Genomic DNA, 68,073 nt, shown 5'->3' with positions numbered 1-68,073 from the left:
CCTCCCTGTCCCCGTGCTCGGATGGCCTCTGGAGGCAGAGGGCAGGGCCTGGGAGCCAGGCTGCTACTCAATTTAGTCCCAGCATTGGGCAGGGAACAAGACAGGCACAAGTATGAGGCCCTGTCAGGAAGGGCCTGCTGGCATGAACAGGTGCCAGTGCCCTGGCCCAGCTATGGATGTGTGCTCTGAGAAACACCTCTGGGGTGACATGTGGGTCTCTGGCTTGTGTATTTGGGGCCTGTGTGTATCTCCCAGGTTACTTCTCTGGGGTGTGTTGTTTCTATGTATTTTTGCTTGGGCTTCAGGGTAGCTAGGTTGTGTTTGTGTGTGTGTGTTGTAGGTTTCTGTACGTGTCCTATGTGTTGGATGTATACGTGTACAGGTATATAGTGAGTATGATTTGCAGCCATAAATTCAAGTGTGCAAGAAATGTTACAACTGCTTTCTTTAAATGACACTGAATCGAATCTATTCCTTCATTCCTCTCGTGGGCAGATTTGAGCTCTGTCCCTCTGGGGCTCCCTGTCCTCCCTCAAGAGGATTTTCCAGGAACAAGACATTGGAGTCCCTCTGGTGTGTGGTCCAATATGGAGCTGAGAGGCACTGTCCTAACCTTCATGATCTCTTGACCTGCTATCCTTGGCCCACAGGCAGGGATAGGAATCTTCAGTCTGGGAGCTCAGTGTCCTGGGGCCTGCCTGGCTGAACCCACCATGTGCCACCCCTGAGCTCCTCCTGGGTGCTAAGAGGGTGCCGAGCACAGGCGCCTCTTCAGAAGACATTTATAGACACCTGGCCCTGTTCTAGTCCAGGGGCATCATCTCTCTTCTGTGACTTTGTCACCTCTTACCTCTAAGACTATTGGGGGTCTCTGCCTGTGTTTGGGGGCTCTGGATATTTGTTCCTCTCTGCCTTCAATGCTGGGGTATTTTGGGGACTCCAGATTTGGGGACTAAACCCTGCACCCTCAGCCCTGTCTGGGCTGGGACAGTAGAAGCTCAGCTAGGAGTGGTGTGGGTGACCTGTCAGCACAAGGTGGGGTGTGGGAGCTGCCAGGAGTAGAAGTGGGGGTTGGGGGGAGGGGAAAGCATTTGGAAGAAACCAGTGTAAGGAGTATTGCTGATAATTTATTGCAACAGATGTGGTCCATGGACCTGAAGTGCCCTCCACCAAGGCTATCCCCCTGCCCAGCTCCTGCTGGCCCCTGCCCTCAGGCACTATTACATCTGCGAACATTTAGACTTTAGAAGCTCAGAAGAGTTCTTCCAGGGAACCACTAGGATCACAAAGTCACAGCGCAACTTCTGTGGAGAGAACGTGGGGGAGAAGAAGGGGTGAGCCCAGCCCTAGCCCACTCACTCCCAATAGCCAGCCGTCTGCCTGCCAGTGCCACTGTCTGGAGAGAGGGACAGTTACTGACTCAAAGAACATTGAGACAGATAGCTGGGCCTAGATCCTAGATCACTGCCACCAACTCCCCAGGGAAGGCCAGCCTCATTCCTGCACCCCACCCTGGTCTGGAGGCTGTCATCCAGAAGGCCAGACAGGTTCTACCAGACCAATTCAGGCTGAACAGAGGCTCTGTAGAGGGCTGAGGCCAGGAATGCACAGTTGTTACCTCCTGCTGTGCATCTACAGCCAGGGGACAGGTGGCAATGCGGTCTTCAGTCACTGTGTTCTTCCTGCAGGATGTGCTCCCCATCAGCACAGTCAGGAAGTACTGGATGCCAGCCACCAGCTGGGGACAGAGGGTGGAAGCAGATCAGGTGTGCCCACAGACAACCCACCATCCTGCTCTCACCTCCCGACCTCCACATTGTCCTATGCCTGTGGGGCCCAGGCAGCACTCTGGCCTGGGCTTCAGACCTGGGTTGAGGATCCCCAGCAGAGACTCACACCGTGCTGGAAGCTGTGACCCACCTGCACACAGCTTCCTGAAGCCTGGACAAACATGCCACTGGAGCTGCCCACTGTCCCCAACTGCCCCCCTTCCTCAATCCACCCCATCAGGGCAGGGACTAGGGGAGGCAACTGAGGTAGGCTGTGCAACACAGGAGTGGGTTAGGTGGCACCGGTGGCTCAGTGGGTAGGGCACTGGCTCCATATATACCAAAGGTGGTGGGTTCGAACCCAGTCCCAGCCAAACTGCAACAAAAAATAGCCTGGCATTGTGGCAGGTACCTGTAGTCCCAGCTACTCTGGAGGCTGAGGCAAGAGAATCGCCTAAGCCCAGGAGTTTGAGGTTGCTGTGAGCTGTGACACCACAGCACTCTACTGTGGGTGATAAAGTGAGACTCTGTCTCTCGAAAAAAAACAGGAGTGGGTCTTGTGTTCCCTTAAAATGTAGATATTTTATCCATTATAGATTATTGGCATTAATTTTTTTAAGTTTTTTGTCTTTGTTTTTTGAGACAGGGTTTGACTGTTGCTTGGGCTGGAGTGCAATCTCAAAACTCCCAGGCTCAAAGTGACCCTCCTGACTCTGAGCTGTCCCAGTAGCTGGGATTACAAGCACACACCAACACACCCTTGCCTAATTCTATTTTGGGTACAGATGGGGCCTCAATATGTTGTCCAGGCTGGTCTCAAACTCCTGGGTCCTCTCTCTTGGGCTTCCTAAAGTACTGGGATTACAGTACCCACTGCATCCGGTTGATAATTTCGAGGTTTTAACTATTGTAGGAAAATGTTATCTTGACTGCTCTTGTGGCGCCCCCTTCACCTGGAGCCCGGGAGCGCCTCTGGACTCCCTGGCCCGCCCTGGTCCACCCTGGCCAGTCCCCCTGCACCACTCACCTGCCTCTGCGCCTTGATGATATCCGTGTCGCGGAAGTAGTAGGCACTGTTGCTGCCCCTGTTGTAGGTGGCCACGGCCATCTGCGTTACCTTCTGCACCTGTGGGTCGCTGGGCGACATGTCCACGCGTTCTCCGACCTGGCGGTCCCCCTGAACCATGAAGTTGCAGGGCAACTCCAGGAGGCAGAGCGTGACCAGGGACAGGCACAGCACCAGTAAGAGCCTTGGACGCGCCATTGCCAACAATGCCAAGCCCTGGGCCTGCGCAGCTTTTACAGGCTCCCTGCAGCTCCGCCCCACCATGGTGCGCCCCCAGGCCAGAGCTGGGGCGGGGCCAGTGAGTGCTTCCCCAGCCCCGCCGCCCATGCCCTGGTTCCTCCTAACCACCTACCTCCTGCCAGGCCACCCCACGCAAAGCTGAAGGGGAAGCACACAGGCTCCAGGACCCCTGTGCCACGAAGCTTCCCTGCCCTCCAGGGCACGCCCAGGCCGGGTGTTGCTGCCCTGCCAGGTTTATCTGCCCTCTACCTAAGAGAAAGCCAATGTCCAGAGACAGCAGGGTTCACAGCAGAGTTTATTCCATATAAGCCCTAAGTGGGAGATGAGAGAATTCTCTCAAATCCACTTTCCCGAGAATTAGGGGGACAGGATTTTGAAAGGCACTTCGGTAGGCAGAGGATTAGGCAACCAGGGTCTGTTAATGGGCTGGCTTCAGAGGGAATTAGCAGTCCTGTGGTATGGATGGCTGTTGGGTGCCTCAGCCCATTCCTGAAATCCAGTTCCTTGAGTTGGGGGCCCAAGATCAGTTAGAGTCACTTCCTTGATCTGAGTAGGTTACTGGAATGCAGACCTGGAAGGTATCTCAAGAATGACCCCTAGGTTCTGAACAGAGATGACATTCAGAAAAAAAGTTAAAATCTTTATGGCTACCACCTGTGTCCTCTAGAATAGCAATTATAGAGAAGCAAACAAGGAGACAGTGACTATTATCAAACAAGGGGACAGTGGCTATTATTATTTTATCTAAGCCTCCTCCACAGTTTGATTATTATAATTTTACCTAAACCTGTTCCTTCCCAGAGCTTTAGTGGCCCTTACTCTAGTTCATATCTGGCACTCCTTTATCAATTTGTAAGAGTGGTTTCACAGGGCATTAGAAGTCAGCACCAGTCCCCAGCAATAAGTGCCACTACCGGGACAGTTCACAGGAGTGCTGACTAGTTTGACCAACAGCACCTGTTTTCAAGCTCTTACCATGGCCACCATTTCCTAGCTGTGTTACCTTGGAGAAGTTGCTTGACCGCTCACTGCCTCAGTTTCTTCTATAAAAAGGGAGGTGTGAGGATTCAGTGAACTGACACAGGTGCTTAGAAGAAGCCCAGTGTTGTATAGACAACGGGTAAGTAGGAGACATTACTGCACTGAGCCAGCACAGTTCAACCCTTACAACCAGCATGAAGTGGCAATTATTAATATTTCCACTTCACAGAGGAGGAAATGACACAAAAGGAAGAGTAGATTTGCCCAGGGACACTGGCTGGTAAATAGTGAATGGTGACACTGGCTTTTGAGCCCTGATAGTCCAAGTCAAGTCTGTGCTCTTAAACCAGACTGAACACAAGGGTAACTGGTTGAAAGGAGGAGGTGTCACACCAGGCCTGCCATTTTACTAACTGGGTGACTTTGAACAAGCCCCTGGACTTTCCAGACTGTCCAGAGTCTTATCTGAAAAAAAAGATGAAAATTCTTATCTCTTAGTAAGGTTATTCTGACATTGGCAGCTCAAGACTGGGTTACCTGTAAGATACAGTGGGTATGTGCTGAAGGCACCAGCAAAATAGTGGTCTCATGACTTCTTAAAAATAATCCAAAAAAATGTATATAAAACCAGTGCATCTGCAGTCAAGTTGTATCATTTATGTATTTAATTAAGGCTAATTCAAGAATGCATGCTCCCTCAAAAATAAAAATATATAAAACGACAAAAAAAAAAAAACAGTGCATGGTGACCCATGATTACATTAACGTACATAGCTACGATTTAATTAAAAAAATAAGCCATTGTTAATATATAAACAACATCATTGAAGTAGTCAACATAGAAAAAGTTTGGATTTTGTTGTACTTCTTTATCATATATCAGAGTTCAGCATAGTTTATACTTTATTTTTTTCTTTCTAGAGACAGAGTCTCACTTTGTCGCCCTCGGTAGAGTGCCGTAGCGTCACAGCTCACAGCAAAACCTCCAACTCCTGGGCTTAAGCGATTCTCTTGCCTTAGTCTCTCGAGTAGCTGAGACTACAGGCACCCACCACAATGCCTGGCCATTTTTTGTTGTTGTAGTTTGGCCGGGGCTGGGTTTGAACCCACCACCCTCAGTATATGGGGCCGGCACCCTACTCACTGAGCCACAGGCACCACCCCATAGTTTATACTTTTAACTACGTGTTGCTGGGGGACAGGCACTTATTGTCTATGAGACACTAAAACTTTGTCAGTGCTTAACAGCAGTTCTCAACCTGTGGGTCGTGACCCTTTTGGACTGTATTAAAGGGTTGCGGCATTATGAAGGTTGAGAACCACTGGCTTAGAGCTTCCAAGGGTCTTAATTAAAAGGGGGTTGGAAGAGGTACTAGTTTTCAGTACCTGAAAAACAGTTGGTGCTTAATAAGTGGTAGCAATGATTGTGATGAATACTATAAGTAGGCATCAAGCGTATCATTAATACTACTCCAATTCTGGGCCTCTCAGAACCCAGGACCATGAAAGGAAGTGATTTCTTGCATAGCAACCCAGATCAGAGCGTGGTCACTGCCCAGTCCAACTGTCAACCTGCTACCCCATGCCCCTCAGCCCAGCTGTGAGAAACAAACCCTGCCAAGGAAGGAATGGTCACATACTTTATTGGCTCAGGTGTCTGCCTTAAAGGGACAGACTCCAGTCAATGGAAAAGGCCCAGCAGGGGTCCTGAGCTGAGGGAGCCTGGGAGGGTTAGAGTAAGAGGCCCAGGACCCAGCGATGAGGTGAGAGAAGCAACCCCAAGGAGCTCCCCAAGGTCTGCTCTCCTGTCACTTAGAGCTCAGCCATGGCCATATGTATCTTCAACAGCTCCCTAGCTCCTTAGGAAACTAGCCCAACCCCCATCTCCAACTCACCAAGACCCAATGGTGCCCAGTTCACTGGCATTCACCCTACCTGTCATTGTTTTGTGCTTAGGCCAAAGAGTCTTTTGCACCATAACCTAAGAATTTCCAAGGACCTTTCACCCACTGACTAACTCCCACAAGCACCGTGGAGTACTAAGCATTATCTTCATTTTGCAGATGTTAACCAGAAAGGTCAGAACACTTGTCTAAAGTCACACAGCTAGAAGTGTAGGAGAGAAAAGAGGGAAGAGAGATTAACAATTACTAGGCTCTATACCAGTCTTTGTGCCAGGGATTCAACATAAGTTCTCTGACTCCCTTAACAGCCCTATAAAAGCAGTGATTACTCCTTTCTGCAAAGAGGAAATGGAAGTCAAATGAGAAGTGTCAATGATAGAGTTGGCAGCATCATCTGCATGCCAGCAACAGAGATACAAGGGCTGCTGTGTGGGTAGGGCAAAGGCGGGAGGGAGGTGGTCCTTGGGAGTGGGATGTCCTGGGACGATTTTCCCAGAGTCTGGACTAGACTCTGTCCTGCCTGGACCACTCTTGCTTCCAGAAGGAGGACTGGGCCAGCCTGAATTTGAGATTAGCCAGAGTTCTGTGGCCCAGACATCCCAACCCAGGTTGCCCACAACACCCCTCTCTTGCCCCTGACCTGATGGGTCTTCACAACCAGGCGGGGCCCATGATATCTCTGAAATCAGGTCCCTCAGGGCCTTTTTGCTTCCCCCAGAACCTTATTCTTTGAACCTTCAGCTGGGAAAGCAGATATTCCCTCCTCTGGGGCTCTGCTCCCCTTTCCCTGTCACACCACATCCTAGGAAGGAGCCCTTTATGGCAAGGTCTGTGATCCAACAGTGACTAAAGGAGCTCTCTTAAGTGCCAGAGGCTTTGTGTGGATTAGCTGGTTGAAACTTCACAACCTGCACTGGATGACAGAGGAACTGACTGCAGCTCAAGGAAGTGAAGCAACTTGCTCTAGATCACACAGGGAACAAAGGCCCAGAACCAAGCCTAGCTAGCTCCTCAAGGCTGCCATCAGTCAAGGCTGTGAGTGACAGTGGACAGCCTTGGTCGCTGAAGGGAAGAGGGCAACCCAGAAAGGGAATTACTGTCATGAGCACCTCCTGGGAGCCTTCCACACCATCTGGGCTGCCACTGGGCTTCGTAGGGAAGGTGTCTTGAGCTTGTGTTGGTCCAGGCCACCTCCCCCTACTTTCTTTCCAGGGGCAGCAAGAGCCCTTCAATACCCCCAGAGGGCATGGTTGGCTCTGAGCACCACAACTAGACTGGCTGAGGGGGCCCAGCTCTGGCTAGGTGTGGCAGGTGGTGGGGCTTGGGGACACTAGGTCAATATTTGCTGACTTCCAGGCCTACCCATGCCTCAGGCTAGTGGGTGGCCAGGTACATCCTGTGGGCACTGTGAGCTGACACTTAGATAACCTGATTCCTACTCTTCACCACCCAGCTCTGCTTTCTGCTCCACCATTTGGTCCTTTTGTCCTTCCAGCTGAGTCAGGGATGGATCTTGTAAGTCCACACTTCACAAGGTACATTCTAGATGTCCTTTGTCACCTAGTGCCCCAGGACTGATCCAGGAACTCTTTGGGGTGTCATATGGAGCCCAGATTAGTTCCTGAACTGCCCCAACCTGTCACAAGCACTGCCTGAACCCAAGAACAAGTAACGAAGCAGTTTCCAGCCCCTCCAGAAACAACGCCTGTGGGTAAGCCAGGGAAAGGCAAATTATGAGGAAACAAAGACAGCATGACTTCCAGAGTTCCACCAGGATCCCAGAGCCAGGGGAGGGAAAATCAGACAACCAGTGTAGGAGCCCCGCACTGGGCTTCCTGGAAGAGGAGGGAGTCTCCATTACCTCACACAGCATTAGCAACAGTGCAGCAGCATCACAGCTGAGGTGTGGGGAGGAAAACATCAGAAATACAATGTAGTCTGCAACTCCAGGGAGAGCCCTAGTTACCACCTCAGTTTGGACTTCAGACTAGTACCCTCCCAAAAGTGGCCTGTAGCACAAGCTGGACCCTGTTGTGGCCACCTGGTGTCCCTTCCAGGGTGGGCCACTCACATTTTTCGGTCTCAGCCTTGCACTGAAGCCTCATCCCCATTAATATTTAGGTTCTGAATTGACACACAGTTGTTCCAATCCCCATGAAGCCGCCCTTACAAATTGGTAAAGGGATGCAAAGAACGAACAAGAATAAGAGCCCCCAAAATTCCGTGAAGGAACAGGCCTGTCTAAAATAATGATAATAATCAAACTCTGTGAAGGAGCAGGCTTAGCTAAAAAGATAATAATCAGCCACCGTCCCCTCGTTTGCTCAATAATAGTCACGTCCCCTAGTTGCCTGCTCTAAGGGGCACAGGTGGTAGCCATAAAGATTGTTAACTTTTCTCCATAAATAACATCACCTGTTCAGAACCCAGGGGTAGTTCTTGAGATATTTTCCAAGTACTGCATTCCAGTGGATTGACTAACCCACCCAGACCAAAGAACTGACTCTAACTGGTCTCAGACCCCTACTCAAGGAAGTGGATTCCAGTGGAGGGGCTGAACCACCCAGACAGCTACCCATACCACAGGACTGCTGATTCCCCCCGAAACCAGCCTATTAACAGACCCTAGTTGCCTAAGCCTCTGCCCACCAAAATGTCTTTCAAAACCCTGTCCCCCTACTTCTCAGGAAGGTGGATTTGAGGGAAATCTCCCACTTAGGGCTTTATATGGAATAAACTCTTTCTCTGCTGTGAACCCTGCTGTCTCTGGACAAGGGCTTTCTCTTGGGCAGAGGGCAGATGAACCACGCTGGGCAGGTACACCCAGGTCTTTGGTTTTCTGTTAATCCTTCTGAGATGCACCTAATATACAGAAAAGGGAGCAGAACATTCTTGTTCAATTTCTCAAATAATTACAGGGTATGTATTACCAACTCACAGTTCAAAAAAATGGAAACTGCCACTTCTGCCCCAACCCCTTCCACACTTCATACCCTCCTCCCTCTCCTAAAGATAATCATTGTTGACTTTTTAACTCTTTACTATTAACTTTTGCAATAACTATTAACAGATGCAATAAGCATCTCCTACCTTTTCTTTCTAGTTCTATCATCTATGTAGGGAATCCCTAAGCAAGAATTTGCATTTTCACTACATAAATGGAATCACACTACTTGATTTTGCTTCATCTGCTCGGTATTGAGATTGTTGTTGTACGTAACTACCATTTGTTCATTTCCACTGCCATGCCATGTCTCAGGCATGAATGTGTAATTATTTGCCTACTCTAGCACTGATAGCTCTTACAGCTGTGACCAAACAGCTGTGAACATTCACGCAGGTCCTGGTGCAGGTGTTCAGCTTTGTCAAGACAGTCCTGAGAGTGGAACTGCTGGGTCACAGGGTGTGTCAGGTTTACTAACCAACACCCAACTGTTTTCCCAGAGCATTCATCCCAGTGTCCTCTCCCACCAGCTGGATATCAGTTCCTGTTGCTGTTTTCTCTCCAACACTTGCTATTGTCTGACTTTAAAATTTTTACTGATCAGATGGGTGTTAATGGCCTTTGCATTTCTGATTACTAACAAATTGGAACACTTTTCCATATGCTTATTTACTATTACAATATCTTCCTTTGTGTCTGCCTTTCAAATCTTTTACTCATTTTTCTATTGTCTGCGTTTTGGGGGTTTTTTTGTTGTTGTTTGTAATTGAGATTTTACTGTTTTAAGCATCAATACAGATATTTCAAATTGTACTCATTTCTTAACATACATTACCCAAAATCTAAAAAGCCATTCACTGTAATTCTTTCTTAAAGTTATTCCATGACTTCCCAACTTAAAATCTGGAGGCAAATTTTCCCTCAAAAAGACAGTAAGTACCAATATCTTCAAATGTTGATAAGCTGTTACATAAATCCTAGCAATTCACAATTTATTACCATATGTACTACATACTCAAATTTTCAATATTTCACAGCATATTAACAAACTTATTAGAAAAACAGGACTACTATAACCAAAGATGTTAACAGAGTATGGGCAATTCTAATAGGAAGAGTTTTCTTGAGGAAACAATTCTACTGAAACACAACATGGGAATAGAAGTATTATAATTTAAGATGTTTGCAAAGTTAAATGTAGGACTGAGACTCTATATTGCCATTTAGTATGCTTCACATTACAAGATATAAAAACTAATCCCAAACACCAGGCGGGTGACTCACACCTGTAATCCTAGCACTATGGGAGGCCAAGGGAGGTGGATTGTTTGAGCTGAAGAGTTCAAGACCAGCCTGAGCAAGAGCGAGACCCTGTCTCTAAAACTAGCCAGGTGTTGTAGTGAGCGCCTGTAGTCCCAGCTACTCAGGAAGCCGAGGCAAGAGGATCGATTGAGCCCAAGAGTTTGAGGTTGCTCTGAGCTATGACACCATGGCACTCTACCAAGGGCAACAAAGTGAGACTGTCTCAAAAAAAAAAAAAAAAAAAAAAAAACAGAAAACTAATCCCCCATCTATGGAATGTTAAGCTGATACCCAAAACGGTCAAAGCCTCCCGTATTCAATATTCCACACTATTTTCTGGTTGTACCAAAAACTCAACAACCAGCAAATGATTTCACCTTTAAAAAAAAACAGCATTGGGCGATGCATGTGGCTCGAAGGAGTAGGGTGCGGGCCCCATATACCAGAGGTGGCAGGTTCAAACCCAGCCCCAGCCAAAAACTGCAAAAAGAAAAAAAAAACCATTTACACAAAAAATGGGATGAGGTAGGAGTCTCTCCTTAAAAACACTTCTAGAGCTACTAAAAAACTTGCTTTTACAAAATAGTTGATAAAAATATTCCCCTGGATTGTACAAGAAGGGAGACAGGGACCACTGATAGACATGGTGTGCGATATTCAGCAGACTTGGCTTCTTTCCCTCCTACTTCATCAGGGGCTGGTCTCTCTTCAGTTTTAGTTTCTCCATTTTCTGCAGGTGAATCTTTAAGTTTCTTGGTTAGTCACTTTATCCTGCTTTCTCTTTGCTCCCCTTTCCCCTTCTGGTGGCACTTTTTTGTTTGAGGACTTATCCTTTGCTGCTGCCTTTTTTGGCTTCGTTTCCACTTTTGCAAGAGCAGATTTAGCTGACAACTGCTGCCTATCTCCTCTTGGGCTCTTCCTTCCCTGCACCTTTGGCAGAGCTGGCCATGGGTGCCTGCTTGCTGGAGCCTAACTGAAGCTGGGCTGCCTGGCCTCCGCCATGCCTCTCACCACTAAGCTGCTACACCTGTGGCTGAGGAGGTGGGAGAAATCGGATGGAACCAGATTGGAAGCTCGCCTCCTGTCCATCTGCCTTCTTCTTGACTGCAGTTCTGTATGTGTTTTGGATATATATAGTCCTTTGTTATCTCGTAAATTTCCTTTCTCACTCTGAATTTTCTAAGTTATTTTTATTTAAAGACAGGACTTCACAATTGCTCTGGCTAGAGTGCAGTGGCATCATCATAGCTCACTGCAACTTCAAACTCCTAGACTTAAGTAATCCTCCTGCCTTAGTCCTCTGAGTAGCTGGGACTACAGGTGTGCACAACCATTGTCTGGCTAATCTGCAGACAGGGTCTTACTATGTTGCTCAGACTGGAAAGTTTCTAATACTAAAGAAGTTGAGCCGGGAGTGGGGGGGATGGGGGCACCTGTGGCTCAAGGAGTAAGGCACCGGCCCCATATACTGGAGGTGGTGGGGTTCAAACCAGGCCCGGGCCAAAAACCACAAAAAAAAAAAAAAAAAAAAGCTGAGCTGGGTGCAGTGGCTCACACCTGTAATCCCAGCACTTGGGAGACTGATGCAGGTAGACTGCCTGAGCTCACAGGTTCGAGACCAGCCTGAACCAGAGCCAGAGCCAGAACCAGACCCCATCTCTAAAAAATAGCCGGGTTGTAGCAGGCACCTGTAGTCCCAACTACTTGGGAGGCTGAGGCAACAGGATCACTTGAACCCAAGAGTTTGAGGTTGCTGTGAGCTAAGATACCACCACATTCTATCAAAGGTGATCAAGTGAGACTGTCTCAAAAAAAATAATGAAGTTGAATTCTTTTCCCCTAACTCGCAATCATGAAAACCTATTATCCCAATTTTTGTACTTGTATTTTAATGTCTCTCTCACCTCATCAAACAGTAAACTTTATGAAGAAAATAGTTTTGTTTATACTGTAAAGCACTAACTCTTCAACGATGCTCTGATGGAGAAATGCCAAGGAAGGAGGAATGGTATATACCTAAGTGTTCCAAATGGTCTCTACAATAACCTCATTTTCCAAGCAGAGAAACTGAGGCTCAAACAGGATGGACGACATGACCAAGGAAAACAGCTCTCAGGTACATGAGTTTCCAAGCTACAGTTTAAACCAGTCTGGTTACTTCCCAGAAGCATGTCTGTAGGCAAATTACTTAAGTCTCCCTGAGTGCAAAGTTTCCCCAAAGAGAAAATGATTACCATGGAAGAAAAAAATGTTTGCAAAGATCTCAGTTTCAAGCCTGATTCATACCACCAGTCCAAGAGAGAACAGGACCAAAATGAGTAGAATAAAGGGTTAACTCCCTCATACCCTCCCAGCTGTGATGCCCATGCTCTGTCCCTACACTCAGAAGGAAGGGTAGACAGCAAGCACCCTGTCCACCCCTCCCGGAGGCTAAGGGAGCACATGATGTGACAGTTGGCAGACGAACTCTTATCCACATCCAGTCCACCCTCTTACTGGTACCTCTGACTCCCACTGACTTTTCCACCAGGTGCTACCTAGCCCAGCTGTTGACTCGACTGACTTCTGGAACACCACAATCCATCTGGCTCCCAGAGAGAGGTCAACCCACGCTCTCTCCCATATTACTCAGGGATTGAGACACTCCAAGGAACCTGCCTGAGGCCCACATGGCTAGGGTGGCTGCCCTCTAGGAGTGGGAAGGGAAACTGCCAGTTTCGGTCTGCACTGATAAGGGGTGAGGAAAACCTGGTCAGTCCCTGGGGAAGAGGTAACTCCCGGCACACTGGCTTTTCAATGCACAAAGCCCAGTTATGAAGGCCACTGACTTTATTGATCTAAAAACTTTATAAGGACAGTGACTGTTCTGCCCAAAATGGAGCCAAATGGCATCAGACAGACAGAAGATTAAAGGTGGGGGTGAGGGAAGGGGCCAGGAATCCACTCAGGAAAGCTGGTAACTGCTAACATGGAACCGGCAGGGGAAGGAAAAGGGAGATGCATGCAAGTGCAAAAGAATTCCAAAAAAGTTGAAATGGTGAAGGGAGAAAACTCCCAGAAGACCCTGGAGTACATCGGAGGTGACTACAATAGCAATCTTTTCCTTTGTAGAGGACAAGGAAGGAGTCCCCACTCAGCTGCAAATTCTGGAGACTAAATGCTGGGGTTGGGGATTGAGGGATCCCTAGAGAGCATCACAAGAAGGCGTCACACCACTCTCGGAGGCATCCAAAGCAATCTCGGGACTGCTTAGCATTGGCGCCACATGTGTCCTTCAGCCATTCCCGGAAGAGGTCTTCATCTTTCTTTAGCACCAGGAACTGGCCAAGGACCACATATGCCTGTGAAACAAAGTAAAGGGCATACCAAGTACTCAGTGGGGGCTAAAAGTAAGAAAGCCACTTTGTGGCATTCAAAGCACCTAAGTCTTAGAGACAGGGCAGGTTTTGCCCCCAGACCTCTTGCCTACTACATGGCCAGCCTTTAGCAGTCTCTTGAAATAATACACCACTGTCCACTCCCCAACAGATACACTCACTTTTCCTCACTCCCAACCTACCAGGAAATTTTTCTTTCTTTCAACAAAACCAAGCTGCATTGACTTCTCTGCCAGGAAATACTACTTCTACTCCCAGCCCTCTACGGTTCATGGGACCACCACACACCTTGTCAAAGCCCCTTTCCTCCAGCTTCTTGCCCAGGACTTCACCAATCCCAGCTAAGCTCCCCACTGGCTTTTCCCCCATGGGCTCTGCCACGAAGTCCCGGTGCTTTTGGGAGGTTGTCATCTTGATCAGGTTTAATCTGGGAACGCCAAGAAAAGGCAGGTTAAGGCTTAAGATCAAGAACTCACAAGTGCCCCCTAGCAAACTCATATTAAAAAAGTAACTAGGCCAGCTTTATAAAGGCTTACTCCGTTCCTCTCACTTCAGAGGAGAAAACTGAGGTCCAGAGAGAAACTTTTCTTACTGTTCAGAAAAAAAAATAAAATAAAAAATACATATCTTCTCCTTCCTATTGCCCTCGAAAACATACTGTCCTGCTCTAACAGGTGGCGCACGCCAGGCAGTGGAAAGGTTTCAGCTCTGAAGCTGTCACTCTGTGACCTTGGCTGAGCAAAGAAAGCAACAATCCTCCTCGCAACAGCCACCTGGTATGAAAAGCAAAGAAAAGTCTCTGTCCTGTCCCACTTGCCCTCCACAAGCCATTCACAGAGCGAGGGGGCAGTCCCAGAGCGTCGCACAGAGAACCCCGCAGGCTGGCGGGGCTGGCGCCGCGCTCGGTCCCGCTGGCCCCGCCCCCTCCGCACCGCCCCCGCTCCCACGCGCTGCGCCCCGCCTTCTCCGCGCAGCGCGGCCGGGCCCTCTCCCAGCCTCTTGTGGCACGCCACAGCGCTTGCGACTCCTCTTCTCCCCTCCTTCCCGCGCCTCCCCTGGCCTCCAGTCAGGGCCCTGCTCCACGGCTCGCGCTCACCAGCACCTCCGGTTCCCGTAACGGTTCCTCGCGCCACCCGGCCGCTCCCGTCGATACTTCAAACTAGAACTTTCTCCGACTTCCGCTTCCGGGTCGTCTCAATAGCCGCCTTAAGAAAACACCCAGTTGGGCGCCTCTAGCCACTAGAGGGCCATAGAGTTCATGCGCCCCGGACGTCACCGCTGTCTATAGCGGGAAGCTCAGCTGCTTTCCACCGTCTCGCTACTCCAGCAGTTCTTCCGGTTGGAAGAGAGAGGCCTTCAGGGAGAATACTACTTTAATCGGCTGCCCGGAACACAAGGACTTAGGTTTGACCAACCTGGCGGTGGGAAGAGTTAGAAAGACGGACAAGGGAGGGCAAGGGTGACGGGGAGGCTTCCGAGAGAGCGCCGGAAGTTCAGTTTTCAGAGTGGGGTCTGACCCGGATTCGCGTCGCTCTCCTTGCTGTCGGGTTGGCGGGACCTCTGAACACTGGAGTCCTGAGTTCAAACTGACGCTACCGTCGCTGCGGCTGGCAAGTTCTTTTTCTGTGCTTTTATTGGCTCATCCTTGAAGTTAGTCGTTTTCAGCCTGAAAAACGGGGTGGCTCGTGCATCGCCCCGGGGAACCGAGGGCCAGAGAGTAAGTGTGGATCTTTTTCTGAAGGTCTTTCCTCCGGCTTGTGGGGAGGAGGTCAGGGAACAACAATTAGAGATGACACGTCGGAGTTTTCTTTGGAAAAGAAAGCTCTCATATTTTAAGTATCAGGGTCAGAAATCTGGCAAATGCCGCAGACGAAACCAGCTCACCTGGCCTGGACCATCGTAGTAGTCACCTGATTAGTTTGTGGTTGTAGTGTATTTCTAGATTTAGCATCTGTGTTGTGCGGCTGTGCTAGACTTTGAGTGTACGTGCATGTTGAGGAAAATACAGTTTAACTCCTGGAGAGGTTGCCAGAATGACTTCTTGGGAACATGTGTGTAGTTTTGTGATCACGCCAGGTAATAGGATTTATTTTAATATGACGTTCACTGTACTATTTGCGCTATCTTGGGTTTTTTAATTGCTGAGTTAGCTATTTTTTTGTGGCTTACAGAAGTTGAACGGTTAGCCATAACCAAGGTAGGATTTGAATCCAGAAAATTAGACTTCACAGCCCATATTCTTAACCAGGACACTGTGTCCCTTCTCAGTAAAAGCCCCCTCCTCATCTTCAAAACAGTCCTGGGTTCTGAGCTTGCCATCCAAGGATTTCAGGAGGAGGAGAAGTAAAGTCTTCCTAATGGTCAAACAGGAGTTTGAATTTCTAACAGTCCTTTCTGTGTGTGTCCCTAACCACTCTGGGACAGAACCAAACATGTCTCAGGCCACCAAGAGGAAGCACGTGGTGAAGGAGTTGCTGGGGGAACACATGGTGCCCTCTGACCACCAGCAGATCGTGAGGGTGAGTGGCATTGGGGAGGAGCTGCTCTGCCCTCCATCCTTCCATTCCTTAGGGTCCCTGGGGTGGGGGTAAGATGCAGTGCATCTCAGAAGGTATTTGGTCTGACTAATGAGACTAATCCTTGGTCTCTCCTGAACCAGGTACTCAGGACCCCAGGGAACAATCTACATGAGGTGGAAACAGCCCAGGGGCAGCGCTTCCTAGTGAGCATGCCTTCCAAGTACCGCAAGAACATCTGGATTAAGAGAGGTGAGAGAAACAGCCCTGTAGGTGATAGAACCATTTCCTGTGGCCTCAGCTTTCCCCATCACAAGCAGAACTGACATTGCCTATTTTTTAACCTATAGGAGACTTTCTCATTGTTGACCCTATTGAAGAGGGAGAAAAGGTGAAGGCTGAGATCTCCTTTGTGCTCTGCAAAGACCATGTGCGCTCTCTGCAAAAGGAGGGGCTCTGGTAAGGTGGTCTCTTTATCATTGGCTCTCTGGTTTCTGAGGGGGTTGAATTTCTAGGTGGGGCTTTGGGGAAGAGAAGAGAATAGCATTCTAGGTATGAACAACCGGAAATAGCGCCTTTTGCTGAGAGATTCTGTCCTCCCTGACCCTGGCTTTTTTCTTGGCACAGGCCTGAGGCCTTCTCTGAAGTGGCTAAGAAACACAACAACAGGAACAGGTGAGAAATAAGCCTTACATTAGGGAAGGTAAAAAATTGGAGTTCCAAGAGTTAAGAGTTAGAGGTTGCTGTGAGCCATGTGATGTCATGGCACTCTACCCGAGGGCGGGACAGTGAGACTCTGTCTCTACAAAAAAAATAAATAAATAAATAATAAGATAAAATAAATAAAATAATTGGGGTTCACACCTTCATACCCTGAGGGAAAGATAGAGTCTTCTTTTCTTCCTACCTAGGTTTATCCGAATGTGTATTAATGGTATAATTAGGGGATTATGTGAATATCATTTAAAGGTTAGATGCTCTGGGTTAAAATCCTAGTTTTGCTACTTTAAGCTGAGTGACTTTAAGCAAGTTATTTGATCTAAGAGTCTGTTTGCTCATCTATAAAATGAGAGATTCATGAGGATTAAAGCTAAAGCTTGTACGATTATTTAGTATGGTACCTGGTATGTCATGTGGGTCCACTATGTGTTAGTTGGGGGTGATAGAATCATTATTATACCTATGTAAAACCAATGGCTATAGCAAACTTTTGGGGTGGAGACAGTCTTTACCCTATTTTTCTTTGGCCAGGTATTTCCCGCTGTTTGCTCTGACTCTGTCCCTCATGTTAGTCTTTAAGGATGTATTGCATTTTGGCAGGCCTACAGGACCCTGACTGCTGGTCAAATGGTCCTCTTTTTTTTGGAACTGTTTTAATTACAGATCTGATTTTCCTAGAAGGTATCTTTCTCCCCATGCAGACAGACTCAGCCAGAACTCCCAGCTGAGCCACAGTCAACAGAAGAGTCCAGCTCCGAAGATGATTCGGATCTCTTTGTTAACACCAACCGCAGACAGTATCATGAGAGTGAAGAGGAGAGTGAAGAGGAGGAGGCAACCTGAGACATCTGACCCATTCTGCACTTGCTCAGGGACTACTCCCTGACTTTTCTAGGCTTGGACATTCCCAAGGTGCTCTGCAGACCTTTGCCCCTGGATGGGGACAAGGCAGGGCCCCTCTCTGAACTGACCTTTTGACGGGAAAATTAAACCCCTGGTGGGTGGTGACTTGTACTGGTGTCTGAGTGACTCTCTTGGGGGAGGGAGACTTATGGTGAAGTATAAAACTCCATAGTAGAGGTTTTACAGGCCAGTGGGCTGAATGAGAAGGAAGCGAAGAATGACTGGAATCTTTGCTGGGTGCTGTGTTTTTTCTATCTATCTCTATTAAAATCTATATATTTATTTCTCTCTCTCTCCCCGGCCCTGTTACTTTGTCTTCATGCTATATGTTAAGCCATCAGGAGTATCCTGCTTCAATTCCTGTTTACAGTTAATACCGATGCAAGTGTTCAGGATTACAGCCTTAGGACCTGATTCCTACCTGCCTTTGGGAAACACTGGTGTTAAATCCTGTAGTGCCTCGTGAGCTTTTTCCCTTACCATTCTAATCATCTGAATTTACAGGAGTGCTCATCTCCTTGTGCCATATACATCCCCTGGTTGCACCTCATCTCTCTTCCACTCTTAACTATCTGTCACCACCAGAATGAGGGTAAGCAGACCTTTCTGTATCCTTAACCCTGTTTTGAATGGTTCTTCCATTTCCTGATTTCATTTGAAACTTGGTTATTCCCGGGTGGCGCCTGTGGCTCAGTGAGTAGGGCCTCGGCCCCATATGCCGAGGGTGGCGGGTTCAAACCCAGCCCCGGCCAAACTGCAACAAAAAAATAGCCGGGCGTTGTGGCGGGCGCCTGTAGTCCCAGCTACTCAGGAGGCTGAGGCAAGAGAATCGCATAAGCCCAAGAGCTAGAGGTTGCTGTGAGCCGTGTGACGCCACGGCGCTCTACCAAGGGCAGTACAGTGAGACTCTGTCTCTACAAAAAAAAAGAAACTTGGTTATTCCCTGAGGATATCACTTATCTTAGAACCTTTAATACGGAGGCTGCTCTTTCATCCTTACCCTTTGTGGCTACTCAAACCATCCCTTCCAACCAGCTCTCTTACAGACATGTCTCATCCCACATCTTCACCTCTGGCTATGCACTCTTCCTTTTAATTTCTGGGGTTGAACTTTGTGTCACTGCTCATTCGTACAAGAGTTTACCCCCTGGCTCAGAATCTTCCACCCCTGCTGCGTCATTTTCTGTTATCTCATAATGATGTTGTTCAGCACTATGGCTCCTTGGCTCCTTAGTATCCCCCAAACTTCTGGCCTTGTCTTCTATTCCACACTGCTACCTCCATCCCTTCACTCTCTGGAACCCTTACCAATAGAACTTTCTGAACCTAAGTAGATGTACACCACCTCCTGGCTTTCTTGCTTACTGAACTACGCCTTCTCCAAAAATTTGTTTATCCTCATTCTCATCATTAATCTCTTGTCTTCACATCCCTCCATGTATAGCACTGACCCATAGTCTGTACCTTCTATTCCCCTGTCTCAATTTTATTCATCTAGTAAAAACTAACCCTCAGTGAACTCAATCATTCACCTCTGTGCCCAAACCCAAGGAGAGATAGTAATGAACCTTAATGAACAGTTGTACCTTAAGTTCGTAATCACAAACCTCAAGTGGATACTCAGCACTGCTTAGTAGATCTACGCTGGGATATCTGTTTCGAAACTTCTGTCTTGTGTACCAATTTCCTCCTTCCTGCAGCAGTTACTGGAGTGCCATGATGTCACAAGACTCACAGCAACCTCTAGCTCTTGGGCTTACGTGATTCTCTTGCCTCAGCCTCCCCAGCAGCTGGGACTGCAAGTATCCGCCACAACACCCGGCTATTTTTTGGTTGCAGTTTGGCCAGGGCTGGGTTTGAACCTGTCACCCTTGGTATATGGGGCCGGCGCCCTACTCATTGAGCCACAGGCGCCACTGACAACGGGTACTTCTTTAAGAAATAGCCATTGGAAGGAACACCTTCCTTCCCATTCCCAGCTCTGCAAATGTGCTTGTGAATCTTCCCATCTTTTTACTTCCCATTCTAAGCCAGTGAGACTTAAATCTTTACTCTTGTGCTTTGGAGCCTCTCTCTCCTCTTGCTTCCTTAAGGACTTTTGTGGTTTTGGGGGGGGAGGGGGATTCTTGTCATTCTCTACTACTGCATGGGATGTATTAGCATCAAACATGCTATGAAATCCGATTTTTGTTCTGAGCCCACATCCTCTCCAGCTACCACTTTATTTGCTCCTCATTTCACTTTCTCTTCTGTTTGCCTAGTGTGGCCTTAAATATTTACGTAAGTGTGTGTATACATTTGTATGAAATGTATATATACGGTATATACAAAAAAAAAAACCAGATGAGTTAAAGATATATGTGTGTATATCTTTAACTCAGTTGAAGTTTGTTTTTTATGGGAGAGAGTGAGCTAACTTTTCTAAAGATAATGCCACTTGTCCCTATCCCATTTTTTGAACAGTTGGTTCTCATTAGAAATACATTTTTAAAAATAAATTCCAGGCCAGGCATGTTGGCTCACACCTGTAATCCTACCTCTCAGGAGGCTGAGGCAGGTGGATTGCCTGAGCTCACAGGCTTGAGACCAGCTTGAGCCAGAGCAAAACCTCGTCTCTAAAAAATAGCTGGGGGTCACAGTGGGTGCCTGTAGTCCCAGCTACTCAGAAGGCTGAGGCAAGAGAATCACTTCAGCCCAAGAGTTTGAGGTTGCTGTGAGCTATGATGCAAGGGCAACAAAATGAGACTCTGTCTCAAAAATAAATAAATTCCCTAGGTACATATGGACCTCTTTGGCGAAATTTTATCCTTTTGACGTATGTTCCTACACCGAGTTTTAAAGTGTGATTGGTAATGTGATAGTTCCCCTACCTTGCCATTCCTTGGCCATTTCATATTTTCAGGTATTCTCTTATGTAAGAATTTTTTTTTTTTTTTATGCTGAGATAGGGTCTCACTCTGTTGCCCAGGCTGAAGTGTAATGGCTCAGTCACAGCCCACTGCAACCTGGAAGTCTGGTGCTTAAGGGATCCTCCCACTTCAGCCTCCCTAATCGCTAGGACTACACGTCTAGCTAATTTTGTTTTCATAGAGACAGGGTCTTGCTGTCTTGCCAAGGGTGATCTCAAACTTCTGCCCTTGAGTAATCCTCTTTCCTTCACCTCCCAAAGTGTCAATTTTTATTTAAAAATTCTCTTGGGGTTTTCTTTTTTTTTTTTTGTAGAGACAGAGTCTCACTTTATGGCCTTCGGTAGAGTGCTGTGGCCTCACAGCTCACAGCAACCTCCAACTCCTGGGCTTAAGTGATTCTCTTGCCTCAGCCTCCCAAGTAGCTGGGACTACAGGCACCCGCCACAACACCCGGCTATTTTTTTTGGTTGCAGTTTGGCCGGGGCCGGGTTTGAACCCGTCACCCTTGGTATATGGGGCCGGCGCCTTACCGACTGAGCCACAGGCGCCGCCCATCTCTTGGGGTTTTCATTGGCATGATTTTTTGAAAAAAGTTTTATTTGAGGAGAAGTGGTATCTTAATGGTATTAAATCTTACTATTCAGAAATAAGGTATTTTTTTGTTGTTGAGGTGGTGGTGTCATGTGGGCCTTTTAGGTTTCTAACTTGATTTAGTCTCAATTCATAGGAATTTTATAAAATTCCTAGTTACTCATGAATAGAATCTTGTGAAATTATGTTTCAACTGTCACTGGCATCCATCTTTGTATTGCTCACACCTTGTTGATCTAATTGGACATTCATCAGTTCTCAGAGTTATTTAGTTGGTTCTCTTAACTCTCTAGGTGGTCAAATCATACCCTATTAGTGGCAATTTTATTTTCTCCTTTATACTCATTTCTTTTTCTCATGAATCAGAAGGCCAGGATGTCTACTCTGTTGTTGAATGGAACCTTTGATTTTTCTCTGTGGGAATGGTTCCCCTGTTTCATCATGAAACAGGGTTCTTGATTTTAACTTTTCCTAGACTGAAGTTGTTTTCTTCTATTCCTAGCTTACTGAGGGTTTTTTCCTTTATTCAGCAGTGATGAATTTTTTTTTTTTGCAGTGATGAATTTTGACATCTATTGAGATAGTCAAAAAGTTTTCTTTTATTGTATTGAATTACATACAATGTTTCCTAATGCCAAATCAGTCTTGCATTCTGATGTAAACCTTGCTTAGTTTTATGGTATATTATTTATTTATGTAAAATTTTTATATCTATCTCTGGGCCAATTTCCCTTTTGTTTTAAATGATCTCCCTTTTCAGCATTATGCTGGCCTTGTAGGATGGGTTTGGAGACATCCTTTATTTATTTATTTATTTAAGATAATCTCACTTGTCACCCTCGGTAGAGTGCTTTGGTGTCATAGCTCACAGCAACCTCCTCTTGGGCTCAAGTGATTCTCTTGCCTCAGCCTCCCAAGTAACTAGGACTACAGGCGCCCTCCACAACAGGAGACAGGGTCTTGCTCTTGCTATTTTTAGAGACAGAGGTCCTGCTTCTACTCAGGCTGGTCTCGAACCTACAAGCTCAGGCAGTGCACCTGCCTCAGCCTCCCAAGTTCTGGGATTACAGGCGTGAACTGCCTCACCTGGCCGAGACATCCTTTTCTTCAGGCTTGAATAGTATATAGGAGAGGAATTTGTTTAAAAAGCACCTGTGCTTGGTCTTTTTTGGTTGCCTTTTAGTTTCTTCTATAGCATTCCGAAGTTTCTATCTTTGAGTCAATTTGGGTAATTTATATCATTCTAGAATTATGTTTTGTGTGTATTTAAACTTTTGAGAGAAAATGTCATTATAATATTTGTATGTGGGGGGACTTTTACAGGTGACAAAATTGAACTCAAACAGGGTTCATTGGCCTGATGTTTGAGAATGGTGCACTTTAGAAGGAGCTGAGTTAAAGTCAGCGTGATTCCTCAGAGCCCTCATTTGTCTCTCAGGTGTCTCTGCTCCTGGTTGATCAACCTTTTCCTTCCTATGGTGTTTTCTGTAGGAAGCTGCGGTTTAGGGCAGTGCCTGTGACTCAAAGGAGTAGGGCGCCAGCCTCATATGCTGGAGGTGGCGGGTTCAAACCCAGCCCAGCCAAAAACTGCAAAAAAAAAAAAGGAAGCTGCAGTTTATACACGGTCCTTACAGACAAAGAGTCCTTTCTTGAGAGTTCCTGTGTTTCGGGGAAACCCAATTGGTCTTACTCAGAGCAGTCACTGTGATCAGGGCTAGAGATGGAGGATAGAAGCATGGTGAGACACACCCGATTCATATGTGTGTGTTTCCCAGAGAATGGAGATTCTGTCAAACAGAAAAAACGGGCAAGGGGTAAGGGCAGATAAAGCCAACAAACATACAAAAGTCAGACAAATAAATGCATTAACTCACCTAGAAAAAGTGCTAACATACCTCATTGCTGAAAATCATATGGACACCAGATGGCCAGGGGTGTACTTTGAAGGTGACCTTAGTGATATTCAGCAATGAAGTATGTAGCCCTTTTTCTAGGATGAGTTCACAAATTAATTGTCAGGCCTTGTACGACGACAGCTCTGATGGCCATTCCAGAAAAAGAGTTCTACAATTGCTTTGAAGGGTGGACTAGGCACTGGCATCAGTCATAGCTTCTCAGGGGGAGTACCTTGAAAGTGACAGTAGTAATATTCAGCAATGAGGTATGTAGCACTTCTGGGGTGAGTTCATGAATTTGCTAGACTGCATATATTCTGTATTCTGTGTGTTTTCTGTTTTGTTTGGCTAGCTTTGCAAGATGTCCGTCATCATTGTTGGCCGTTTTCTTCTGTTTCTTTGGGTACATGTTTCTAGTTTCTCTAACTATATGGTTCGTTTCATTTTGTTTTCTAATATATTTAGAACTATACATTTTTTCTCTAAGTAGTCCTTTGTTCCCCACTTATCATGCATCTGTATGTTTTTGTGGCATTGTATCTATAAGTTTGATCTTACATTTTTCTCCAGCTCTCTCAGGGATTCTGTGATCTAATAATATTTTTTTTTGTAGAGACAGAGTTTCACTTTATTGCCCTCGGTAGAGTGCCGTGGCGTCACACAGCTCACAGCAACCTCCAACTCCTGGGCTTAGGCGATTCTCCTGCCTCAGCCTCCCGAGTAGCTGGGACTACAGGCGCCCGCCACAGCGCCCAGCTATTTTTTTTGTTGCAGTTTGGCCGGGGCTGGGTTTGAACCCGCCACCCTCGGTATATGGGGCCGGCGCCCTACTCACTGAGCCACAGGTGCCGCCCGATCTAATAATATTTTTAATCTTCTAAAACCTTTTAATCTCTACTTTTCCATCTTTTATTGGCCATTTAGCTTCTGTGGGTTGTAGCTAAGAATTCTGATGGAGGTAGAGTCCTTGTATTCTGCTTACTTTTTCCCTTTTTCATTCTCTGAAGCTGGATTCTGCCTCTGTTTTCCCCGCTTAGTAGTGGGATCCACCCATGTTTGAATAAATCTCCCAGAATGAGACCTTTTCCCCTAATACCATAGCCAGTCTATGTGATGGGTTGCCTAGTGGTGCTGGCCCCCCCTTGCAGATTTTGCCCTTCAGACACTACACCTCTGTCACTTTAGGACCAGCCTTTGCAGCCAGGTCAATTCTGGTAGGGCTTCCTCACACAGCCCAGCAGACCTGCCTCCCTTGTCCCCTAGACACCCATGTGTATGTACCAAGGAGCACAAATGGCAATGTTAGCTAACCGTGTGTCTTTTCTACTTTACTAATCTGTAAATATGGTGAAATATCTTGACATTTTCTTATGTTAAAACATCCTTGCATTCCTGGAATAAAAACTATCTATTTTTTATTATATTGCTGGAGTTGATTTCCTGATTATTTTGGAGAGTTTCGATATCTAGATTATGAGTGAGATGGTTTAAGTTTTTTCTATCAAGGTTATACCAACCTCATAAAATGAGCTAGAGAGCACTCTCACTTTATTTTCATTAAAAGAGTTTCTATAAGATTGGAATTTTGCATTTCTAAAATTTTTGGTAAAATGTTCTATAAAATCGGATTTTTTTTTTTTTTTTTTTTTTGCAGGGGGTAGGTAGGTTTTGAACTTGATTTTTAGTGGTAACAGATAACTCAGATTCTCTATTCTTGACTTAATTATGTTTTCAAGGAAAAACTATTTTCTCATCTTAACTGTCATTTCAAATGTACTGGCAAATTATTTGTACAATTGCCTTATGTTTGTAATATTGACTGTACCTAAAGTTCTGTCTCCTTTTTTTTTTTTTTTTTTTTTTAATTTGGCCGGGGCTGGGTTTGAACCCGCCACCTCCGGCATATGGGACCGGCGCCCTACCCGCTGAGCCACAGGCACCGCCCCTCTGTCTCCTTTTTTTATATCTAATATTGCTTATTTGTGCTTTCTTTTGTGTAGCCTGTCAGTTTTGGCAGAAGTTAACTATTAGTCTCTTCAAAGCACCAGCTTTCTGTTGTCATTCCTCTTCATTGGTAGCTTTTTCTATTGATTAATTTCTGCCTTTTAACATATTTCCCACTTCCTCATACTCCTTTGGGTTTATTCTGTGCTGCTTTTTCTAATCATTTGGTTGGATAATTAGCTCATTCATTTTTAGCTTTACCTCCTTTCTCACCCCAAACAAGGGAATTTTGAAACTTCCAAACTTGCTTTGAAGGGTGGACTAGGCACTAGGCACTGGTCTTTGAGGAACAAAGACCCCCATCTCAAAGAAAAGGCTAAAGAATTGTGAAGTGTTTGTATACCTTTCAACTGGGTCAACAATTCATGTGATTTTGCCACAATCTGTTTCTGTATACACATACAGTTTTTACATTTGTTACATCTCTTTAGCACCCCACCCCACCCCACCCCCACCAAGCTTTATGAGACAGCCTTATTCTGTCACCTGGAATGTAGTGGCATGACCATAATTCAGTGTAACCTCATGTAACCTCAAACTCCTGCTGGGCTTTAGTGATTTTCCAGCCTCAGCTTCTGAGTAATTCGGACTGCAGGGTAAGTCATCTACCACCGTACCTGGCTAACTTTTTGTTTTTTTTTTTTTTTTTTTTTTTTTTCATTTTTTGTGGAACTGAAAACTTCTAGCCTCAAAATATTCTGCCACCTCAGCTTCCCAAGGTGCTGGGATTATAGGTGTGACTCACACATTGGCTATCCATTTGCAATCTCTGAGGCAGTCCTACCTTATAAAGCTAAAATACTAAAATTTCTATCGATGCTCTTACATTGTTGTGTAACCAATCTCCAGAACTTTGATGCCCCTTAACAGCTTCTCATCTGCCACTCCCCCAACCCTGGCACCCACTGTTCTACTTTCTGAGTTATCTTAGATAAGTGGCATTGTACAGTATTTTTTTGTGACTGATTACACTTAGCATAATGTCCCCAAGGTTCATCTGTGTTCTAGCATGTTTCAGTAATTCCTTTCTTTTTAAGGTAGAGTAATTCATCATACATATCTATCACGTTTTTTTTGTGTGTGTGTGATTTTTGGCCGGGGCTGGGTTTGAACCTGCCACCTCCGGCATATGGGACCGGCGCCCTACTCCTTGAGCCACAGGCGCCACCAGTCGATCACATTTTGTTTATCCATTTGTCCAAAGATAGACTCCAGCTTCCTCTTTAGTTATTGTGATAATGTTGCTGTAAACATGGGTGTACAAATGTCTTTGAGACCCTGTTTTTTGTTTTGTTTTGTGAGACAAGAATTTCACTATGTTGCCCTTGGTAGAGTGGCGTGGTGTCACAACTCATAGCAACCTCAAACTCTTGGGCTTAAGTGATTCTCTTGCCTCTTGATTCTCTCTACGACTGGCGCCAGCCACAATGCCCAGCTATTTTTTGGTTCTAGTTGTCGTTTTTTAGCGGGCCCGGGCCCAGTTTGAATCTGCCAGCCCCGGTGTATGTGGCCTGCGCCCTCGCCACTAAGCTACAAGCCAAGAGACCCTGATTTTCATTCTTTTGGTTATGGACCCAGAAGTGGAATTGCTGGATCAAACTGTAATTCTGGTTTTGATTTTTTTTTTTTTAATCTGGCCAGGTGCGGTGGCTCAGGCCTATAACCTAGCACTCTGAGAGACCAAGATAGGGGGATTGCCTGAGCTCAGGAGTTTGAGACTAGCCTGAGCAAGAGCGAGTCCCCATCTCTTCTAAAAATAGAAGAAAAATAGCCAGGCATTGCGGTGGGCATCTGTAGTTCCAGCTACCGAGGAGGCTGAGATGAGAGGATCGATTGAGCCCAAGAGTTTGAGGTTGCTGTGAGCTATAAAGCCCTGGCACTCTAACTTGGGCAACAGAGTGAGAGACTCTGTTTTCATGTGTCGTCCTTGCACAGGGGCCACGTTAATCTTCTGTGTATTGTTCTAATTTTAGTATATGTGCTGCCAAAATTACCACCCCCATACTGTTTTCCATGGTAGCTGCACCATTTTACATTCCCACCAGCAGTGCACGTGAGTTCCAGTTTCTCCACATCATCAACACTTGGTGTTTTCTGATTTTGTTTTTTGTTTTATTTTGGGTTTGTTTTTGTTGTTTTTAAACTTTTATTTTTATTTTTTTAATTTATTTTTAATTAAGTCTTTTGTACATAGATCATAAATACATTTATGCCCATTTCAGTGTGTTGATTATTTGTACAGATTGCAGTGCTTAAATCATACTAATCAGCATAGCTTTCATCTCATTTACCCATTTATAGCATTAGGACATTTGTGTTCTACACATGATAGAACCAACTTGTACTTGCAATGTGCTCCATAGTTGTGGTCCCCCTACTATCCCCTACTATCCCTCCCACCCTTTTGTTTTATTTTGATAGTAGCTATCCTGATGGATGTTAAGTATCTCTCATTTTCATTATAGATAAGTTTTGAGTATTTTATAATTTTCAGTATGATTTCTTTTTGGCCCATATATTATTTTTTTGTTTGTTTTTTGTGGTTTTTGGCCAGGGCTAGGTTTGAACCCGCCAACTCCGGCATATGGGACCGGCGCCTACTCCTTGAGCCACAGGCGCCGCCCTGGCCCATATATTATTATATTTAAATACTCTAGTCCAGTGCATTGGCACCCATCTGTAGTCCCAGCTACTCAGGAGGCTGAAGTGAAGATCACCTGAGCCCAGGGGTTTGGAAGACAGCCTAGGTAACATAATGAGACTGTATCTCTAAAAATATTTAGTTAGCTGGGGGGGGTTGTTTTTCTTTTTTGAGACAACCCCGGGTAGAGGGCCATGGCATCATAGCTCACAGCAACCTCAAACTCCTGGGTTTCACAAATCCTCTTGCCTCAGCCTCCCGAGTACCAGGCTCCACTATAATGCCTGGCTAGTTTTTCTGTTTTTAGTAGAGATCTCATTTCACTCTTGCTCAGGCTGGTCTCGAACTCCTGAGCTCAGGTGATCTCCTATCCTTGGCCTCCCAGAGTGCTAGGATTACAGGCGTGATCCACCAAGCCCACCCTAGTTGGTTATTTCTAATAATGCAAGCAGCTTCACACCCACAGCCACAGAATAAAAGCTAGCACTTTAATAACTATCTTTTTTTTTTTTTGTACAGAGTCTTACTTTATTGCCCTCAGTAGAGTGCCGTGGCATCACACAGCTCACAGCACCCTCCAACTCCTGGGCTTAGGCAATTCTCTTGCCTCACCTCCCGCTACAGGCGCCCACCACAATGCCCAAATATTTTTTTTGGGGGGGGGGGTTGTTGTTTTTTTTTTTGTAGAGACAGAGTCTCACTTTATGGCCCACGGTAGAGTGCCGTGGCCTCACACAACTCACAGCAACCTCCAACTCCTGGGCTTAAGGCGATTCTCTTGCCTCAGCCTCCCAAGTAGCTGGAACTACAGGCACCCGCCACAACGCCCGGCTATTTTTTGGTTGTAGTTTGGCCGGGGCCGGGTTTGAACCTGCCACCCTCGGTATATGGGGCTGGCTCCTTACCGACTGAGCCACAGGCGCCGCCCTGCCCAAATATTTTTTTTTTTGCAATTTGGCGGGAGTCAAATTTGAACCCGCCACCCTCACCCGCCCACACCCTACCCACTGAACCACAGGCACCGCCCAAGATAACTATCTTCTTGAATTCTACGTGCCCTCACTTTCTTTTTCTTTTTTCCTACCCTAAGCTGAAGTTACTTTCTTTTTGTATGGTTTTCTTGGATCTGTATGTGTCTTTGAAAAGCTTTTTTTTAAAGTTGTATTTTATTAAAAGAATAATATGCTATATGTTACATTTGGGACTGACTTATTTACTGTAACATTGTTAATGATTCTCCATATTGTTGCATGTTACTGGGGCTCATTTGTTTTGACTGAATGATACTGCCTTGTGTGATAGTGCCTATATTGCAATTTATCCATCCATTCTCTTGATGGCCTTCTAGTTCTTTCCATATTTTTGCTGTGGAAGCATTCTTGTACATATCTCTTAGTCCATGTGGGAGAGCTTCTCTTGGGATGATTCCTGGTTATAAGATGACTGTATTCTGGAGTTAGGCAATAATACCTCCAAATGTTTTCCAAAGTGGTTGCACCAGTTGACATTCTCTAGCAGTAGATCCCTGTAATGGATTTAATTATTTCTTTCTGTAATCTGTCAATTTTTCTTAATATATATTGAGTGTATTTTATTAAGTGCAACATGTCTAAACTTGCTATCTCTTTGTCTTAATGGAACCCTTCAGCATTATGGAGTAACCCAGTGGTTCTCAACCTTCCTAATGCCATGGCCCTTTAATACAGTTCTTGTGGGTAACGACACACAGGTTGAGAACCGCTGGTAACCATTTCCATCCCTACATGTTTTGTTCTTAGTTTATTTCATCTAATGTTAGAATAACTACCTCAGATACCTTCTGGTTAGTATTTTTGCTTAGTAAGCCTTTTTCCATCCTTTTACTTTCTTTTTTGTTCGTTTCCATCCTTTTACTTTCGATCTTTGCATATCTTCATGCTTGAGACGTTTCTAGGTTTATCTGGATTTTTTTAAATTTTGATCACATTTATCTTTTTAACTGATGAGCTTAGCCCATTTAACTTACTGTAACAATTGATATATTAGGACCCATCTCTCTTTTTTTTTTCTTTAAAGACGGGGTCTCGCTGTGTCACCCAGGTTGGGGTATAGTGGTATCATAGTTCATTGCAACCTTGAACTCCTGGGTTCAAGCAATCCTCCTATCTCAGGTAGCTTGGATTGCTATCATATTTGAATGACAGTTCTGATGTATATAGAATTATAAATTCTAAATACTTTTCCTTCAGTATTTTAAAAATACTACTCCATCATTCAAAAAAAAAACATCTGGCATCTAGTGTTGCTGCTGAAAAATCTGATGTTAGTCTAATTCTCTTTTTTTTTTGCAGTTTTTGGCCAGGGCTGGGTTTGAACCCACCACCTCCGGCATATGGGGCCGGTGCCCTACTCCTTGAGCCACAGGCGCTGCTCTAATTCTCATTCATTTGAGTCTGATGTGTTCTTTCTGTAAGCTTTATCTCTGATACTCTTAAATTTCCAGGTGATGTAAGATAGCGTGGGTTATTTTTATCTCCTTTTCTTGGCACTTTATACCTTTTAGGAAATTTGTCTCCATTACTTCCCTCCATGTGTACTTTTCCCTCTAGAATTCCTATCATTTGGATATTAGCACCTTTGCTACTATCTTTAATACTTCTTAGCTTCTCTTTTACATTTTCTATTTTTTCAGACCTCCTCTTAAAGGAATTTCTCAATCTAGTCTCCTAATTCATCATTTCATTCCTAAGAGCTGTCCATTCTGTTGTATATCCTGACTATTGTGTTCTTTGTTGCAGCTCATGTTGAGTTTTCTAGCAGGTTTAAACTGTAGGACCATACTAGACGTTTCACTGGTGGAGACCTCTGGGAACACCCTTAAGGGATAGCCCTCGAGAGGCAAGGCAGCTGGGGTATTTTCCCATTGACTCCCATCAGTGGTTGTTGGAAGACTGCTCCTGGGTGCATTAGCTTCCAGCCTGCCCATGTGTGAGCAGAGCCAACTTCAGGGACCAGGGAAAAGTCCTCAGGAAACAGTTGCAGGTCCTGGCCCTTGAAATTGACCAGCAATTATGAATCTATTATGTGCTGAGGGGATGTGTGTGAGATTCTTCTATAGTAGTAGAAGTCCATACAAAAGTCCAGGGTTGGCTGGGCACGGTGTTCCTGTAATCCCAGCACTCTTGGAGGCCAAGGCAGGTGGACTTCTTGAGTTCAGAAGTTTGAGACCAGACTGAGGTAGAGCAAGACCCTGACTCTAAAAAAAATAGCGGGCATTGTGGGGGGCACCTGTAGTCCCAGCTACTCGGGAGGCTGAGGCAAGGGAATCACTTGAGCCCACGAGTCTGAGGTTGCTGTGAGCTATGATGCAATGGCACTCTACCAAGGGCAACCCAAGTGAAACTCTGTCTCAAAAAAAAAAAAGTCCAGGGTTAGTGAGTACTAGGGGAATATAATTTCTAAAGACTCCAATCAGCTGTGATAGTAATTTCTTGGGGCCTAAAGGAGATGGAGTTCAATGGCAGGGCTTGATATGCAGCTGCCTCATTTTCCTGTTCTTCCTGTTGGAGGGGCATGTTTAGACTTGGTTTCTTGTCTGGGGGCCTAGTAGAAAGGCTTTAGTGAAATCCTTAAATGTCAAGTATGCTGATTTCAATAGCCAAAGAAGCCAACTTGGTATAGGGCCTTTCTTTGTAATTGGAGGCATAAGGCCTGCACTTTATTCTTTATCATTTTAGTCTGATGGAAACAAATTTCCTTGTATGCCTAATTTGGGTTTCAGGACCCTGTGTTTTGTCTTCATTCAAGGCCAAATCATCTCTACTTACCTACATCTGAGGAATATGCAAAAAAGTATAGGCAGTTTCCTCAGAAGGTGCCACTGTCAGAGTATCATTACTGTAATGAAAAGTCAGGACTCTACCAATGGTTCATACTGTGCTCGAGTTTGACCCATTGATGACATATTGCAGGAGAATCCAGAAGTCCCTGTGGAAGGCGTAAAGGTGCATTGCATGCCTGGCCTGCCTGACACTGAGTAATAAAGCATGAGCAATGTCCAAGGCCATTAGTAGCAATAGTTCTTTCAGTTATTATGACAGATTCTAATTGTGCTAAAATATTCACTTTGTTATTAACCCTCACTAATTCACAGAATTACAAAGCATCAGAAACTTTTGTTTCTAACCAGACAAGGTAGTTAAAATACTTGGGTAGTATTGGATATCACTTTGTTCTAATAATTCTTGTATGAGCAAAGAATTATTTTCTTTCTTTTTATTCCTAGTATGAAGTGTGGTTCCAACTGCAAGACCATAACGAATGTGAAGGAGGTACAGGGGGTTCCTGGCTGTTTTCAGCCAGCATTTATAGAAACTGCCAGAAGGGGTCATCATAGGCACATAAAACCAGCAAGTCAGGAACTTCCCCCTGGGCTACAGAACTCTATAAAGGGTCTAACCCAGTTTTACAATCCAATAATGGAACATTTTCAGTCCAAAGGGTCTAAGTGCCCCACAGTAATTGAGACTCTGATGAACCACTTAGGACCACCAAGAATGTAAGTTCCACACCCCCAGAGAGAAATCTATTTACCAGGGCATCATTAGAGAAATCCAGGATCACCTTCCCCAGCATTTACAAACTGGAGTGTGAATGAGGCGGTGCCTGTGGCTTAGAGGAGTAGGGTGCCCCATATACCGGAGGTGGTGGGTTCAAACCCAGCCCCGGCCAAAAACTGCAAAAAAAAAAAAAAAATTCACAAACTGGAGTGTGAATACTTAGAGGATGGTGGGGGACTGCCCTGGTCTTCTTTCAATTAGAGAGTATCCAAGTTTAGGGTACAGAGGGACTCATGCATCATTGTCTGTGGCCATGTGTGTCTCCTCCAGAAACCCTGCTCCAAACAAGGGCAAGCTACTTGTCCTCTGAGGATCCATGGTGCCATAGGACCTTGTAGGTGGGTGGAGGGATGAAACCGAAGAACTGCAGTCTCTGAAGGAGCCTCCCCAGGAACCTCTTCACACTTGTTTTTGAGACGGGGTCTCATTTTTTGCCCTCAGTAGAGAGTTGTGACATCGTAGCGCACAGCAACCTCAAACTCGGGCTCAAGTGATCCCCTTGCCTCACTTTTTCATTTAGTAGAGACAAGGTCTCACTCTTGCTTAGGCTGGTCTCAAACTCCTGAGCTCAAGCAATCCACCCAACTCAGCCTGAGTGCTAGGATTATAGGCGTTAGCCACTGGTAGAGTACTGTGACGTCACAGCAACCTCATATTCTTGGGCTTAAGTGATTCTCCTGCCTCAGCTTCCCAAGTAACTGGGACTACAGGCGCCCGCCACAATACTCCGCTATTTGTTGCAGTTGTTGTTTAGCAGGCCCAGGCCGGGTTTGAACCCACCAGCCCCAGTGTTATGTGGCCAGAGCCCTAACCATTTAGCTACAGGCGCCAAGCCTATGTGTATTTTTTTTTTTTTTTTGTAGAGACAGAGTCTCACTTTATGGCCCTCAGTAGAGTGCCATGGCATCACACAGCTCACAGCAACCTCCAACTCCTGGGCTTAAGCGATTCTCTTGCCTCAGCCTCCCAAGTAGCTGGGACTACAGGCGCCCGCCACAACGCCCGGCTATTTTTTGGTTGCAGTTCAGCAGGGGCCAGGTTTGAACCCGCCACCCTCGGTATATGGGGCCGGCGCCTTACCAACTGAGCCACAGGCGCCGCCCGTAGTTTTTTTTTTAATTAGATGGGGTTACCCTGTTGCCCAGGCTGGTCTCAAACTGGTGGGCTTAGCCTCAGCCTCCCTACTACCTAGGACTACATGCACAAGCCATCATGCCTAGCTTTCACATATTTATTTATAAGCAAGATCCATTTTTGTAGCATCTTTGTCCTGTTTAGCTATTAATATTTTATTAACATCATAAACTATATTGGAGGGTTTTTCCTCTGGTCTGGAAAAGTTTAGATAGCATTTGAATGACCTATTACTTAAAGGTAAAAATAGAACCATCTGGGCCCTGGGCTTTTTTGATGTGTCAAAGAATAACCGCAACAAAGATATACATTGTTTTTAGATTTAGAAAACTAATAGCTCTTTACTAGAGGCTCTGGAATGGGAAGACAGCAAATTATGGGCCTGGAAAATGACAGACCCTTAAAGAGAGAAAGGAGAAAGCAAAACTAGTACACATTTTACTTTTTTTTTTTTTTAGAGAGAGTCATACTTTGTCACCCTCAGTAGTGCTGTGATGTCACAGCTCACAGCAACCTCCAGCTCTTGGGCTTAGGTGATTCTCTTGCCTCAGCCTCTCAAAAAGCTGGGACTACAGGCACCCGCCTCAATGCTCGGCTAATTTTTGGTTGTAGTTGTCGTTGTTTGGCAGGCCTGGGCTGGATTCAAACCTGCCAGCTCTGGTGAATGTGGCTGGCGCCTTAGCCGCTTGAGCTACAGGTACCAAGCCGGGAGCTGGTATTTTTTATTCTGGTGCACCTTCATAATGAGGGAACTTATATATGATACCATTTGCTGTCACCATCTTTGGTCACCTTTACTGTCTCTTATTTGGTAGTTGGCCTATTCATAAAATGTAATTTTTCCAGAGTCAGTCTTGATTTTTACATTACTCTAGGAAATTATCCATTTCCTCCAAATTGAGTCTCACTTTGTCAACCTTGGTAGAGTACTGTGACATCACAGCTCACAGCAACCTCAAACTTCTGGGCTTAAATGATCCTCTTGCCTCAGCCTTCCAAATAGCTAGAACTACAGGCACCCGCCACAACACCCGGCTAGTTTTTCTATTTTTAGTAGAGATGGGGTCTCACTTTTGCTCAGGTTGGTCTTGAACTCCTGAGCTCAAGCATTCACCTATCACAGCCTCCCAGAGTGCCTGGAATTCAGGCGTGAGCCACCATGCCTGGCCCTGCTGTTTTTATACAAAGTTTTATAATGGCAATTTCTAAACATATCCAAAAGTAAATGGGATGGAATAATGAGCCCCCTTGCACATTACCCAGATTCAGTAATTATCAACACACTGCTCATCCTGCCTCATATAGTCCCCCCACCACCATGTTTCTTATTATGTGTACTTATTAATACTGGAGTAACTTAAAAGCAAATTCCACATAGCATCACATTCTTCTATTTGTATATGTTATAGTATCTCTTAAAAGACAGGGAGTTTTTCCTTAATATAACTACCATGCCGGTATCATACCCAACAAAATTAATAATTCCTCAATGTCAACTAATACCCAGTGGGATCTAGGCATGGTGGTGTGCACTCCTAGTCCCAGCTACTGGGAGGCTGAAGCAGGAGGATCCTTTGAGCTCAGGAATTCAAAGTTGCAGTAAGCTATCATCACACTGCTGCACTCCAGTGTGACAGAGACCTCTCATCTCTAAAAATAATATTAATAATACCTAGTAGGGGGCGGCACCTGTAGCTCAAAGGAATAGGGCGCCGGCCCCATATGCCAGAGGTGGCGGATTCAAACCCAGCCCCAGCCAAAACTGCAAAACATAAATAAATAAATAATAGCACCTAGTGGGTTCACACTTCTATGAGTATCTCCAAAATGCCTTTTTACGGTTTGCTGGAGTAAGCATCCAAACAAGGTGTACATGGCACATTACTTTGGACATCTCTGGCACCTTTTTAACCTATAACATTCCTCTCTTCACCTTTCATTGGCTGAGGGATCCAGTTAACTTGCTGGTAGAATTTCCCACAGGTGACATTCCCCCAGCCCCTCCTAGCCCTGGGCACATAGGTAGGGCACACACCAGACACAGTAGACCAAGTCCCCAACCTGGAAAGCTAGCAGGCAGTACAAATCAGGTGGCTTCCTGGAGGAGGTCTCTCAGCGAGTCTCCCTGGTTCACCAGTTTGCCCTGTTACAAAAGGTGACCTAAGCTGGGGCCAAGCCTGGTATGTCCAACCCTGGATTCACCTTAGCTCTAGACCAGACCTTGGTTATTTCTAGCCATGACACCCAAAGCAGCAATTTCCTAATGGGACCATTTCCTGTGGACAATAAGGTGTTTTCAACACTAGACCAAGACCTAGTCCCATGCCAAGGACACCAGATTGTCCATCCGCAGCAGAAGCAATTCATGGGAATTTGGGAGAAATGGACTGTGACTCCCTCATACCTTTGACCAGCCTAGACACACCAAGTACACCCCAAGATACCCTTCCTTAGCCAGGGAAGTAGCCAAAGTGAAAATAAAATCAGAATCAGATGGCAAAAGGGAACATTAATAAACAGCTCAAAAAATAGTGTCTTGACTTGGCTTTATGGTTTTTGCCAGGCAGAAACAGCATCAAATATGAACAGTTTATTAAGGCGACTGGATTTTGCCCCTTGCTTACATTTCTCTCACCCCAAGATTATTTTATTTATATATTTTTGGCCTCGTGACTTTGATGAACAAGATTATAATTAATTTTTAAAGTTCATCATTTCCTTAAATTTACTTTTTGGTTTCATTTTTGTTTTTTGTTTTTTTTTTTGGCCGGGGCTGGGTTTGAACCCACCACCTCTGGCATATAGGACCAGCGCCCTACTCCTTGAGCCACAGGCGCTGCCCTGGTTTCATTTTTTGATCTTAAAATTTGTGACCCATCTGGAATGTATCTGAGTATGGGTGTATTCAAGAAAGGGAGCCAGTCTCCAAGACTCATGAGGCCACCGTCATCTTTGCATCAATTCAGGGCTCTTTCATGTTCTGGAGCAACTGGGTCAAGCTTCCTCCATAGAGCCCAATCCAAGGAATTCCATCTTTCGGGTTGCATTGAGTGGTCACATCTCCCCAGAGGCACTGACCATAGCCCTCCTGAGCTCTTGGAGAACTCCTAGCCCAACCATGGGCCATACACAGCCCTGGACACAGTACTTACTTCTCTAGACACAGAGGCAGGCAGTGCAGGAGAGTGAAAACAGGACAGCACCTCTGCCCTTCATAGCCCAGTCCCTGCCCCACGAGGCTGGGCAATGACTCTCTGACCAGATAGACTACTTGTTTAGCCCAGGAAGCTGGGAGAAAGCAGGGTGTGACTGAGTCTCTAAACACACTTTCACTTCATATCAAAAAGCTCATGACCAGCCAGGACCTGGCTACCACACTGGGGTGAGGAGTGGGGGAAAAAAGTAATCAATTCATTTCTCTGGGGCTGGCTGGGGCCCAGAGCCGAGGTGGGAGAACTATCCCAGAGGATCCAGGCTAGTTCTCTCCCTTCATCTTGTTTAGTTATTCCTGTCACCGGAGAACCGGGTCTCACCCAGCAAGGGACAGATTCTGCCACATGTGCTCAGGATCTGTCCCATCTTGCTCATGTCTCATTTCCATGTGAGTAAGTGAGTGGGTGGATGAACAAATGAAATGAGCTCATCAGATCCTCACAAAACATCCTATGAAGTAGAGGTGTCATGACTACAAATGGTGGAACTAAGGCTCAGAGAGGTTCAGTGACTTGCCTGAGATCACACAATGGACTATTAGCATGGAGTCCAGCCTGCCTGAGGGCACAGCCTGTTCCTCCTCCCAGGTCCAACCCTGGAATTGGCACCATGACCAGGGAGGAAAAAATAAGGAGGGAACTTTATTTAATATTAATGTTGGGGGAAGGATGGGAAGAGAGGTCAGCTTCACTTGGTGATGGTGTTCCTGCAGAGAAAAGAAGGATGTGAGCTTGTAGAAGTGAGCAAGGGCCTCCCTACCCCACCCAAGCCCACCCTTTCGCCCTACTCACGCATTCATGCTCTTGCCACTGCCACTAAGCACAATGTATGGTGTCTTCTGGGCCTTCTGCTTCTCCTGGAGCAAAGCTACGGTGCCTAGGGGCGTGTCACTGGAGCTCATCTTCTTCAGGAGCTATGGAGTTGGGAACCAGTCAGTATGGGCGGGAACAAGCCCCGCATGCCAGCCAGCCCCAGAACCTGTAGGTAGAGCCCCACCATGTCCCCAAGGGCACCCACCGCTTCCTCATCCAGCTTCTTCATCCGCCGCTCCGTCTTCATCTTGCCTGAGCCCTTCCCATGAAAGCGGTGGGACAGCTGCCGGAAAGCCTGGGGGACACGGAACATGAGCCAGGAACCGCAGGGATCCTGGGTGGGATAGGGGCCACCTGTGCCCACAAGGATGTTCATAACAGGGTGGAGGTTGTTGATTCTGGAGCTGGAGGGAGGCACTTGTGTAGGGAAGAGTGCTTGTGGGGCAGGGGGCTGGACGGCAGCAGCCTTTGAGACTCCAGCTGGTGCTGAGGGGTCATTTGGGGAAGGGACTGGACGCTGCCCACTAGAATGGCAAGAGCCAGCCAAGGGTTCAAGCTATAGCAAGCAGACAGAGGTACCAAGGTGCCTGCCAACCCTCCTGCCAGGCCTGTGAAGGGATTGCAGTGTCCACCAGAGACAGAAACTGAGGCAGCAGTTCCAAAATTCCACCAGGCACCCCAGCCAGTGAAAGGCCTAGGGCTGACCCAGTGGCACCTGGCTAGGCCCTGTGTGCAAAGGGCCATGCTCACCTCCTTGGGTGTGAGTTTCCGGCCTGTCTCATCCACGTACTCTATCTTAACATCAGGCTTATAGCCATCCTTCTCCTTGAAGTCCTGGGTAAAGCCACGGTACTCCTCCCGCCGGCTGTACTTGTCATCAATGGCCCTGGAGTGAGACCCTCAGTGTGAGCCACCACCCACCTGCTGGGTCCCAGAAGTCTTCAGCTGACATAGGCCCCATGGTCCCCCATGTGCTGACCACACTCACATCTTGTCCTCAATGCAGTACACGGCTGAGGGCAAGGACTTGTTGGGGGCCTTAACCCGGGCCACCTTCTGCACAGTGGTCTCCAGCAGCCCTGGGAACAGAGGGAATGTGAAACTCCAGGTTACCCAACCCTTCAGAGGCAGCGGAGCAGGCCTATGCTCCCAGCAACACTGTGGGCACTGTGAGGCCAGCAGGCCCAGTCCACAGGGAAAGCAGAGACATTCAGAAATTAGCCCTCACCATGGCTCTGGCCAAGTACACAGCAAGGCTGGATCTTAACTCCAGGGCCTCTCTGTGCTGAAGCCAGAACAGTTTCTACCCTCCCAACTCTTCCCAGCAGAGACAGACGCTACTCTGATGCCCATTCCCAGGGTGGAGGGAGAGCAGTGGCTCAGGGCTTCAAGACTGAGAGGCAGAGCGGTTGAGGCAGTCCAAGGAGACCCCCGCTGCCTGTACCTGCGTCACCCGCAGGCACCCCCCTAGCCCTTTCCCTCCAAGTACCCAGGCCCTGCCAAGGCTCATGGTGCCCTAGGCTCCTCACCTTTGTTCTGACACAGGAGCAGGGCAGCTGCCAGCCCCCTGTTCACGATGGGCTCCTCGTCCAGGATGGTGGTGGAGGAGGCAGAGAACTAGGGACAGCACACAGTGGGGCATTAGCAGGCCATGTGGGCTCTTCATACTGCCCACCAGACACCAGGACCTGTGTGACACCCCTTGTTTGACCCCCAGGTAAGCTGAGGAAGGCTATAGGGTCCATATTACAGATGAGAAGGCTGAAGCTCTGGGACAGTGAGAGACCTGCCAGGTGCTCTGTCCTCAGCCCAAGCTCCCGCCCCCACTGGTTGGTGCGGCTTCCTCACATCTTGCTGCTGCTTCTCCTCGTCCAGGTTGACAGTGCTCCAGCCGATGTTCTCCTCACCATCAGATTCAGAGCCCCCATTGGCTGAGCGCTCCTCATCTCGTTCAAAGTCCTGGGGGATGAAAGACCAGGATCAGCCCAGACAGTCCCAGCCCACCCAACCTGAGCACTGAGGCTCGGGGACCAGGAGCCCCCAGCCAGGCACAGAGCAGGCCTGGGATGTACAAGGACTGCTCAGGACCTACCATGAGCTCCTCCTGCTCCCCGCGGTTGCCAGCAAGCCCGTAAGTGGGGATCTCCCCCAAGGTGCGGCAGAACTCAGACGTGGCATTGAACACGATGGCCCCCTTCCGCTCAGGGTCCTCCTCCTCCTCCCAGCCTCGCTGTTGAGACTCCAGCTTCTTCACAATCTCCACCACCTGGGGGAGGGAGCAGCTGTGGGCAAACCCAGAAGTTTCTGGGGTGACGCCACTGAGACCCAAGAATCCAAGTGTCCTTCCTGGTGGCAGTAAGATAAGCCATTCCCACAGCCACAGGGGACCTCCCACTGGTCCCCACTTCCTCTCTGACCACCCCCCACCAGGCCATTCTCCACTCTGCACCTAGGTTGTTCCTCTGCTCCAGATCTGTCAATAGGTCCCTACTGCCCTTTGAATTACTAACCAAAATCCTACACGGCCCTCTCTGACCAGCCCCTGTGCTGACCCGCTCCTCAAAGCCCCTGGAGCACTAACTACTTCAGCCTCATCCACCTTCCTCCAGGGCCCCTCCTGCTACCTCCTCCCCTGACAAGCTCCTGTGTCAGGACTCAGAGCAGACAGCATTTTTTCCAGAAACCCTTCCCTGAGGCCACAGGGTAGTCTGACAACCCACTCTGTTGACTTCCTACAGGCCAGCTTCTCACTTTCTGCTTCACCCAGAAAGCAGGTGCCATGAGAAAAGAAATTCCCTGTGCTGCCAACACCGAATCCAGGCAGCCACACACACTCTCTGCCTTCCCTCATGTCACGGCAGATGCCTAGGCACATACACGAGGATTATCTAGTATAATATAATCCATCTTTTCTTTTTCTGACACAGAGTCTTACTTTGTCACCCTCAGTAGAGTGCCATGGCGTCATAGCTCACAGCAACCTCAAACTCTTGGGCTTAAGCAATCCTTTTGCCTCAGCCTCCCAAGTAGCTGGGACTACAGACGCCCACCACAACGCCTGGCTATTTTTAGAGACAGGGTCTTGCTCTTGCTCAGGCTGGTCTCAAACCTGTGAGCTCAGGCAATCCACCTACCTCGGCCTCCTAGAGTGCTAGGATTACAGGTGTGAGCCACTGTGCCCAGCTTTATATCTGTCTTTTTAAAAACATTCTCCCGGGCAGCACCTGTGGCTCAGGGAGTAGGGCACCGACCCCATATACCGAGGATGGTGGGTTCAAACCCGGCCCCAGCCAAACTGCAACAAAAAATAGCTGGGTGTTGTGGCGGGCGCCTGTGGTCCCAGCTACTGGGGAGGCTGAGGCAAGAGAATTGCCTAAGCCCAGGAGCTGGAGGTTACTGTGAGCTGTGATGGCACAGCACTCTACCAAGGGCAATAAAGTGAGACTCTGTCTCTACAAAAAAAAAACATTCTTCCTCAATCCCACAGCCCCCCATGACAACAAACTCCTTAGAGAAATTTCTAGTCACCATGTTCACTTCTCCATCCATTCCATTTTATTATGTTGAATATCAAACACAAAATGGACACACCCAACACCTGCATATGTTTTCAAAAATAATAAAACTGACCAACCCATTCTAGCCCTCTGGGAGGCCGAGGTGGGTGGACTGCTTTAGCTCACCAACTTTAAGACCACTCTGAGCAAGAGCAAGACCCCATCTCTAAAAACAGCCAGGCATTGGGCAGCGCCTGTGGCTCAGTGAGTAGGGCACCAGCCCCATATACCGAGGGTGGCGGGTTTGAATCCACCCCAGCCATAACACCCAGCTATTTCTTGTTGTTGTTGCAGTTTGGTTGCTGTAGTCCCAGCTACTTGGAGGCTGAGGCAAGAGGATCGCTTGAGCCTTAGAGTTTGTTGGCTAAGACACCACAGCACTTGACCCAGGGCGATAAAAGTGAGACTCAGTCTCAAAAAAATAAATAAATAAATAACAAATCCAAGATGGATGTGCCCATGGCCTGGCTAAGAAACATTACTAATGCCCTCCCAAGCCCGAGTGCTCCCTCTATCAGTGGTCACCATTCACCAGCCTTTTTTTCTTTGACACAGAGTCTCACTTTGTCACCCTCAGTAGAGTGCCGTGGTGTCACAGCTCACAGCAACCTCAAACTCTTGGGCTTAAGCGATTCTCTTGCCTCAGCTTCCTATATAGCTGGAACTACAGGCACCCGCCACAATGCCTATCACCAGCCTATCTTTACAACTTTACCACATAAGGACCTAACCTTGACCAGAGTTATTTTCTTGTGCATTTATGAAATGTTATATAATCTGAACAGCATGGTATATTCTATGATTTGCCTTTTAAGAAATAAATATTTTTGAGATTAATCTTGCCATTAGTGGCCACACAGAATCATAGTCCATGATATGAATGTACCTAGATCTAATTATCCAGCCCAAGGGTGGACTTTTCTGTTATCACAAATGATGCAAACTACAAGCCATCAGATGCTGTCTGCTGATGCACATAGAGGATTGCCTGGGAGCAGCAGGTGAGCACACGCTGCTTTCACTCTTCTAGATCACACACTGTCCTCCCACTCTGTCAGTCTCATTAAGCCCCCTCTTGTGGCCACTCACATGTGAGCGGAACCACATGCCAAAGAATCTGGTGGCTCCACGTCCTCCCTCATGCCATCAGACTCTTACAATGTTGAATTGTGTGGGTGCGACATGGCATGGCCTTGTTTCAGCCCACTTCACCGTGATTACTAATGTAGCTGGGCCTTACTGGGTATTTCCTGCCACTTAGCCTTCCTCTTCTGGGAAATGAGTCTTCTGCCGGCTTTTCTGTTGTGTTGATTTGTTTTGCCTTTATACACATATATTCTTGATACCAACCCATTCTCGGTGGCGCATACAAGCAAATTTCTTCTCCTTTTGGTCAATCTTCTCACATTCTTCATGACATCTTTTGTAAAAAGAACTAAAATTCTTAATTTCTATATAGTTTAACATTACTTTTTTCCTTCAAGGTTTATCTTTAAAAATATGGCTGGGTGCAGTAGGCTCACACCTGCAATCCTAGCACTCTGGGAGGCAAAGGCAGGAGGATCACTTGCATTCAGGAGTTTCAGACCAGCTTGATCAAGAGCAAGAACCCGTCTCTACTAAAAATAAAAAAATTAGGGTGGCGCCTGTGGCTCAAAGGGATAGGGCGCCGGCCCCATATGCCAGAGGTGGCGGGTTCAAACCCAGCCCCGGCCAAAAAGTGCAAAAAAAAAAAAAAAAAATTAGTTGGTGGCAGCCCCCCTGGCTCAGTGAGTAGGGTGCCAGTTCCGTATACTGAGGGTGGCAGGCTTGAACCCGGCCCCAGCCAAACTGCAATGAAAAAAAAAATTAGTTGGGTATTGTGGTAGGTGCCTACAGGCCCAGCCACTCAGGAGGCTAAGGAGGGAAGATCAGCAGTTTGAGACTGCTGTGAGCTAGGCTCACAGGTGAGATGACATGGCATTCTAGGCTGGGCAACAGAGACTCTGTCTCAAAAAAACAAAGAAAAACACAACAACAAAATAAAAAACTTTTCTACCAGAAAGTCGTAACAAAACTTCCTTAATTATATTTTGAAATGTTTTTACTTTGAAGTTCTAATCTATCTCTAAGGTCTGAGATAGAAACTCATTTTCTTTTGTCTTTTTTGGGAGGCAGAGTCTCACTGTTGCCTGAGCTGGAGTACAGTGATGCATCATAGCTCACTGGAGCCTCCAACTCCTGGGCTCAAGTGATCCTCCTGCATCAGTCTTCTAAGTAACCAGGACTACAGGTGCACACCACTACAGCCAACTAATTAAATTTTTTTTAAAGATGGAGTCTCACAGAGTTGCCCAGGCTGGTCTCCCTCAGCCTCCCAAAGTGCTGGAATTACAGGCATGAAACACCAAGTCTGGCTGCAATTTCATTTCTTTCCAAATAGATAACTACTGTATTGTCCAAATCCCACTTACTGAAATACTGAGCATTCTTTCCCACTGGCATGCCACCTGTCACATCTCAGAATTCTGTTTCTAGAGACCAGTCCCAGCCCCTCTGGTCTCTATGCCCAATTATTGCAACCTTATGTCAATTCCACACTACCATAATGACTCTTACTTTATAAAATCAGCTTGCCAGGTTCCACAAGAAAGGATTTTTACTACAACTGCATTAAACCTAGAAATTAATTAAACCTAGACAAGATGGACCATCTTTACAATATTGTGCTATCCAGGCCGGTGCAGTGGCTCACGCCTGTAATCCTAGCACTCTGGGAGGCCAAGAGGGTGGATTACCTGAGCTCACGAGCTCAAGACCAGCCTGAACAAAAAGCAAGACCTCCATTTCTACTAAAAATAGAAAAACTGGCTCGGCACCTGTGGCTCAAGTGGCTGAGGTGCCAGCCACGTACACTTGAACTGGCAGGTTTGAATCCAAACCCAGTGGATTGGCGGGCCCACCAAACAACAATGACAGCTGCAACCAAAAAATAGCCGGGCGTTGTGGCAGGCGCCTGTAGTCCCAGCTACTTGGGAGGCGGAGGCAGGAGAATCGCTTGAGCCCAGGAGTTGGAGGTTGCTGTGAGCTGTGATGCCATGGCACTCTACCCAGGGTGACAGCTTGAGGCTCTGTCTCAAAAAATAAAAAATAAAAATGGAAAAACTGAGGCAAGAGGATCATTTGAGCCCAGGAGTTGGAGTTTGCTGTGAGCTATGATCCCACAGCTCTCTACCCAGGGCAAACAGCTTGAGACTCTGTCTCAAAAAAAAAAAAAAAAAAGATAAAAATATTGAAAATAAAAAGATAAAAATATTGTGTCCTATCCATGACCACAGTTATTATGGCCTGAATTATATCCCCCCCCAAAAAAAAATTCATACGGTGAAGATCTAACCCCAAAGATTTGAAGAGAGAGGACCTTTAGAGAGGTAAAGTTAAATGAGCTCATAAAGTATACAGCCCTAATTTAACAGGACTGGTGTCCTTTTAAGAAGAGAGACAACAGGAATGCAGGACACATGAGAACTCAGCAAGAAGACAGCCATTTGCAAGCCAAGGATAAAAGGCCTCAGGAGAAACTAAACCTGCCAACACCTTGACTGTGGACTTCCAGCCTCCAGTACTGTCAGAAATAAATTTCTGTTGCTTACTCCACCCAATCTGTGGTATTTTGTTAGGGCAACCTAGCAATAGATACACAGTGATGTATCTATTCTTAATGTCTTTCAAAAATGTAAGTCTTGCACATCATTTATTATTTTTATTGTAGTCCTATCTTTCCTCTTTTTTTTTTTTTTTACATAAGGCATATTTTATTTTATTTATTTATTTATTTTTGCAGTTTTTGGCATGGGCTGGGTTTGAACACCTTTGGTATATGGGGCCGGCGCTCTACTCACTGAGCCACAGGCACTGCCCCTCTTTCCTATTTCTTAACTAAATTGCTTTCCATTGTTTACTCATATTACCTCAATATCCATATTGCTTTTGTAATGTCCTATTTTTAAACTACATTTTCTAACTCCGTTGCTGGTGTACAGAAACACAATTAACTTTTCTATATGAATCTTGCATCCAGCAACCTTACTAAAGCCCACACAATCTGGCCCTCTTATTTCTTACTACTCTATAGAACTGACTTCAGGAAACAGCATCAACGACCTCCATGTTGCCCAATCCAAAGGCCAAGTTTCATTCCTCCATTTTTCATTTCTTTTTTTGAGACAGGGCTAGAGTGCAGTGGCCTTATCATTGCTTACTTCAACCTTAAACTCCTGAGAGCAATCCTCCTGCTTTAGCCTCCCTAGTAGCTGGATGCGCCATCATGCCCAGCTAATTTTTCTATTTTTGTAGAGACAGGGTCTCACTTGTGCTCAGGCTGGTCTCTATCTCCTATCTTCTAGGGATCCTCCTTCATCCTCCCAAAATACTGGAATCTATAGGTGTGAGCCACTGCACCAGCCATTTATCCTCTTGATATCCAGATTCTCTGCAGTGTTAGTCACAGCTGATCACTATCTTACTCTTAAGACCCTTTCTGCACATGGGTTCCAAGATGACACATTCTCCTTTTTACATTCCTCACTTTTTTTTTTTAAGGACACATTAAAATTTGCTTTAATACTTCTTTGGGGGAAAAAATATCACACTTTTACTGAATAAACAAGAAACATTTTTACGCTATTATTTTTATCTACCATGCCATGGATTCATAGGAAAGAGGTTCCAGTAGCTCAGGGAGGCACCTTGCCGTTGAATGTGACAAAGTGTTGATTGACTTTTGAATTCATGGGAAATAGGTTACAGCACCTTGTATCACTGTTAACGTGGGGTCAATTGGTTATCCTGTGTGCTATGCTGTACATTATGCCATGAGCTCATGGGGAATAAATAGGTTCTTGCTCCTAAAAATATGGGTCCACTAGTACTCCTGTGTGCTATGTTATATGCTTATTATGCCATGAATTCATAGGGAATGGGTTCCAGGAGCTCAGGCTCCTTTCCGTTAGTTCTCACAAAGTGGGCTTCTCCGGGTGGCGCAGGCTGGCGCTTCAGTTGAACCCAGGTACCTTTCTCTTTGGCTTCCTTCTTTTTCTGATCATTTTCCTTCACACGTTTCAGGAAGCTATCTCGGCTCTTAGAGTGCTTAATGTGCTCAATACAAACATTAATCCTCTTGGCAAGGATCTTGTCCTTAACTTGTTTGTTTACAACAATGCCAATAGCATGCTGGGTAACATTGTAGACTCTTCCAGTTTTGCCATAGTGACATTTGTGTGGCATGCCTTTTTGAACAGTACCCATTCCCTTGATGTCTACAATATCACTTTTCTTGTAGATTCGCATATATGTGGCCAAAGGCACAGCTCCATGTTTTCTAAAAGGCCTAGAGAACATGTATCAGGCGCCTCTCCTCTTTCCCTTTGTGTTTGTCATTTTGGTGAATTACTGGAAGATGGCGTCTCTGGACGAAAGGACTTACTCGCCTTTTCTAGCTGTTCTCCTGGGACCCTAAGTTCTCTTTCTTATTTTCTTTTTTTTTCCTCTAGTAGTATTCCATTTTTATTTTTAATGTACATACACATGCATGTATTTTCTTTCTTTTAGAACAACTTTACTGAGGCATATGTCTTTTCTCATCTTTATCTAGACTCATTCTTTTGGGGACTCCAGTCAATCCCACAGCTTTAAACCCCATCTGTAGACTCAAATCCACATTTCTATCACCAGTCCCAGCCTCTCTGCTGAAATTCAAATTCACGTATCCAACTGCCTACCTAATACCACCCCTCATAAAGAGGCATCTCAAACTTAACTCCACCAAAATCAAACACTTGATTGTTCCCCTAGGCCTGTTTCTCCCCTAGTCTTTCCCATCTCCGTAAGTGGCCCTAGAAGTTAGCCAGCAGTTCAAGTCAGAATTCTCAGGAGTTATCCTCACCTTCTCTAATTCACTCGTAATCTATCAACAAACACTGCTAATTCCACCCTCAAAAAATATATTCCAAATACAACCACATCTTCCCATCTCCAAAGCTGCCACCTAGATCATCATCTTCAGTAAATGAAGCAACATCTTTCTAGCTGATCTCCTTCCTGCCACCTCTAACCTGCTTGGTCTCTTCACACAGCAGCAGCCAGAGTGATTTTTTAAAAAACAAACTCAGGTTGCAGCACCCTAAAGGCTAACTCTCTACTACACCAAGGTTCTGCCAGACTAGGCCTCTGGCTATCTCTTCCACATGGTTGCTCCCCATCACTCTTCCCATCGCACGTGGTTAGCATGGGAGTGTGGGAAGGAAGGAGAAAAGGTTTTCAAGATGTCTCTTCTCTTCATCCCAGTCACCTCCAGTGATCACCTCCTCAGCCTTCCCTCCAGGGTTGCCCCTACAACCACCAGCAGCCATACTCCTTCAAAACCACAATTTCAAGGATTTCCTCTATTCCAGCTCACTGACTCTATTAACCTCAATCTAGTAGTTCAACCACATCAAGACTCCAGGCTTGGTCCTCACACCCATCACTCCCTCCTATCTTGTTTGTTTTTTGTTTTGTTTTGTTTTGCTTTTTTTTGGCCGGGGATGGGTTTGAACCCGCCACCTCTGGCATATGGGACCGGCGCCCTACTCCTTGAGCCACAGGTGCTGCCCCTGCACTCCCTCCTATCTTATCCCTTATTAGCCAGCTTGGAGTCGGAGGCCATCAAGAATCCCTCCTTGCCCACCTCCCTAAAAGACCAATCCTACTTAATCCCAACCACCCATCTACTCAGCTGACTACATGGTGCAACTGAACACAGCTGGAGAAATCCATGGATATGCTCAGCAGAATCCTTTAAATTCACAGCCATGGATGGTGGAGCCCCAGCAATCTCCAGTGAGCATGCATCACCGCCTTACAGGCCCGTTCTTCCATTGAGTATCTCCCCCTGCTCACACCTCTCCCCTCCTCACACCCACCCAGCCCACCACTTCTTCATTAGAAAACACATTAACACTCAGACATGGGCTTAACTTCCCCCAACCAAAGCTATCTGCTGTCCCCTTCCTCAACCTTCTCTCCTGAAATAAATGATTATACCACCTGGCTTCTCTCAAAGCCACCCTCAACCTGCACTCTAGACCCCACCCCTGCCTAAACATCCCATCTAAGATCCCAACCATCCCACCACTCTCTCATGTCATCTTGGTTTCACCCCCACCTTTCAACACTATCAGAAATACTGTTCCTGTGTTCACAAGGTCACTGCTGCCATCCAAGACACACATTAGAAAGTTAGCCCTACAAGCACAGCCTCCTTGTCTGTCCTCTTCACCAATGACCCCACAGTACAAGAAAATGCCAAACTCACAGCAGGCACTCAACAAATATTCACAGGAGCAAAGAGGGGAGACAAGGCTCCAACCACTAAAACAAGCATCTTATGGTGAAAACACTGCACAAATCTAGAAACCTGCTTCTAACATGACATTAAACAGAAAAGAGACTTCAAATGGGAATGTGGCTCTTGTCTATGACACAGATGCTCATGCTCACAGACGCCACAGACACGCCAGTCGGCCAGGCCCGCCGGCATCCAGTCTCACCTTCTCACCGCTGTCTCGCAGCTGCTGTAGCTGCTGCAGCTGCCGCAGCCGACGCCCTTTCTCCAGTTGCTTCTGCAGCTCCAGCTCTGCCTCATCCTCCTCCAGCGCCTCTGGGGACCCTGATGGCGGAGCACCACCCTCCTCTGGGAGAAACAGGGGATACATGTTCAGACCACCTCCTTGCTGGACCCCAGGCTCATATCCCTGCCTCCTCTCACCAGGCCCCTCACCCTCGTCACTGATGTCCATGTTCTCCACTCGAGTGTCATCCGATGGCAGGGGCTGAGGCACGGGCTCCTTCTCTTCCTCCTCCTGGGCCTCCTCCTCCACCTCGGGCACCCGGCGCCGCCCCCGACCACGCAGTCTGAGCAAGGGAAGCTCTTCAGTGAGCATCAACCTCTAGGCCAGCCCAGCCGTCACACCCCACCACTGTCTAAGCCTACCTGGAACCAAAGTCACCATCTTGAGTCTGGTCCCCAAGAGGCAGCAAGTCATCTGCCCGCACCGTCACCTCCTTCTCCTTCTTGCGAATTTTCTTCACCCGCCGTTTGGTCTTTTTAAAAGTCACCTAAGGGAAAGAGAAAAGAGACATGAGGTGGGGAAGTGGCAACAGTAGGCCAGTCACAAGCCCAGAAGAGTGAACATTTCTCTAGTGTTACTCTGTACCAGTCTGAGGCACTTCCCACACCTGACCAACACCTGAGGTGGGTGCAACCGTCATCCTGCTTGTGAAATGAGGAAACTGAGGCACAGAGAGGTTAAGTATCTTGCCCAAGGTCATCTAGCCCTGAAGTCAAAAGGCAGAGCTGGGAACCTCAGTAGTCCAGTTCCAGATTCCCTGCTCTTACCCACTTGGCCAGACACCTCCCACACCAGCTGGCTACCCTATGTTCCCATAGTCACTCACATGCAAAATGCACACATGTCCATAAAATTACCGTTTATCCATGTTACTACTATCCTCACAGCAACCTTAGGAGGTGGCTCCTGTCACTGCTATTTCAAATGCACCCCCCCCAGGTTCACAGTCAAATGACTCACCCAAGGCATAAGCTGGCAACATGGCAGAGCCTAAAACACAAACTCAGGCCCATCTGGCTCAACAGCCCGTTCCATCTACACCCAGCGCCTCCCCCGGACTGCCATTTACTGCTTGCCCACGGGGCCAAGCACTTCATGAACACAAATGATCACCCTCCCTCTCAGAGCATATGAACAACATGTGACCCAGGGAGAGAAAGGACCACCACCCCAAAGCACTCCAAAGTGGAGGGGCTCACCATCTCCTCAGGAGTGAGGTACTCAGAAGCCAGCCGGGGTCCTGCCGTGCTCAGGGACTGAGCTTGCAGCCGCAGCTTGGCCCGGATCTCTTCCAGCTCCCGTTCCCGGAGGCCATCGGCCATGCCACCCTGTTCCAGGCGGAAAGAGTGTGGCCGTTCCCCTTCAAGCTCCTCATCGTACTTGGACAGGATGGAGCGAGGTTTTTGCTACAAGGAAAGAAGTACAAGTTGGGATCCAGGCTGACTTCTCAAAGGCCACAGAGCCACTATCTCTCATACCCCATTTCCTCATAGCCCCTACTCCCAATGTCCGGGCCCCAGCCGCCTACCCCACCCAGGGCATGCCTGCGCCAAGTCATCCACGCTCTCATTCTCTGCATAAGGCAAATAGTCAGGCTTCTTCTTCCGCAGCTCCACGTTTTTCTCTGCCCTCTCCTTATCCACTAGGTTCACGTTCACTAGCACATCCTCCTCCTCCTGCAGCACACCTGAGGACAAGGCAGAGGCAGTGGCCACTCACACATGCCTTTGACTCAACAGTGCCCAGGCTCCCAACCAGAGCACCCAGCTCAGCTCACCTTTGTCCTTGAGGGTGAGGATCACAGTCTCCCCTTCTCGGAAGGAATCAATGGCATGCTCCACGGTGAGGCCCTGCAGGTCCCGGGCACTGTATAGGTCCTAAGAGAAAGGTCCAGCTGAGCCACCAGCCCCAATCTACCCAACCCTAGGAAGCCATCACCAGGCCACCAATGCCCCCTCCACCAGTTTCCCCAGTGCTGCAGCCTCACCTGCCGCCTCTGCCCAAACTCCTCCTCCACCAGGGTGCTGACTCCAAACTCTTGGTCCATCTCTTCCAGCAGCTTGGCCTGTGAGACAGGGAGGGGATGACCTATGACCTCAGGCCTTTCAGCATCACTAGAAAACACCTGGGGCTCTACCAAGTGAGAGAGCAAAAGGGGCCAGCCTTGCAGAAGGTGCCAAGAGTCCAAAGCAGATGCCACTAACCACAGACTTTCTACTCACCTCCCACAGGTCAGTCTCCTACCTCACTGCCCAGTCAGGCCACCAGAGGCACTTGGCAATCACCCGAAGCTACCCAGTCACTCACCCTCTTCTCTGCCAGGTCCTTCTCCTTCTGCAGCTGCCGGCTCCTCTCAATCCAGGCCGCAGTGTCATCCAGCCAGGGATCATCCTCCCCTAGTGTCTTTATCTTCCTGACCATGGAAGAAAGTGATGCTCTGAGAATCCAGCTCCTGCTCCCCCACCCCAACTCAAGAGGTAGCCAAGGATGGCAGCCCTATCAGTGGTTCCCTTCCCCGCCCTGGCCAGGACCCTCTCACCCCAGCTTTTGGTTCAGCAGGCGCTTTTCTTTGGCAGCTGCCAGCTTCTCCCGTAACTCCTCGCGCTGTCGCAAGGCCATGGGGTTGATGACATCGGCTGTCACGGGCTCCTCTTTGGTGCCCGCCTCTGGAAGGGGGGCCCAGACGTGAGGCTATGCCCGCCCATGGCTGGTGGGAAAGGAGGGAGCCACTCACCCTGCCCCCTTCTAGCTCAGAGGGCCAGAAGGGCCAGGAGGGTGGACAGAATCCTTCACCTCCCTACTCCCACCATGTCCCCACACTCCAAATCATCCCACACAATCCAACAGGATTCTCTGTGTCCTCTATAGCACCTCAAATCATGCTTTGAGGAAAAATAACAAACCAACCCCTGCACAGCCCAGTGTAGCATCTGTGCACATCCCTCAGCCCATCTAACACCACCTCACAACCAGGGTGAGTATGTGATGGCCAAATGCTCCAACTCAGAGAGCAAGCAGAGTCCCAGATCCCCATTGTGACAGTGAGGAGGAGCCTCGTGGCTTCTGATAAATAAGCATGCACAAGACCTACTATATGGCGCCGAGCCTGTACTCAAACCACACTCTCTTCAAAAACCCCTTCAGATGGCCTCTTTCCCCCACCCAAACCCTATCCTAGCCTTATACTTACCCTTCTTGACAGCATTGACCTCTAAAGGTTTCAGCCCCAACTTTGCCCGGAGTTTACTGAGGACAAGAGACACAAGTGTTAGGGGCTATCAAAGAAAAGAATGTCAAGTACATTCCTGGACAGAGAGGAGGTAAAACAGAGTGGGAATGAGTGATCCTAAAGGTTCCAAATGAAGGGCCTGACCCAGGCAGCCTAGGACATTCAGAAGGGCACAGGCCTCCAAAGCAAGGAGCATGGGCCTGGCCTGGCCTCACCAGTGAAGGCCACCTTTCCTCTTACAACTTAGTTTCCTCTCCTATAATTCAAAGGCTGACTCAGATGACCTATACGGCCTTTCAAAATCTAATCAACAGTGTGAGAAAGCCACCCCAGTGGCTTACCCAGAAGATTCTTATCTCAGAAGGAAAGAAACATAAGGGAGAGAGTACTCACTTGGTCTCCTCGATGCTGAGTGAGGAGGCATCTCCTGAGCTAGTTTTGGTGCTGGCAGCTGGAACAAGAAGAAGCATAGCTCAGGAGCTGAATACAGGGCCAAGAAGCCAACATCATTGGCTCAGGCGGCAAGGTCAAAGATAAGAGCCCCTCCCCAGCACTTGTGCCTGCTAAGACACCAGAAAACAGCAACCTTCTCTATCTGAGCTCCCCAGCAGCTCTTCTTACCTGAGTTCAGTCTCAGAGCTCTGCATCTTTTGTATACCTTCCTTTCCTAACCCAAAAGATCCAACTTCCTGCAGCCTTGACCTCGCCCTATTTTTTTTTTTTCTGTGACAGAGTCTTGCTATGTTGCCCAAGCTGGTCTTGAACTGGCCTCACACAATCCTCCCACCTCAGCCTCCTGATTAGCTGAGACTACAGATACCTGGCTGCCTCTCCACTTTTGTATATTCTGTCTTCAACCTAAACTGTCCTCGCTGGTCTTAATCTAACAAAATCCTATCTAAATTCAAAGATCAAACACTACTTCCTTCATAAAGCCCTGTTCAATTACTGCTCAGAATTAACTGCTCTCTCCTGAACTCCACAGCACCATCAATCACTTCAGCTGTTTCTTCCCACAGGGCAGGGAATCAGGGAATGAGGGAATGTTATTAGAAGCATGACTATGTCCTCTGTGTAATTCATGCAGTCAAGAAACTCTTTTAGGTACCTGCTCTGTGCTGGATTTTGGGGACAGAGATAAGTAAGACAGATAAGGACAATTAAATAAGGACAGAGATAAGTAAGCATTTTGGATCTCCTCAACCCACCTCACAAACAGAAAGTCACTTTATTCAACACAACAGGGATAAGCTGGACACCATCAGATGGAGGTTCCATCACCGTGAGCTCTTCCTTTCCTGCCTCACCAACCCATATCCCAGAGGTTCCTCTCTCCACCAGGGCCCTGAAAGCCCAACCTCTCTAGGCTCTCTCCAAGGTCACCAGCCTCCTTATTTCCTTTCAGTTCTAGTTTTGCTATGATGTGAGATTGTTGATCACTCTTTCCTTCTAACAATAATCCCTTCCTACAGATTCCAGGACACAAAATCCTCTAGTTTCCTGCCTTTTTGGCTATACTACCTCCTTTCTTATAGCCTCTTCCTCTGCCCACTACTAAAGTATTGGCATTTCTCAGGTTCTATTTCTGACCCTACCCTGTTACTCTACACTCTCAAAGTGGGCTTCACTGGCCACCTAAGTACTCATGACTCCCAAACTGCTCTATCCAGCCCCAACACTGGGTATTACCAGGTACATCATCCTTAACACTGTCTAAAAGTGAATGCATTCTCTGCCCCCCAAACCTGCTTCTAAACTTCTCAATCTCAGTAGATGACATCACAACCCACCTAGCTGCTCAAGCCAAAATTCAAGGAGTCATCCTCTGTTCCTTTTTCTCTCCTTTATCCAAGCACTAAGTTTTGTTCATTCCTCCTTCAAAACACTTCTTCAGTCTGTCCACTTCTCTGCAACTCACTGTTGCTGCCTCAGTGCAGGCCACCATCCACCTTCACCCGGTCTACAAACCTCTTGATTTCCCAACCTCCAATCTTGACGATCTTTGACCAACTTCTCAATGCAGTAATCTTTACAAAATGTGAATCTGAGCTACTTATTGCCCAACTCAAACCCATGGCTCCCTACTATTCTCATGACAAGTCCAAGTTTCTTTTAACTACAGTACAAGATCCTCCGCGTTCAGAACACTGCTTGTCTTACTGCCTCATGACCCCTACGCGATTCTCTCCAGACCAGGTTTCCTCTCGCCTCTGTACACCTAGTACCACTTCATTCATTCACCCAATACGTTTATTGAAAGCCTGTAATGTACCAGCAATTAAAAACAAAAGATCTCTGTCTTCGTGGACCTTACTAGAGAAAGTCAACCTTTAATCCCAAATAACCGTAGGAAAGCTAACTTAAATGCTCATGATGAGAGCCTGGAGTACTTCGCCGGCACTGAGGACCCGCACTCTCGGGCCCACGCTCCCCGGACTCGCACCTGCCCCGCCCCCTGCACAGGCCCCGCCCCTCACCGGCCTCATAGCCGTCATCGCGCTTCTCCCGTTTCACGCGCCGCTCAGAGGGCTCTGCCTGGCTGCGATCCCGCCCGTGCGCGCTGCTCCGGGCCTCGGCTTCGGCCCCACGCCGCCCGCTTCCGCGGTCGCTTCCACGCTCTCGGCTCCGCTTCCGTCGTTCGCCGCCGCTGCCGCCACCGCCGCCACTCCGGTGCTTGTGCTTTTTGTGTTCCCGGTGCCGGGACTGCTGCTCGGTGGCGCCCCCGGTGCCGGCTGCCGCCGTCGTCCCGGCCGCCTCCTTGTCTCCGCGATGCTTCTTTGAGGACCCCATCGCCGTACGCCTAGTCCGAGCCCGGCCGCCGCCGAGACCCGACGACGCAAAATGGAAACACTTCCGGGTCGCTCGGCAGCCGCACTCGTGTTGCCGGAAACCAAGAGCGGCTGCTTCCGTCGTTCGCCTTGGAGCCTGCCCCAAAGGCCCTTGGGAAGGCCGGGATCCGGGTCCAGCCGCTCGTTCGCGGCGCTTCGGGCCTGTGACTGACCTTACGCTGGTGGTTCAGTTGCACCTGCGCCCTTTGGGAGAAAACCGGGTCCCAGAACTATAAGGTCCTCGAGGCCTTTTAAGCCACCATCCCGGAGCTGGACGCCTCTCGGCCTCCTCCCCCTGCACTCTCCCAGTCCTGGAGTGTTAAGGGCTTCACGGTCTTTCCGTGGACAGCTTGCTCCTCTCCCGTAGCGCCCGCCTAGTGGACGACCTGGGGTCGTGGCTCCATAGAGTGTCGGATGGGGCATGTTTTCCTCCTCCGTGAAATCCGCCCCTTACCCCCACTTCCAGTGCACTATAATCGGTATTATCAGCAAACGCCTTCCCTTATTCCTTGGATTGGTGTTTAAACCTGCGACCTGTAGCCTGTTAAGGAGCTCCAGATGAGCTGTTTGTCTGTGACCCCCCAATGTTGAATACAAAATTTGGCACATCTGTATGAATTTTGGGGGGTTTTTTTTGATTGTTTCTTAAAGTGCTCTAAAACTACTGGGACTTAAAAGCCCAAGTCACACAATCCCTCCTCCCACCCGAGAGTTGCTCAGTGTGGGGAACGGGCTGTGAAGTGGCAGCCCCGCCCTCCCTGGGAGATGCTCGGGGCGACCCCCCCAGCTGCTCCTCCTTTAACATTCTTTTCACCTGCCAGAAGTCATGTAGCCCCTGCATACTTATTACAGCCTTGCCTCCTTACCCCAGGTGTTAAGATTTACCTTGTTAAAGATGCTTTATAAATCTGCTTTCACAATTCGGTGCTGGCTGGCCCTCTGGTCAGCCCTCCCCATCCTGTCCTATCTTATGTCTCCTTGTACGTCTTTCTAGTTTCCCACCATTTCCACTCAGGTTATCTCTTCAGCTCCACGCTGGTTTGTGAAAGCTTAGCCTGTGGCTCCTCCCCATGTGGCCCTTATCAGTAGGTATTATACTCTTCCCCTTAAAAGGTCCTCCCCCCTCTCCTACTGGACCCAGAGTCTTCAAAGGCCTGGGCAGTCCTTTCTAGGACTCCAGCATTGTTGAGGATAGGCGGAGGAGTCACAGCTGTTTCTCTTCAAGATGTTCCACTCCCTAGGAGCAGAGAGGGGACTGTGTTCTGGGTGGGGGACAGCCAGAAGAGCCAGAACTCTTAAGGAATGTGGGGACAGAGTAAGCCTGATGCCCACCCACCTGCCACATCCTGTTCCCAAGCTGCAGCCTCCCACCACCACCAGAAATCCCACACTGTATTTGCCTTAAAGCCTTTAATTTTTCTCTCAGGATCTGCACTGTGGGTCCAGGCTGAGAGTGATGTGCCTGTCAAGCTGGATGCTGGTGGGTTCTGTCCTTGGGGGGCTCTGAGAAGAGTGCTCCATTCTCACCTCCAGAGACTTGTGGCTCCTTCAAGACACAGATAGAAACCATTGGGCTCCGCAGCTCCCACTCCCACGCCCAAGGAAGTCACTGATGATGTAGGTTCAAATCCAGCTCCTATACTAGCTTACAGTGTGGCCCTGGGCAAGTGACTTCCTGAGTCTCGGTTTTCTACCACTTTCTTTTTTTTTTTTTTTTTGGCCAAGGCTGGGTTTGAACCCGCAACCTCCGGCATATGGGGCTGGCGCCCTACCCTCTGAGCCACAGGCACCGCCCCGAGTCTCAGTTTTCTTACTGTGAAGGGAGCTCATAATCCCTGCTCTGTACCCAGTTCTTCTGAGAGGTAAGAGAATGTATACACGGGTGTGACCCTAATGAGGGCTTTGTGTATGGCCACTCGTGTGATTACACAGTTCCAGACTAGCTCTGCTGCCTATTCACTCCTGTGTCCTTAAACAAGGCACTGCTGCTCAGGTTCTTAGTTTCCTCATTAGAAAGTAGGACCAGGGCGACGCCTGTGGCTCAAGGAGTAGGGTGCCGGTCCCATATGCCGGAGGTGGCGGGTTCAAACCCAGCCCCGGCCAAAAACCACAAAAAAAAAAAAAAGAAAGAAAGAAAGTAGGACCAACAACCCTGGCCCCACCTTCCTCTAGTGGCATGGAGGACAGGGCCTCGGACCAGAGTGCTGGAGTAGCACTGTTTGCTGAAGCAGCTCAGCACAGCCAGTTCTCAGCCAGCCAGCCTGCCTCACCTGGGTTTCCTGGCAGTACCCTGTATGTCTGCTTTTCCCGCCTCAGCCAGCAGCTGCTCTTCATTCAGTCCCAGTGCCGATAGCACCTGGGAGAAGCGCCGAGCCACAGTCAGACGGGCATTTGCCTGAAGAGAGAAAAGAGGGGTTCCCGCTCTGCACCAGGGCTGCTGAGGGCTTGAGGAAGCTTTGGCCACACAGGGGATCCAAGGGCTGTGCTCAGGGTGGCTTTATGTTTGTCCAGGTGCTACCCTCACCTGCATGGCCTGCTGGAACAGGAAGGGCCGGGCCTGCACCCTGTGCTGGATACCCTGTAACTCTGCCTGGTACTCAGCAAAGCGCTGTCGCTCCTGGCGCCTGCAGAGAGACAGGGCTCTGAGCAACCAACCATGGACACATAACCACTCCTGAGCACACAAGTCCTCACTAAGGATTTTCTGTATGTCTTCCCTGGCTTTACCTTTACAAAGCTACTTCATTCCCATCCTGGCCTTGGAGTCTGTGAGGTCAACCAGGGTGGGAATTATTCGCCCCATTTTACTGATGACTCAGGAAAGTCAAGCCAGGAGATTTGTTCAAAGTTGTGCAGCTGGGAAGTGAGGGACTGAGCTCTGAGCCTAAGTCATGAGGCTGTAAGCCAGGGCTTGCCCTTCCTCCCAAGGGAGAAGGCCCAACACTGACTTTTGAGCTCCTGGACCTGACACCTGCTTGCAGGGCCTCCCTCTCTCTCACTGCGCCCTGAAGAGGAAATTGTGACTATGAGCTATGTGACTCCCTCTGGGCTCTGGCCTTAATTTTCTTCTTTGTGCTATAGCAAGTATCAGACAAGATTGTCAGTGTTCTCTGTAGTTCCTGTAAACCAGAAATTGGGACAGGGAAATTTCTAAAAATGTTACAAATAAAAGAACACATCCAGAAGGATCAATGTTTTAGCACAATTCCACTTACAAAAACCCAGTTTATGCACTTGTCAGAAATGTGTGTTCAACAAGCTAGGTATCACTGTCTTTTGTGAAAGCATTCTGACAGCAAGAAGGCTCTTGCCAAAAGTTACAAAACCCACAAAAAGAGGTGTCCTCAGTTCACCACCCACATGGGACCAGGCATCTTTCTGTGAAGCGCATAAGAGAGGCCTCAGGGTGTGGAGTTGGCATCTAGGGACAGAGAAGCAGCAGGCAAATATGCTGGGCTCCCAGGAAAAATACTGCCTTGCCAGGCCAAGCCCTGTGGTCCATGGCCGTGTGCCAGGTCAAGAACTATCCTCCCCTGAGAAAAAGGTAGTGGACTTGAAAACCTATGGCCAGGAACACGAGTTACTGGCAATAGGGGGTCTTCACTGTTCAGGAGGGAATTTACAGTAATTACATGGGCAGGGGAAGTGGTGGGCATAAGCTGGCATTCAGTCTCTCTTTTCCATAATGTCTACATTATCCTGCTGGATACTTTATCCTATTTCTGTTAGAAATGAGAGGAAGCAGGAAGCCAAAGCAGGAGGATTGGTTAAGTCTGGGAGTTTGAGGTTGCAGTGAGCTATGATGATGCCGCTATGTTCTAACTTGGGTGCGAGAGTGAGACCCTATCTTTAAAAAAAAAAAATGAAAGGACGCCCATATCTTGGAGCCCTGAGCAGAAGCTGTGCTAGTGGGTATCAGTTTAGTCCATCATCTCACAGTGAAAGGAAGACACATCCCCTCCCTGACACAGGACCACCTCTTTTGTGCCCACCCTTCCTAGGCAGAGTGGAATCTGTTCAACTCAGACAGCAAAATTCACGGGCTGTGAGGACTGACAGACCACGTGGGAGATAACTGCTGTGCCTTAATCATCTCAAGTGGAAAATAAAAGGAGTGAGCATGAAATACTCCTCTTGTGCACCTGTTGCTTGGAGCTCTCAACCTTACACTTCCTGCCTTACTAGAAAAACAAGCAATTAGCTTGAGACCTGGCAAGAAGGAGGCATCTCCGCAGTCATTGGCCAAGGATCCTCTTAAAACACACTTGACCTGTCAGAGCCTCTATTTCCTCATCTGTAAAATTGGTGTTTTAAGGAAACTTCCTAAGTCCTCAGTGGTCCTTCTGCAGGACGGGAACCCTTTTCTCTCTTCCACTTGCCATGGACCAAAGGAACCGAGGTGTGAAAAGGACTGTCCCAAACCAGCTGTCCCCGGTAGATGCTCCAATCAGTGGCATCAGTATCATGTTTATTTGTGTTTCCTGTTTCCTTAGGCTGGGCTCTTGGGGGAAGGCCATGCTGCCCTTTATTTAAAGGCTGGGCATCTGAGCACCCAGAGACAGGGGAACCAGGTGACTGGAACCCCAGCTCTGCCACTCACCTGTGACCTTTTGTAAATTATTTAATCTCTTTAATCCTCAGTTTCTTATCTGTAGAATTGTGAAAGTAGTGATACTATCTACTTCATCATCCTGTTAGGAGTCTAAAAAAGATTTACCTGACCCACAAATTTGCTTTCTAGGAAAATGGTCAAAATATAGGAAGAGAATAAAACAGATGACTCTTCATTTGACCATGAACAAAAGTTGTCTCCAGGAGTGGGATCATAGGTCTGTTCGTGGTCTATATTCACCATTTTACTAATATTTGAAATTTTATAACAAGCATTGGAAAACAGAAAGACAGGATTTGAAAGTACAATGATACGTGTAGAACATTTTAACTTGGGCATTCAACAACTGTAGGGATTGTTATTATTAACAGGTGACCTTGGACCAGTCCCTCCTCCTCCCCATGCCTCAGCGTCCTCATTTGTAAAATGTGCCAAAGCAGCCAGATAAGGTGAGAGGTGGATCTGCTTGGTTCAGCTGTCTGAGACTGAGCCCCACCTCCCTGCCCTCTCCCCACCAGCTCCCTCATGGCCTGGGCTCCTTACCTCAGCTCCTCCAGTTTGCGCTGGGTGGCCCCAGGTCCCCGGCTCCCTTTGGGTGCATAGGCTGCCAGGCAGCGGGCCACCTGCTGCTGTATCCGCTGCTCCCGGGCACGCCGCCGCTCAGCCTGCTGCCGCTCCTCCTGCTGCTGCCGCTCCCAAGACTGCAGCAGACTTCTTGGGTGGAAGAGAAGGAGGTGGGAAGAATGGGACAAATCTTCAAGGGGGCAGGAGCCTCCAGGAAGGCCAGAGGCTGGGTGGGGACTGTGAGAGCCTGGAGGGAGGGTATGCAAGGTCCAGAGAGCCACAGCCTTAGAAATGGGGTTTGTCGTGTGAGTTTAATGTATTAGACAACATGATAGAGGCTGTCCATGGGACTTGGCCAATGGGCCCATTTCAAGGCCTCTCCCTACTCTTTCTGGAAGCTTCCTGCCCACTCCAACCAGCAGTGAGTTCCAACTCTCCACCTCCTCAGCCCAGGCTTCCTGAGCCCCGGCGGAGCTCACCTCACACAGCCTACAACCAACCCGGTTTGCCTTGCCAACCTCCCCTGACAAAGAGTTCTCCTTGAGGGCAGGGTCCAGATCTAATTCTTCTCCCTGACCCCCTTATGTAGTAGGAGCTAAGTTAATGCCTATGGGTTTGAGGCCAAGTTGAGTGGATGGTTGGGAAAGAGAAACAGAATAGAGAGGGATCAACAGGAAGAAAAACAGAAGGATGGAAGGTGTGGATACTCAGATGGCAACTAGATCAACCTGTCACATTCCATGTTCCCAATCATGGCCAGTTTCTGCTTGTCCATCAGGTCTTTGCTCAGATGTCATTATCAGCCTTTCCCTAACCACATCTTTCTCCCAGATATCTCTCTTCTCTAGCTACACATCCCATTTGTGTTTATTAATTATCCTTCTTCACCAGTAAAATGTAAGCCTCATGAGACTATTCGCCACCAATAAATCACCAGCACCTAGAACAGTGCCTAACATATCCCAAAACTCAGTATTTTGTGAAATTATGCTTAATTAAATCATGGTCAGATGGAAAGATGGCTAGACAGACAGACAAAAGGGTACATGCACCCACTGACTCAGTGCATGTTAACTAAGCACCAACTATGTGCTTGGTCCTGAACCAGGCACTAGGGAGGCCATGATCACTCAGATCTGGCACCTGCTCCCAGGAGTCCCACAGGCTATGGGTAGACAGTCCCACATCCCAGTGCAACATGGTGTTGAGTGCTGGCCCAAAGGCAAGCACAGAGAAGAGCTTCCTGGAGGGATGCCTGACTTGGGTGTTGAAAGATGCATCCAGGTTAGCTGGGTGAACAAGGAGGGGGCACATGGGACAGTCCAGCCACCCTGACCAGCTGGTGTTGGGAACAGGAGTCTTGTTACCAAGGAGTCTGGACTATTCCCCACAGGCACTGGGAAGCATGAAAAAATTTCAAGCTGCAGGTAGCAAGATAAGAATTCAAGGGTGCTTTGGAAGAATTAATATTATAAAAATGTCCACATTGCCCAAAACAATCTACAAATTAGTGCAATCTCTATCAAAAGACAAATTTCACAAAAATAGAGAAAACAATCATCAATTCGTATTAAACCACAAAAGACACCAAATAGCCAAAGCAATCTTGAGGGAAATAAATCCATGTATTTATTTAATCACATTCATTTATTTATTTCTAAGATCTCCCAACAGATCAATTGATTGTTGTTGTTGTTGTTGTTTTGAGACAGAGTTTCACTTGGTCACCCTTGGTAGAGTACCATGGCATCTTAGCTCACAGCCACTTCAAACTCTTGGGTTCAGGCAATTCTCTTGCCTCAGCCTCCCAGGTAGCTGGGACTACAGGCGCCCACCACAGCACCCACCTACTTTTTAGAGATGGGGTATTGCTCTTGCTCAGGTTGGTCTCGAACTCATGAGTTCAGGGAGTCCACCCGCCTCAGCATCCCGCGTGCTAGGATTACAGGAGTGAGCCACCATACCCGGCTACTGTTGTTTTTTTGTTTTAAAGACAAGGTCTGACTGGACTGCAGTGGTTATTCATGGGCATGATAATAGCATACCACAGTCTTGAGTTCCTGGGCTCAGGCAATCCTCCTAACTCAACCTCCTGAGTAGCTGAGACCACAGATATGCACCACCTCACCCAGCTATGGCTGGTTGATTTTTGACAAAGATACCATTCCTGCCCAATGGGGAAAGGATGGTCTCCTCAATAAACAGCATTGGGAAGGCTGGATATCCACATACAGAAGAATAAAATTAGACCCTCATCTCATGCCCTATACAAAAATTAACTCAAAATGGATTAAAAACGTAAACTTAAGACCTGAAACTAAAATTCCTGGAAGAAAACATGGAGGCCAGGTACAGTGGCTCATGCCTGTAATCCTAGCACTCTGGGAGGCCCAGACAGGTGGATCACCTGAGATCAGGAGTTTGAGACCAGCCTGAGCAAGAGTGAGATCCCATCTCTACTAAAAAAAAAAAAAAAAAAATAGAAAAACTAGCCAGGTATTGTGGAAGGCATCTGTGGTCTTAGCTACTCGGGAGGCTGAGGCAAGAGGATCTCTTGAGCCCAGAGTTTGAAGTTGCTGTGACACTATGGCACTCTACCCAGGGCAACAAAGTGTCTCAGAAAAGAAAACCTAGGGGAAAGTTCCATGACATTGGTGTGGGCAATGATTTTTTAGATATGACCCCAAAAGCACAGAGAATAAAAGCAAAAATACGAGTAGACATATGATATTGCATCAAACTAAAAAGCTTCTGCATACCAAAGGCACCAATCAAAAAAGTTGTAGAGGGTGGCGCCTGTGGCTCAGTGAGTAGGGCGCCGGCCCCATATGCCGAGGGTGGCGTGTTCAAACCCAGCCCCGGCCAAACTGCAACAAAAAAAAAAAATAGCCGGGCGTTGTGGCGGGCGCCTGTAGTCCCAGCTACTCGGGAGACTGAGGCAGGAGAATCGCATAAGCCCAAGAGTTAGAGGTTGCTGTGAGCCGTGCGACGCCACGGCACTCTACCCGAGGGCGGTACAGTGAGACTCTGTCTCTACAAAAAAAAAAAAAAAGTTGTAGAGACAACCCACAGAACGGGAGAAAATATTTGCAAACCACACTTCTGATAAGGGGTTAATATCCAAAACATTTAAGGAACGTAATAGCAAGAAAATAACACAATTTAAAAATGGGCAAAGAAGCCAGGCACAGTCACCTGTACTGCCAGGTACTTGGAGGACTGAGGCAGGAGGATCCTGTTTCTACAAAATATTGTTTTAATGAGCTGGGTATGGTGGCATATGCACATAGTCCCAGCTACTCAGAGGGCTGAGGCAGGAGGATCAATTGAGGCCAGAAGTAAGACCCTGCCTCTCTATATAAAAAGCAAGACTCAAGGAATGGACATTTCCAAAAGAAGACATACAAATGGCCAAAAGGTATATTTAAAAATGTTCAACATTCCTAATTATCAGGGAAATGCAGGTTAAAGTCACAATGAGATGTCATCTCTCATCTTTGAGGTAAGTGTTGGTGAGGACATGAAGAAAAGGGAACCCCTATGAACTGATGGTGGGAATGTAAATTAGTACAGCCACTATGAAAAACAGTATGGAGTTTCCTCATCAAACTAAAAATAGAGGTACCATGTGATCCAGCAATTCCACTTCTGGGCATATATCCAGTGGAAATGAAATCAGTATGTTGCAGAGATACTGCATTCCCACATTCACTGCCGCAGTATCACAGTAGCCAAGATACAGAACCAACCTAACGTTCCATCAACAGATGAATGGATAGTTGAGAAAATTTATAGACACACAATGAAATACTATTTTGCCTTAAAGAAATAAGGAAACCCTGTCATCTGAGACAACATAGATAAACCTGGAGGACATTATGTTAGTGACATAAGGCATAGAAAGTCAAATACCACATGATCTCACTCATACGTAGAATCTAAAAAAGTCGAACTCATAGACACAGATAATAGAGTGGTGCTTCTCAGGGTCTGGGTGGGTTTGGGGGAAGGAGTGGGGAAATGTTAGTCAAAGGATACGAAATTTTGGTTAGACAGGAGGAATAAGTTCAAGAGATCCATTGTACAACATGATGTGTATAGTTAATAACAATGTATTATATGGGCTTGGTGTCTGTAGTTCAAGTGGCTAGGGTGCCAGCCATGTACACCAGAGCCGGCAGGTTTGAGGTTAGCACGGGCCTGCCAAACAATAGAGACAACTACAAGAAAGAAAATAGCAGGCGTTGTGGCGGGCGCCTGTAGTCCTCACTACTTGGGAGGCTGAGGCAAGAGAATCAATTAAGCCCAGGAGTTTGAGGTTGCTGTGAGCTATGATGCCATAGCACTCTACTGAGGGTGACAAAGTGAAACTCTGTCTCAAAAAAAAACAATATATTATATGCTTGAAAATTGCTAAAAGAGTAGATTTTAAGTGTTTTCACTACAAAATAAATTTGTGAGGTAATGCATATGTTAATTAGCTTGGTTTAGCCATTCCACAATGTTTATATATGTATTTCAAAACATCGTGTTGAGGCAGGCACAGTGGCTCACACATGTAATCCTAGCACTCTGGGGGGCCAAGGTGGGAGGATTTCTTGAGCTCAGGAGTTTGAGACCAGCCTGAGCAACAGCATATGTACTAAAAACAGAAAAATTAGCCACTGTGGCAGGTGTCTGTACTTCCAGCCACTCAGGAGGCTGAGGTAGGAGGATCACTTGAACCCAGAAGTGTGAGGTTGCTGTGAGCTAGGCTGATATCACGGCACTCTAGTCTGGGCAACATACTGAGACTGTCTTAGAAAAAAAAATTATGTTGTACACTATAAATGTATATAATTTCTATTTATGTAAATATAATTTCTATAAATTAAATATAAATTGTATTATATTTAGAACTGAGGGGTGCTATAAGAATGCTGAATGAATTCTCTCCCTCTCATAGCACTTCTAACCAGTCACTAAGGCCCACTGAGCCACCTCTAAATATCTCTTAAGTGGATCCCCCTCTCTCCACCCATAGGGCCAGCTGGATCAGGCCCTTATCATCCCTCATCTAAACCCTACCAACAACCTCCTCATAGCCTCCTACCTTCTGAGTCTGCTCCCACTGTCTCTTGTTCAAGCCCAAGCCAAGTGTAGCAATTATCTAACTGAATTGACATAATTGCCATCTGTCTCTTCTTCCAGACATTGAGGTTGGTGGGGCTGGCGCCAAGTCTTTTGATCTTTATATCCTGAGGGCCCGTGAGTAGTTGCATTAGTCACTTGTTAATAGATTAATGGATGGATGGAAGAAATGAATAAGCAGTTGGCCAACTAGACAGAGAATGAATGGTTGGATAGATATTGTCAGTATCTGGATGGATTGATGGATGGATTAATAGATAATTGGGCAATCAGATAGATTGGTGAATGGATAAATAAAGAGATGAGAATATGAATTACTAAGTGCCTCTTTTTTTTTTTTTTTAAACAGATAAGCAGGTGACACCATAGAATTTACTTTATTTATTATTTATTTTTTTGTAGAGACAGAGTCTCACTTTACGGCCCTCGGTAGAGTGAGGTGGCCTCACACAGCTCACAGCAACCTCCACCTCCTGGGCTTAAGCGATTCTCTTGCCTCAGCCTCCCGAGTAGCTGGGACTACAGGCACCCGCCACAACACCCGGCTATTTTTTGGTTGCAGTTTGGCTGGGGCTGGGTTTGAACCCGCCACCCTCGGTATATGGGGCCGGCACCTTACTGACTGAGCCACAGGCGCCACCCTACTAAGTGCCTCTTAGAGAACTGTCTTCTTCCCTACTCTCTCTTGGCTCCCACCCCTTGCTCTTCCCCCTTACCTGGTGGCCTCATGTCGTTTGTGGAAGGTGCGATTAGGGAAGTTGGCAAACAGGAAAGTTTCATTTCCCAAGATCTGAGCCTTCCCACTCCGGCTGGAGGCCTGGAAAGCATCTCGCAAAGCCTTCCAGGGTTGTTTTTGGGGACCTGTCCACAGTGGGACCAAGTCAGGGACTCGACCATCCCACCAAGCACCCTGAATAGCCCAGCCCCATCGGAACTCCTGGCCCAGGTCAGGGACTCCCCAACTGCTCTCCCCCATCATGTAGTTTCTGGGGGACCCAGGCACCGAGCCGTGCACTCACCACAGTCCAACTCTTGCTGTAGCTGTCTGTGCAGCTTTTCCAGGTCCCATGGCCCCTCCCGCTCCTTGGCACCTGGCTTCTTCCTCTGTGGCTCTCGAGGGTTGTTACAGCTGGAGCTGCTCCCCAGGCTCTGGCCCTGCAGTTCCCCCTCATCCAAGGCCTCTTCTCCAGAATCCTGCCCCTTTTTCTGAGAACTGCTGCTCCTTCTGGGAGGGCCCCGGTGCTCCCCCTCCTCAGTCTCCTCTGTGGCCTCTGAGAACCACTCCTCCTCCGAGATCAACCCCCTCCTGGGGAGCTGGGGCAGTTCCCCAGGGCTCAGACCCCTCTTGACCTCCTCAGCACCTGGCCCTTCCGGCTCAGCAGTCTCCTCAGACTCCAATCCTGCTCCTGACCTCTTCTCAGGTGTCCGGAGACCACACTCACTGGGTGGCTCTGGCCCTTGGCTCTCCTCTTTGCTGGGAAGGATGGGAATGCCACCCCAGGCCCCAAGCTGCTGTTTCCTCTCCATGTTTTGCTCCTCTGGGAGGTTGGCTGTGGACTTGGGCCTGGACTTGCGCAGGGGAGCCACACGGGGCCAGGGCAGGACTTGGTGCCCAGGGGTTGAAGGAGATCTTGGCTGAAGCAGAGCCTGGCCATCTGTGATGAAGCTCTCCCAGGCCCACTGGAAGGGGAAGGAGGGTTTCCGAGGAGGAGAGGGAAAGAGACTGAAGAGGGAGAGGGTGGGGGGTCACTGTCCATGCCAGCCCCAGCAGGGCCTGACACCCCTCCTCTTCCCAGCCCATCCCACCACTTCTTACTCCTCAGCTTCAGCAGAGCCCTGTCCCTTCTTGTTCCGAATCTTGGGCCTGCGGTCCTTCCTCACCACCTGCCCTGTGCTCTGAGACCTTTGCTGCGGACCCTGAATTGGCACACCATCGCCACTTCCCAGGCTCTCCTGGGCAGAAACAGGAGGGGAGACCAGCTCTGAGCAGAGTGGTCTCGGATCACTTTGTACCTCCTCCAGGAGGCCTCTGTTCTGTGCATGCTGCGTGGGCCCCTCTGGGCTCTGGTTCCCATGAAGACTGACTGGTCACTACCTCCATTCTGCATAGTGAAATAGCGACAGCCACCATGTACAGAGCACCTACCCTGTGCTTAGCCCTTTCACACCCAGGACCCTATGAGGTAGGTGCTTGCTATCATCCCACCATGCAGAGGAGAAAACCAGAGCTCAGAGAGGTCAGGTAGCCGAGCCCACACAGCTGGTGAGTGGTAGACCTGCTACAGCCAAGGTGAAAGGAATACATTTTCCTGAAACCCCACTCCTCCAGCAGTACTCCCTAACTTCCTCCGTCATCCCTTGGACTCAGCCTTACATGTCATCCTTCAATTTCCTCCTACATCCTTTAGGCCTCCCCTGGTCCCTTCCTGATTCACACCTGGACCTCAGCTCCAGGCCGTAGCTACTCAAGGGCATCCCCCAGCCCTGGCATCCCCGACCCCCATAACCCGCCTGCCTCTGGGCAGTTGAAAGCCCTCCAGTGGGCCTCCCCTCACCGGCTCTGCCTGGGGGATATTCGACAGAAGCTTGAGCAGCCCTATGCCCGACCCCAGAGCCTGGAGCCGAGTGTCCTGCCCTGCTCGCCCTGATGTGGTCCTAACCAACTGTTGGTGGGTGTTTAGCATATTGGTGTCCTGCCCCATCCCCCACTCCACCTGGTGTGGAACTGCCCACAGGCCATCTCTATGGCAACTGGGCCCCAGCCAGTCTCAAGGACTCTGGCAGAAAGCACACCAGGAAGGGGTCAGCCAGGGTGTGTGGGGTCAGCTTCCTTCCAGGAGGAGAGTTCAGCCAGTGGCTGAGGGATGGTTCAGGCCTGGGAGTCCAGTGATTCATAGCCAAGTCCTTTCCCTGCCACAGAGTCCCTGTGTGACCTGGCATGAGTCCCCTGTCCTCACTCAGCTTATGTTTCCCCATCTTCAGGAC

At 47.7% G+C, this 68,073-nt stretch overlaps 5 protein-coding genes and 1 non-coding gene across 9 annotated transcripts; 1 reads left to right on the top strand and 5 right to left on the bottom strand.

Annotated features, from left to right (window-relative positions):
* Positions 1 to 1,107: 1,107 nt before the first annotated feature.
* Positions 1,108 to 9,802, bottom strand: CST6 (cystatin E/M). Its single transcript, XM_053560751.1, has 3 exons — positions 2,797 to 9,802; positions 1,619 to 1,738; positions 1,108 to 1,304 (listed from the first exon to the last, which is right to left on the bottom strand). Exons 1-3 carry the CDS (start codon positions 3,160 to 3,162, stop codon positions 1,221 to 1,223), a joined length of 570 nt encoding a protein of 189 aa, XP_053416726.1. The 5' UTR covers positions 3,163 to 9,802; the 3' UTR covers positions 1,108 to 1,220.
* Positions 9,803 to 13,020: 3,218 nt separating this feature from the next.
* On the bottom strand, positions 13,021 to 14,819 carry BANF1 (BAF nuclear assembly factor 1). Its single transcript, XM_053560755.1, has 3 exons — positions 14,680 to 14,819; positions 13,872 to 14,010; positions 13,021 to 13,547 (listed from the first exon to the last, which is right to left on the bottom strand). The coding sequence occupies exons 2-3, from the start codon at positions 13,992 to 13,994 to the stop codon at positions 13,401 to 13,403; spliced, it is 270 nt and encodes an 89-aa protein (XP_053416730.1). The 5' UTR covers positions 13,995 to 14,010; positions 14,680 to 14,819; the 3' UTR covers positions 13,021 to 13,400.
* Positions 14,820 to 15,053: 234 nt separating this feature from the next.
* EIF1AD (eukaryotic translation initiation factor 1A domain containing) lies at positions 15,054 to 17,833 on the top strand. 2 transcript variants are annotated; one of them, XM_053560753.1, is made up of 6 exons: positions 15,054 to 15,193; positions 16,008 to 16,102; positions 16,243 to 16,351; positions 16,450 to 16,558; positions 16,727 to 16,774; positions 17,521 to 17,833. In XM_053560753.1, exons 2-6 carry the CDS (start codon positions 16,016 to 16,018, stop codon positions 17,660 to 17,662), a joined length of 495 nt encoding a protein of 164 aa, XP_053416728.1. In that variant the 5' UTR covers positions 15,054 to 15,193; positions 16,008 to 16,015; the 3' UTR covers positions 17,663 to 17,833. The 2 variants fall into 2 exon arrangements, with proteins under 2 accessions (XP_053416728.1, XP_053416727.1); XM_053560752.1 differs by having other exon boundaries at positions 15,163 to 15,300.
* Positions 17,834 to 27,012: 9,179 nt separating this feature from the next.
* Positions 27,013 to 27,115, bottom strand: LOC128566159 (U6 spliceosomal RNA). The gene has a single exon (XR_008374454.1). It is a non-coding gene; the product is annotated as a U6 spliceosomal RNA (small nuclear RNA).
* A 10,213-nt stretch (positions 27,116 to 37,328) lies between these two features.
* SART1 (spliceosome associated factor 1, recruiter of U4/U6.U5 tri-snRNP) lies at positions 37,329 to 55,364 on the bottom strand. The gene is made up of 20 exons (XM_053561127.1): positions 54,432 to 55,364; positions 52,348 to 52,405; positions 51,916 to 51,971; positions 51,265 to 51,391; positions 51,033 to 51,138; positions 50,713 to 50,790; positions 50,503 to 50,602; positions 50,270 to 50,412; positions 49,925 to 50,131; positions 49,088 to 49,212; positions 48,875 to 49,008; positions 48,645 to 48,787; positions 39,612 to 39,785; positions 39,368 to 39,478; positions 39,049 to 39,136; positions 38,508 to 38,598; positions 38,270 to 38,405; positions 37,725 to 37,814; positions 37,499 to 37,620; positions 37,329 to 37,413 (listed from the first exon to the last, which is right to left on the bottom strand). The coding sequence occupies exons 1-20, from the start codon at positions 54,742 to 54,744 to the stop codon at positions 37,395 to 37,397; spliced, it is 2,421 nt and encodes an 806-aa protein (XP_053417102.1). The 5' UTR covers positions 54,745 to 55,364; the 3' UTR covers positions 37,329 to 37,394.
* A 687-nt stretch (positions 55,365 to 56,051) lies between these two features.
* On the bottom strand, positions 56,052 to 67,790 carry TSGA10IP (testis specific 10 interacting protein). Of its 3 annotated transcripts, none has more exons than XM_053561123.1 (8): positions 67,644 to 67,790; positions 66,905 to 67,041; positions 66,108 to 66,811; positions 65,805 to 65,949; positions 59,938 to 60,108; positions 57,307 to 57,406; positions 57,053 to 57,216; positions 56,052 to 56,328 (listed from the first exon to the last, which is right to left on the bottom strand). In XM_053561123.1, exons 1-8 carry the CDS (start codon positions 67,788 to 67,790, stop codon positions 56,205 to 56,207), a joined length of 1,692 nt encoding a protein of 563 aa, XP_053417098.1. In that variant the 3' UTR covers positions 56,052 to 56,204. The 3 variants fall into 3 exon arrangements, with proteins under 3 accessions (XP_053417098.1, XP_053417099.1, XP_053417100.1); XM_053561124.1 differs by having other exon boundaries at positions 57,053 to 57,177; XM_053561125.1 differs by lacking the exons at positions 66,108 to 66,811; positions 66,905 to 67,041 and having other exon boundaries at positions 65,805 to 65,905.
* Positions 67,791 to 68,073: the final 283 nt, after the last annotated feature.

The sequence above is a fragment of the Nycticebus coucang genome, chromosome 14, assembly GCF_027406575.1.
Source record: "Nycticebus coucang isolate mNycCou1 chromosome 14, mNycCou1.pri, whole genome shotgun sequence".
Lineage (NCBI taxonomy): Eukaryota > Metazoa > Chordata > Mammalia > Primates > Lorisidae > Nycticebus > Nycticebus coucang.
This window is presented reverse-complemented; position numbering and strand designations above follow the sequence as displayed.

What these genes read in the sequence shown, in the direction of transcription:
- CST6 (XM_053560751.1), bottom strand. Translation starts at nt 3,162, where the DNA reads ATGGGCGGCGGGGCTGGGGAAGCACTCACTGGCCCCGCCCCAGCTCTG. An exon ending in TCATCAAGGCGCAGAGGCAG is followed by an intron (nt 1,739 to 2,796) that starts GTGAGTGGTGCA and finishes CTCTGTCCCCAG; the next exon opens with CTGGTGGCTGGCATCCAGTA. An exon ending in CTGTAGATGCACAGCAGGAG is followed by an intron (nt 1,305 to 1,618) that starts GTAACAACTGTG and finishes TTCTCTCCACAG; the next exon opens with AAGTTGCGCTGTGACTTTGT.
- BANF1 (XM_053560755.1), bottom strand. Translation starts at nt 13,994, where the DNA reads ATGACAACCTCCCAAAAGCACCGGGACTTCGTGGCAGAGCCCATGGGG. An exon ending in AGGAAAGGGGCTTTGACAAG is followed by an intron (nt 13,548 to 13,871) that starts GTGTGTGGTGGT and finishes TTTGTTTCACAG; the next exon opens with GCATATGTGGTCCTTGGCCA.
- EIF1AD (XM_053560753.1), top strand. Translation starts at nt 16,016, where the DNA reads ATGTCTCAGGCCACCAAGAGGAAGCACGTGGTGAAGGAGTTGCTGGGG. An exon ending in GAACATCTGGATTAAGAGAG is followed by an intron (nt 16,352 to 16,449) that starts GTGAGAGAAACA and finishes TTTAACCTATAG; the next exon opens with GAGACTTTCTCATTGTTGAC. An exon ending in CTGCAAAAGGAGGGGCTCTG is followed by an intron (nt 16,559 to 16,726) that starts GTAAGGTGGTCT and finishes TTCTTGGCACAG; the next exon opens with GCCTGAGGCCTTCTCTGAAG.
- SART1 (XM_053561127.1), bottom strand. Translation starts at nt 54,744, where the DNA reads ATGGGGTCCTCAAAGAAGCATCGCGGAGACAAGGAGGCGGCCGGGACG. An exon ending in CATGGACATCAGTGACGAGG is followed by an intron (nt 48,788 to 48,874) that starts GTGAGGGGCCTG and finishes TGTTTCTCCCAG; the next exon opens with AGGAGGGTGGTGCTCCGCCA. An exon ending in GCTCCTGTGTCAGAACAAAG is followed by an intron (nt 38,599 to 39,048) that starts GTGAGGAGCCTA and finishes CTCTGTTCCCAG; the next exon opens with GGCTGCTGGAGACCACTGTG.
- TSGA10IP (XM_053561123.1), bottom strand. Translation starts at nt 67,790, where the DNA reads ATGGGGCAGGACACCAATATGCTAAACACCCACCAACAGTTGGTTAGG. An exon ending in AAACGACATGAGGCCACCAG is followed by an intron (nt 60,109 to 65,804) that starts GTAAGGGGGAAG and finishes CTTCCACCCAAG; the next exon opens with AAGTCTGCTGCAGTCTTGGG. An exon ending in GGTACTGCCAGGAAACCCAG is followed by an intron (nt 56,329 to 57,052) that starts GTGAGGCAGGCT and finishes TGTGTCTTGAAG; the next exon opens with GAGCCACAAGTCTCTGGAGG.